At 47.9% G+C, this 72,089-nt stretch overlaps 3 protein-coding genes, 1 long non-coding RNA gene and 1 pseudogene across 4 annotated transcripts; 2 read left to right on the forward strand and 3 right to left on the reverse strand.

Moving 5' to 3' along the window:
• Positions 1 to 3,743: 3,743 nt before the first annotated feature.
• LOC119378621 (peroxisomal biogenesis factor 3-like) lies at positions 3,744 to 5,109 on the reverse strand. The gene is given in 2 exon segments (XM_037647695.2): positions 3,744 to 4,756; positions 4,759 to 5,109. Coding segments are annotated over 2 exon segments (1,128 nt in total). The 5' UTR covers positions 4,982 to 5,109; the 3' UTR covers positions 3,744 to 3,851.
• Positions 5,110 to 5,527: 418 nt separating this feature from the next.
• On the forward strand, positions 5,528 to 12,005 carry LOC119378622 (uncharacterized). Its single transcript, XR_005181035.2, has 3 exons — positions 5,528 to 5,648; positions 7,159 to 7,316; positions 11,977 to 12,005. It is a non-coding gene; the product is annotated as an uncharacterized LOC119378622 (long non-coding RNA).
• A 22,569-nt stretch (positions 12,006 to 34,574) lies between these two features.
• On the forward strand, positions 34,575 to 37,967 carry LOC119378618 (tubulin beta-1 chain-like; annotated as a pseudogene).
• Positions 37,968 to 43,112: 5,145 nt separating this feature from the next.
• Positions 43,113 to 45,965, reverse strand: LOC119378620 (uncharacterized). The gene has a single exon (XM_037647694.1). The coding sequence runs from the start codon at positions 45,963 to 45,965 to the stop codon at positions 43,113 to 43,115; it is 2,853 nt and encodes a 950-aa protein (XP_037503622.1).
• Positions 45,966 to 59,389: 13,424 nt separating this feature from the next.
• Positions 59,390 to 60,722, reverse strand: LOC125756824 (uncharacterized). The gene is made up of 2 exons (XM_049411782.1): positions 60,378 to 60,722; positions 59,390 to 59,782 (listed from the first exon to the last, which is right to left on the reverse strand). Exons 1-2 carry the CDS (start codon positions 60,720 to 60,722, stop codon positions 59,390 to 59,392), a joined length of 738 nt encoding a protein of 245 aa, XP_049267739.1.
• Between the last annotated feature and the right edge of the window lie 11,367 nt (positions 60,723 to 72,089).

Genomic DNA, 72,089 nt, shown 5'->3' on the forward strand with positions numbered 1-72,089 from the left:
AGTGTAATAACGACCGGGCGTCACACAATGCGGAATTACGAAATAGTGGGTCCTTTAAAGCTTCCAACCCATTACAAAAGGCTCAGTCATAATTCTTCATTTTCATCAGCCGTCGCACCAAGAAACTGCACGTAATGCCTTACAGATGGTACCTCGCTTCTCTGCAGAATGACGAGTAATGTCGTGGTGGGTGCTTCCCAACTTCACAAAAATTATGATTTGTGGCGTAGTGGGTATGTTGCTAGTGTTCCCTTCCTCATGCAGAGCAGGATGTAAGCTTTTTCCATGCACTGGCTAACAGTAACGTAGCCAGAAAATCTTTTGGAGGGGGGGGGGGTAGTATTCAACCATACCTTATGTGTGTTTGTTGTGTGTTCATTTGCATGTGTGCCTGTATATGAGTGAGGAAACGTAATTGCAAAAATTGGCAAGAAATTAGTGGGTTGGGGTAGTTTGAATCCCTCACCCACCCCCTGCCTAAATTTTCTGCCCCATTCTTTCAATAAAGGGTTTTTCCTCTTCTTTCACTTTGCTTCAAGTGAGCTCAGTGTATCTTTTCCCCCTTAGAGGGTGTGAATTTTCTACCTTTACCCTTATCCTTGGTTTGTCTTGAAGTGTTCTCAGAACACTGACATCAATTACCTGAAACAAATAAAGCAGAACAGCCAATTAAAAAAAAGACTGCAAGCTAACTCTTACTTTTGCATTATCTTTTTACTCGATATTTAATTTGCTGCACCCAAAACCTTGTGTTACAACTCAAAGCTTGTAAGCAAAGAGGGCTTTTTTTTTAAAAAAGCTGCTGAACATTTGTTATTGGTGAGACGTATTCCAATGATATTACTGGCCATCGCTGACTGTTGTGAAGAGTTTTACCATTAAAATGTTCTATGAATGCTACAGGTTCTGGACTGTGCAATCGCATACAAACGTGGTGAGTGCATATATGTCTGTGTACACAAGCAAGATTGAAGTGTTGTCTTTTCTGCTTCTTGTTTACATCCTTTCTTTCCCCATTTTCCAGCCATTAGCAGCAGCAGCATGTTTATGTCCATTACAGGACTAAGGCTTTTTATAGCAACCGCTAATTAGTTACCCCCATCCTGTGGCTGAACTCAAGCCTATGCCTGCAATCTTCGATATCTCATCACAACACTTATCTGATGACCAGGACTGCTCTTTTCATACTTTACATCCTAATCTGTTACTCTGATAGTCTACTGCAAATTGGTTATGTGGAATCCCACAAGGTGGCAGAAGGGTTGAGAAAGGGAAATTCACAACCGTCTGGCTGCAGCACGAAGCCACAAGAAAATCCATACAGATTTCTCGGAAAGAAAGCTTCGTAGTTGCCGAAAAATTTGTCCTGGTCCAGGGATCAAACCCGGGACAAACACCTTTTCAGGGCAATCGCTCTGTTCTACCAATAGACCACTGATATCTGCTTATATTACATATACAGGCATTACATGAAAGACCTAGCTGCACTGTTGTGAACTTAGAATAAAAAGACGAACAGAATAAATTGAGAGGAATCTCCACAGTCCACCAATCCAACTTCCTAGCAAGTTGGTATGCCATTAAAATGGCGTTGCAGCAGGTCTATTAGGTATACACAGAAAGCGGAAACATGTGATGCACATGCATGCCCGGCACACATGTGCAATGCACGTTTGAACCTCTGGACGTGCATGAAAAAAGTGCGACATTTTGGAAACAAACGTACAGGAAAAGGTTCTAGCCATGCACACTCTTATTGCTGGGCCAAGTGATAGACATGGCTTTGCAAGCTTGGATGGACAATATTACAGCAAGCAATAATTTAATAAATTGTTTTAATGCTCACATGGAACACATCTGCAAATTGAGCTAATTGAAAACATGCAAATGCGACCGCCTGTCAGCAAAGGCTGTTATGCCCTTGATTGCAGCGCTGACAACTAGCTAGACTTCACAGGTTTCGAGTTCACGAACTTGGCAACAGTAGCCATTCACATGACGTTCTTCTCAGTCATGAACTTTTTATTCTCTGTCCTACCAGAAACGGAGCCCACCATAAAAGTTTACCAATTTATACGGAGCTTGCGACATGGCAAAAAAACATGTTACATACGTTTCACACATGCCTCCCCTCATAAACAATACTTAAATTAGAATTATAAATTCCACCACTTAATGTTTGCCACTCACATGACAAAGTGCCCCAAAGTTATGAGCTATACAAGTGTTAATGCATAAAACATGAGCCCTCCCTCCACCAATAAATGCAAGCACCACAATGTTCGTCTGAGCACTCCAGCTAGAAACACTGCTTCATCCCACTCCCACTCCTTTTCTGAAACGATTATTTAATCAACAGAAAAGAGGCACAGCTGCATTGAGAATGTAATGCGTGCATTTGCAAACACAAGTGGCCCCAGGATATTAGTATGTCCTGCCTGGTTCGTATGAGTACATTAACTATAGCCAGGTGCAACTTTAGAATGCAGTCGCTTTTATGAAATGAAAGGGAACACGGGAGCACACAGTAGATAGCCTCGTACCGCTCATGTGGCACGGTGCAGTATCAAAATATTAAAACAGAAGGAGACAGTGGTGTCATCCCTTATAGTGCCTACACTCCCGTCACGAATGTGTCTTTATTTTATGCTTTCTTCTTGGTGGTAGCTATCTTCTGTTGGAACATTTCAGTGAACAATGATTGCTTTCGATAATGATTGTTGCTATCACAGCTTCGTCTGCCACAACAACATAAAGTGATAAAAAAGAAGGAAAACTTCAAGAAAGGGTGCAGGCAACAGATGGAATGGCACCACTCTCCTTTTATTTTTACATTTCGCCGCCGTGCCGCACCACGTGTCTGTTACGAGGCTATTTGCCAAGCGCTCACTTGTTCCCTTTCATAAAAATGACTGCTGTGCACAAGCCTGCACCAGTGGACACACACTCCAGACCGACGTCATGAGCCGGACGGCCTGTGGTCTTACCGACGGAGTAAGTGGTCAAGAACGTGAGCAAGACTACTACTTTTAGTCACGGAAGCAGTTGTCTGCGGTGCATCAATCGTCTGGGTGGGACCCTCCCGCGTTCTTAAGTTGTACCTGACTATAGCCACGTATTGATCATGCAAGTTGGACAAGCACAGGTTACACTTATGGAGATATTTTTTTTATCACAAGCTTCGATCCAAACAATGCATACAACCACAAAACTCGGTAATACCGAGATTTGTTCCTGCAATGACATCATCAACTACATTCACATTAACAAAGAAACTTAGAACACACGCTGCTGCAGAAACGCACAGTAAAAAAACCACGATATGTAAGGGGAGACATTATAGACCTCAATTTTGTATTGTACAATGCATGACAACAGCAGCTACAAACTGTAGCCAGTGAGATTTCCTTACTACATGGAGCTGCCAAGGTGAAATGACAGGACGAAGTGCATCCAAGATAGAGCATGTTAGTGAGTTTTCGAAACTGGTCATTTCTGAGTCTTCTCACACTTACATTCAGTGCGATTCCACCAAGGTTCATGAATACATACAAAGAATAGATCATGTCTCAAGGTTGCCGATCTCAGTAGGTTTTGGTATCTTCAAACGTTTCAAACAAGGTGAAGTTTGTGAAAGCTGACAAGCACGCCGTAGTGACAGTCGCACCTAAACTCTCGCACAAGTGTTCTTGGAATGGCATGACGTCAGACTATAAGTGACCAACCGTCAGAGGTGTTTGGTAGTCGTTTGTGGATCAACCGGACTGCATAACGAACTCAGTATAATCGCGAACGATGACACTTGTCCATCACTACACTGTCAGTCATCTTCAGCTTGCAGTTTCTCACGATCACGATGACAACGGTGCTAGGTTGTGGTTAATCCTGTCGGCATCCTCTGTCTGGCAGAAGGCTTCGTAAACGTTGGCGATCATGCTGCGAAGTAGCTCTTCCTGGAGCACGGTTCTGAGGAAGCCATCTTGTCTGCCGGAAACGAGGCTGTTCCTAAGCACGGGCAAAAGTTTTGCCATGGGAAATCCCGTCGACACCGCCAACGATGAAGCGGCAGTTCGTTCTCCACTGCCGTTTTCTCGTTCCGCGGCTAGCATGTTCTGGTAACACGCCTCGACGTCGTTCGTGAGGCTCGTGATACCCCGGTCTATGCACATTCCCAGAACCTTGGAGAAGTCGTCCGTCTCGAGTACGTCTCGCGTCTCGAGGATCATCACGTTCAGCACCCTCACATCGTCCGTATCGCCTTCGACCTCGAGAGGAGGCAGGAGCAGGCGAAGGAAGCCCGGGAGCGGCTTCTTGGAGTCGCGTGAGACATGCTTCTTGACGAAATCGAAACCCACGGCGAAGTCGGCGGGACCGACGCGCTCCTTGAGGCCTATGTGGCCGAAGGCGGCGACCACGGCGTCTCTGACGACACGCACAAGCTCGTGCAAACCGTTCTCAAAAAAGTGCTGCACCTGAGCCAGGTAGCGCTGGTGAATGTCTTGGTTGGTGAGCGCCGGCAGCACGCCTCCCGAGTTTTGTTGCGCCCGCTGCGAATTCACGAACACGTAGCCTCCGACGACGCCGAGCTGCACGCGAACGAGCGAGGCGAGCAGGCTTTCCGCGTACACGCTCGCCAACGCGAAGGTGAGAATGCGCACCTTGATTTCCTCCCAAAGCTCGAGCCTGTTTGCAGGCCGCGTCTTGAGCTTCTCGAGCAGGCTGTCCGTCTCGAGTAAGGCGAGTAACGGCTCTCTCTCTTCTCCAGGAGAGTCAAGATCGTGTTGTCCGACGTCTGCAGGATGTTCTCGAAGTGGTGCTGATGTTTGATTTGATCGATGTAGCTCTGAGTCTGTTTCGTTTCCCAGTCGCGCAATTTTCGCTGCAGATACCGGTTTAGAAGGTAGGCGCCTCCGACTAGGCCGACGCTGAAGCATATCTTCTTCTTGTGCTGCCGCACAGCGTTGTACAACCGGCTAAACATGGCCCGACGATTGTGAACTCTTTTCCTTCCTCGAACTTGGGCTGTCGGAGAAGTTTTCCCTGCTGACGCAGCTCTCGCGCTGCTACCTTGACCGCATCAGAGCGCCATTTTGCACGCCGTTGCCAGACAAGAAACAAGAAATCCGAAGAACTGTTCCGACGTCTGCGACGTGTAAGCAATGCACAGTCAGCGCCTGTTGTTAGGCGTCTTTATCAGTTTCCTTTCGTCAGTTTGGTTGCGTCGTTGGTGAGCACTTTGGTCCCCGTTTTCTTAGAGTGACATCTGTGTGCTTATTCTGTGTTGAGCTGTTGTAGATAGGCCAATTTACAGTAGCTAGCCGTAACAACACCAACAAGGCCTATGCGTGCGTGTGTAGGGCTCCTGGCATAAATACATGTGAAATGCTTTTTTTTTTTCGTTTCTCTTTACCAACCACTACACCCACTTTGAAGTAGTTCGTTGCACTTAAAGGAAATAGTTAAATCTAGTGATGATAGTTAAAGGACATTTGATTAAGGCTGTTGATATCCTTGTAATATTTGCTGGAAACTTCGCAAACTTTCAAAACCGAAACTATGAAGTTTACGTACTCGGCGATGGGGGGACATGCAACCAAAGCGGTCAAAATTGGTGCGTGATACATTACACTGGAATAATCACCTAATTTGTGAGTAGTGCTTTTGAAAAACTTTCGTTATCTCTAATAAAAAATTCCACGTAAATGTCAATTTACATACATAATTTCTGAAGTACATATGCCGAAGTGGATGCAGCTGACAGAACTGCGATAGCTGTTTCTGGTGCAGAAATGTAAATTTGCAAACTTAGCATTCTTTCGTTTAGTTATATTCGATTATGTACACATTTATGTAAAACTACGTAGCCACCAATTGAAATAAACTTCATCCAAATTGGTCTAGAGTTTTTTTCTGCACTTTACGTACATATTTCAATGGGTGGCATGTATTTGAGTTGGGCTGAAGCTGGTAAAAATATGCTGCCGTTGCATTTTGCCAGTGCAAAGTGTAAGAAACTCTAGAGAAAGTTAAGGGCTATGCAGGGTGTGATGAAATGTAAAATGAGAGGGGCAACGTTAAAGAGATTGGAATACAAAGCAGAGAACAAACAGGGGTAAGCCATATTCTAGCTGACGCTAAACGAAAAAAATGGACTTTGGCTGGTACGTAATGCATAGGACAGCAACCAGTGGTCAGATGGAGTGATGAAGCAGGTACCAAGATTGGAAGCGAAACCAAGGATGTCAGCTAGTTGGATGGACAGACGAAAAAACTTTATTAAGGCCCTTCGGAATGCTCCTAACACGTAGCAGGCTGCCCCCACGTTGGTACATGAAGTCTATGGTGTGACAAAATTAAGATGCAAGCGGGCATAAAGTTGAATCTGCTCACACAAGATAGGGTAAATTGAAAATCATTCGTCCTTCAGTGGACTTTGTATAAACAGGGGTGTGAATGTTGATGGAGAAGCCATTTCCTAAAATACCATGACCTTTCATCCCCGTCTGATGCATAATTTTATATGCAACCTGGTTATATACCAACCTGGTGAAAACAAACTACAGGCTTTGGTGTGCTGACATGTTTCGCCTTCATAGCATCTTCCGGGAATTCCTTCTGAATATGTCCATATGCATGTTTCTGGGTGGTTTGTTATACGTGCCGACATTGGCTGGCCTGTTGAAACTCGCGAGAAGTTTCTGCACAGGTGTAGTCATATGAACTGGTTCATTCATCGCAGCTGTGCACGAACAGCAGAAGAGCCAGATGATTAAACGATACAAAATGTGTTGACAGTAAATCAAGGATTTAAAGTCTGCAAAAGTCCTTAGTACATGTGTGTAATATTAGTACCAATAGTACAAATCTAATTCTTTTCACTTTTTTTTTTTCTTGTAGAAAACTGCACCTTGGTTGTCCACTTACCCTTTAAAAACTGCAGTTCATATTACAAATCTTGTGTGATTAGAAATCGAGCTTTAACAGACTGAAGGAAAATTAAGGTCCCTTACCGGTTCAGTAATTCAGCCTTCATATTAATCAGAGGTTTGCTATCTTTTTGTGCGTGTGGTGTGTCACTTGCTTGGTGCAATTAAACGCTATCAGTCATTTCTCCGTGATCTCTGGTCATGTGATGATTTGTGTCACGTGATATGGTAGGCATGGCTTCCACTCTGCCGACCAGTTCTGGACCTGGGGAGGCTTCAGTGACTAAAGACTGGGACTCGTTTACCAAGCCAAATGCCTCTGGTTCTGCATCCAATAGTTGTGAAGGACTAAATTCTGCGACTTCACGCCTGCCAGCTGATCCTAACAAGGTTAGTTGAGGTGGTATTAAATTCTTTGTCTTGAAAACTCTTTTATAAGTCTACGTTATTATGAACAGCTTAGTGTACTTTGTTGTGACAGGTTCGGTTTATAAAGCTAGTTGAATTAGATCTGAACTTCAATTCTCAAATAAGAGAAGGAAGCGAGCATTTAATTTGGGAAGTGAAAATATACATGCACACACAAAAATAAACGGAAAGGAAACACTGGAATCAACAAAAGGTAAACTAACAAGCGTCAGCCTTACCAAATATAGATCTAGTTCTCACTAACCAAGCGAATCCTATAAAGATTCTAAACGGTTATACAAGTTCACACGCTAAAGTCGTCAGGGTAATCTTGATGCTGAAGGAGAGGGGTACGGCTTGCCAGCGGTTTAGGCACACCAACAGTCCACTGAAGAAGACGTAGGGGTGAAAGTCTGCAAGCTAGGGCCCTTAGCCCAATGGCTCACTCCTGCTTCCGGTGGATGCCGACATCTCCGGTGCTGTCTTCCGCCCGAGCACCACAACCATGCCGTGCCAGGGCTGCAACAATAGTCACGGCAGTAGAATAGTTGCCGGGTTCACATGAAGGCCTTCGTCGACTAGGTGGATGTCTTGGAAGCCCGGTACAAGCCCCCGAAGAGCCCACACCCTAGCCACGTTCTTCGAACCACCAGCCCTTTTTTTTTTCTTTGGCGCAGTGGCTCTCAGTGATGTCTTTATTTGCTTGTATTTCTTTTTCTCATGCTCCGATGCTCGGTGCGCTCGCACAAGTAGCACGTACGTCGTCCTTGTCGTTTTTGTTGCTCCAACTTAAAGAACACACCTCACGCACTTCACTCATAACAGTTGTTTAACAAGAAAATATGTATAAATGAAACTACGTCTTGTATAAAACAGCATAAGCATAACACACACGTGACTGGGTCAAGGTCTCGTAAAGACTTCTTTAAACATTCCTTTTTTTTTTTCATGAGCAGCGAGGGAATGTAACCAACTGTCAGTGCAGCTAGCCCTGAGGAGTTGGCAATAGTGAATTGTTATAACTACAATTGTACGTTTGGCGTTGGTGCTTGCTGTCGACATACAGCATCATTGAATTTATACCATTCTTTTCTTGTGACACATATCATGGGATATGTATCCCACTCCTGTATTGGTGCTGTAGGGGATGGGATGTAGTACCCCAAATAAAGGGATCTGTCACTTTCAGGCGAGCGTGAGAATGTGTGCTGGTGTGGTTGTCGCTGAGAAATGTCGGCATTATGCTGCCACTCGTACCTGGGCCAGGGCAGTGCAAAACAGTTCTATTGCAATGCTATTCCTCTTTTGTACTTTTTCAGTGGTCCGAATTGTCACAGATTGCCTAGTCATTAACAGTAGATAAAAACAAAGCAATAAAACGCCAGGCCTGCGCTGAAACCGCAGCACAGTCACAGCAAAAGCTGGAAGAGCGGCGTTTCTAGATCCCGTTGTAAGCTCTCTTGGGGCTACAATACAAGTACACTAGAAAGGTACCCACTACGCCATAAATCACAATTTTGTGAAGTTGGGAAGCACTACTAAGCCATTATTCGTCATTCTGCGGAGAAGCGAGACACCAGCTACACGTCTGTAAGGCATTATGTGCACTTTGTTGATGCGACGACTGGTGACGATGAAGAATTATGGCTCAGCCCTTTGTAATGGGTTGGAATCTTTATAAACGGCCTACCAGTTATGTAATTTCATTGGGTGACGCCCGGTCGATATTTCCCTCTCCCGTCATGCTGTATAACATACGTTGACGTGGGAGAGAGATGGGGGGGGGGGGGGCGAAGAACTTTACTGACACCCGAGGAAGTGGATCATGCGCTTATGGGCTTCCTTGGCAACCAATACAAGTACACTTGTGAGGAACCCACTACGCTATAAATCATTGTAATTTTTGAGAAGTAGGGCAGCAGGCACTGTGCCATTTTTCGTCATTCTACGGAAAGCGTTAGTACCTGCTAAACGCATGTAAGGCATTATGCGCACTTTGTTGATGCTGTGCCTGATGACGATGAAGAATTATGGCAGAGCCCTTTGTAATGGGTTGGAAGCATTCAACAACCTACACGTTGCGCAATTCGCATTGTGTGACGCCTGGTTACAGAATTCGCGTTGTGCGACGCTTGGGGCTTATTTTACTCTTCTACCACGCTATATTGCATGTGCTAATGTGGTTACTTCCCAACATGAAGCCGTATAGGACCTTTTTGCAAAGCAGTTTCAAGCACCGGCATGGCTCAGAGGTTGAATACTGGGCACCCACGCAGAGGGCCCAGGTTCGAACCTCGTTCCATCCTGGAATTTTTTTCTTATTTCATTTTTTTTCTTCTTATTTCGAGCGATACTGGTTACGGACACCGGCGGGCGGACAACTACGGCGCAAAAACGGCCGGTGAAATGATCTCATAACCGCTTTCGCTGTAAAAGTCAAGTGAAAGGCACCATCACGTTAGTATGCTGGCTCTGAAGTTTCTTTCATATTTTGTGCCTTTACTTCAGCTGGTGATTGGTGCTTATCACGTTCGTCTCCTTAACATTAACTTTGTCATTGTGGATCAACAACAAAATGCATAATGTCCATTGCGGTAGTATTGTGCCTGCACAATCCTATAGGCAGGCATTGACAAGGATGAAATTGTAGCAGCTGATGTGGTACTTAATTTGTGTTATTTGGCACGCATTTTTACTCGTGCTTCCTGCAGACTACCGTCTAAGGAAAGTATGTGTTCCTTGGTAACCTGTTGCATTGTAGGCATGCTCTGGGCTTCCCTCTTGTCACAAAAGAGATAATACAATAGCAAGTAAAGCTATGTAAATGTACTGTATTACATAAAAAAGAGGGTGCTGTAGCATTAAGAGTGTGATGTGATGTTCAGAATTACTACTCTGGTAACCTCTTTGTTGCCATATGGACACCCGAGGCACATTCTTGTCGTGTAATTGCCATACAGTGACTGCAGCAATGATGTGTGGCCCACATGCAGAGAGTTAGACTGTCTCCAGAGTTGCAAAGGACTTGCTTTTGTGCTTAAGCTGCAAAATGTCCTTGTCACATAGATGCATTATCACACTCCGTTCTATCAGCTCTGCAGTGGAGGTAGGCCAGCGTTGTTGCGATAATGAGCGTTGTGCGCACATACTGCCATTCCTACTTATTTGCCGTGTGCACGCCAAACCATGGTGCTTACACTGGTCTGAGCACAATGTGCAGGCTGAAACTGCTAAATTCCTTGATCAGGCATTCGCAAATGTCTATGGTCTTCTGCTCGTCTCTTCATGTACATCAATGATGTGGCATGCATGAAATGCCGCTCTTCCTGAAACCAGTATTGTAAGATGTCTGGTATATACCAGGTTTGTTTTATTCAGCTGTGTAGTGGAAACTATGTTGTGTTCTTTGATACACCAATATGCTGCCTTCCACGCGTTAGAAAAGTCTGGAGAGTTCAAGTGTGATGGTAAACGTACACAAAAGGAGCAATTTATACTTGACTAGTTTTGCAGTATAACTAGCGTCGCCTGAATATTTTGTAGACGTACTGTATCTTTTCATAAATGAGAGCCCCTGGCGATGTATTTGAGAGTGACACACGATTCCCTTTTCTCCTTTTTTTATACTTCAGATGTTTGTCATTTCTCTGACCTCCTCTAACATCCTTGGAGCTTTGTTTGACCATATTTGGCTTAGAAGCTGATATGCAAGTGTTCAGGATAATAAGGCTGATTTGATATTTCACAAGTCTAACTAAAGTTATGTGACCAGACGTGGGTACAAGGGAAGGATACATCCATTTGCCCTAAAAAAAATTTGCTGCGACTGGAGCAGAAGTCTAATCTGCTGAATAATTATTAAATAGCTGTTTAGTGGAGCATAGTGGTGGGGAATAAATCTAGTAATATCGCTGCAGTGTAAGGGTGTGGGAAAGAATTACTCTATTCTACTGTCTCTAGCATGTAAAAATAAACGAAGGCGACCCTAATCCTTGACTTAGGTCTGTAGTGCCACTCTCACGTCGGCATTTGTCTGCCGTAGTATATTTCTGGGTTAAGCTTGTGTTTCGTCGCGCTGCGAAGCGGACCTGAAAGGCGACATAGAAAGAAGCACGGGGTTAACATCTGCTCTGCCAGGTGCCGCAGCAATCTCAGCTGCTCGCGACAAAACAGTGTGCTTTTTCAGTGAACTCATTCAGTTATATTTTCATTAATTATTTGGACAGGTAATTGGCCCTTATCTTAAGTAAACTTGCTCCGATATCATATGTTTCCAATATAACTGAACGAGAACCATCCATTTTGTACCAGTTTTATTTTTAGAAGACCCTTTCTGAATATTCGGAAAACTGGAAGCAAGTGCCCGACCAATATGCTTGGAAGAGGAACAAGAATATCACTCGGTGCTCCTGCCACTAATGAGTCTAAGGTGGATAGCCAGTAGAGCCATTAGTAATCACTGGTGGCCCGTGGCCGGAGCATTGGCTAGGTTCTATTTCTGAATACCTCGTTGCACCAAGTTCCACATGTATCGCATGGCTAGTAGTGTGATTATGTTTACATCAAGGTTTAAATTTTTACATGCTTTAACTGCTTACATGTTTTAGTTTTTGAAAATTCTTTCGTCCACTTACCTCTGCAGGTGTGCATCATGGTTGATCGAAGGACACTGTCATTGGGGCTGCTGCAACAGGTGTGCATACCTTTTTTTGTGTGGTGTGTTTGCGACTTCTATGCCATTCTCAAAGCCTTCCAATGCATGCAGCATACTTTGTGCGTTTTGCCTCCATTACTCTACAGATGAAGTCCCACATATTGTAGAAAGGAAGTTCAAAGAAGTGTCTGTCCTAAATGTGACTGCTACAGCACCACATTTACAGTAGAACCCCGCTGTTACGTTCCTCACTGCTGCTTTTCCCGGCTGTTACGTCGTTTTTCCGCCGGTTCTTGGCATAGCTCCCATAGGATACAATCATTGGGAACCCCTCTGTTACGTCGTAACTTCGGAACCGTTCCGTATGAGTCGCGAAGTGCGCTCGGAGCCGACCGAGTGACTACCGAAGAGAGCGGTCATTGGTGCATTTCACGCAGCTTGGCCTGGTTTGACCGTAACATTAGCCGCATGAGAGGCGCAAGCAACAGGATCTTTCGATTGATGCAAACAAATGCATCGCCTTCGAGATTCGTACTTCAAAGATGGCGTCTATGACGTAATTACTCGCGAAAGCAAGGCCTTCGAGATTGGCATTTACTATTGACAAAAGCATAGCCTTTGAGATTTGTATTTCACAAACATGGCGTCTATGACGTAATGCTTGCGAAAGCAAGGCCTTCGAGATTGGCATTCACTTCTGCCATCACGTTGGCGTAGACTCATCATCATCGTTATTTGTTGGAGGACGGGAGGAGTTCGAGCTGGTGGAGCTCGCATGGTCGTGCGCGCGGTTCGCGGTCGGACTCGCCGCGCTGGTCGTGATTGCGTGTGCTTAGTTCTTTCATGCCTACAGCTGTTGGTGTTAAAAAAATCACATACGTTGATTACATTTCTGTGGATGAGGCCGTCCCCAGCTCCGCGCTTCTATCCGTCGACTAGATCGTGGCTAAGCGCGCCAATTTTCGTGCTGCTCGTAAGCATTGAATAAAATTCTGTACCACTAAATATGTTGTCGTTTTTTTTCTGTTTTTCGGATCTTGCGTTTCCTGTCTCTTACGTTTATTTTCTACGGTCCCTTCAAAAACGTATCAGCGGGGTTCTACTGTAGATGGGAGTTGCATTCACAAACACCCATTTTCGTAGATGTAGTTGCATGTCAAAGAACCCCAGGTGACCATAAATAATCTCTTGAGTCCCCCACTATGGTGTGCCTCACAGTACCACGGTTTTGGCTCGTAAAACTGGAAACGTTGCTTTGGTCCTAGTTCAACAATAGCTAATGGTCAGATTGTCTAATCACTTTGCTGTATACAGTCTCACCTGAATTGTCTAAATCTATTGTAACAACCTCCTAAAATTCTATACAAAAGTACTGCACTGTGCTATTCATGTGTCAAAAACCTTCTTGGCCTCTTCAAATGTAATGAGCACTGTGCCCTTGCAAATGTGTTTCTAATAATGGTGTTAAGTCACTTCTGGCGTTGCTGTAGGTATTCATGTGGAAAAAACAGTACTGTTTTGTAGGTGCTGTCAAACAAAGCGCCAATTCTGAAGGCAGCCTTATGCCATGGGACCACAAAGGGGTTGAAGTAATGGGAGTTGGAATGTTAGAAAATTGCACCACGATTCGCAAGTTACTGCAAAGCATTTGTGTTAAACAAGCTTAAAGGTCGCTGTTGTATATGCCTCGTGGAAAATTTCATCGTGTGGCGGCTGAGATGTTCATGTCATTTGGCCATGCATAAAAATTATGTTCTTAAAGTGGGGCAAAGAATCGAAGTGCATGAACATGTTTAGGCTGACCAAGACTGTGTTTGATAACGTGCAAAGGAACTTTCGCCAAAAATGTCTGAATGGGTTGCTAATCTATCGTGAATGTCAGTCGCGTTAGCAACTGCCCATGAGTTAGCATTGAAAACTTACCAAAACACACACACAAATAAGGGCGCACATGCATTTGTTTCTAGTTAGTATCAGAATGTAAAATTGCAACATAAGGAGCGGTTTTCATACGGCTTCAGATTTCTCGAGTACGCTCGAGAAGTCGCAGAGGCATTTGAGATGATAAAAAGAAAGACACGTGCGTGAGCTGCGCTTCTATCGCTTTGATTGATGAGGAAGTGTCTTTCCTGGCATGGGCGTAGTTTTGTAAGCAGACGCGTTTTTATCTGTCAATTATCTTTGGCCCTGCAGGGGCGTCTGCGCGAGCAGGCGTTTGGTGTGTAGCGACACCACGGACCCGAGCTAATGGGGGGCTTCGACCCCTCCCACGCCTAGCCGTGCGTGGGTGCCATGTCCGGGGAAAAGGGGATCCTGGGGGTTGAGCCGACGCTGGGTGTTTGGACCTTTAAGGCCCCCCGGCAGAGGCAACACACCCCTTTGGCCCCGGCTTCACGTAGACGGCACCCCTGGGCTGATCCACCCAGGGGAAATCGGCGGTCGCCCTTTCCTATCCCCCTCTCTTATCTTTTTCTTTCCTATCTTCTTTCGTTTCTGTCCTGTCCTTTTCTTCAGTTACTTCCCCGTTTTCGTAGGCGGCTCAGGTTAACGTGTATATGTGTCCTCTCTTGGACATAGTATATTAGGTTATAGCGGCATTGTACGGCTGGCGTTTGCAGCCTTACATGTTAAGTGCTGCAGCGTCCCCTTGTTGGACTCCATGGTGGGTGGCCGCTACTGCTGCCGAAACACACACATTATCATGGAAACAGTTCCATTCCCCCGCCTCCTTGATCGTTACCCTCACAGAGGGTGCGCACCGACGAAATACTCAACTCTTGACCGACCAACAGAAACGTTCCCTAAATTTCATGTACTCCACAGCCAGAACCCCGAAAAACTAGCAAGAACTATTTCCTAGGGGTGTGCGAATATTCGAAATTTCGAATATTTTTCGAATAGCGTTTGCTATTTGATTCGATTCGCACTGAAATTTTACTATTCGAACTATTCGAACTTCCCAAAGACAAATGCAGTCAACGTCTGGTTGAAAGTGACCCCTTCAGATATGCTTCACTCATTACACTCTCGTATTGTGGCAAAGCTGCCTTTCAAGCTCCGTTACGGTCGAACTTAGCCAAGAGACAAAGTCCGGTTGGAAGTGGTCCCTAGATTTTCAATATGCTTCACCTCATCACACCTCCGTATTGCGGCAAAGCTGCCTTTCAAGCTCCGTTACGGTCGAACTTAGGCAGAGAGAGAGTCAACGTCTGATTGGAAGTGGTCCCTAGATTTTCAATATGCTTCACCTCCTCACACCCCGTGCTGCGGCAAAGCTGCCTTTCAAGGTCCGTTACGATCGCAAATGTATTAACTCAAGAAAACGCTGGTTCCAATATGGAGATGAAAGATGTGGCAGAGTTGGGGGCTCAATTAATGCTGTTTTGTACCTGAAATTGGGCAGGAAGTCCGAAAAATCGGACGCCGAAGCTTTTTAGCATCCAAAATTTCAGATGTTTTATATATCGACGTCTACGGGACAGATTTGGAACTCCGGATTGAAGGGAGCACACCCTTGTCTGTCACATCAGTTGTCCTTCCACAGCAGTTGAAAGAGGAGGAGAGGCTGAGGAAATGGCATCTTTGCCTATCACGCGTAAAGTGTTGTCAGCAACACTTTGGTTGCACCAAATCATGTACATAAATACAATTCGGCCTCTACATTGCCTCACTCTTGATAAGAAAGACAACTATGAAATATGACCCACCAGCGCTTCAAACCTAGCGAAAAGAAACACTTTCATGTTGCTATCTCACAAGAACATACTTAGGGATTCACTGCAACTTTTCTGTAATTTCACTTCGAATTATTCGAAAAATGTTTGAGAAATATTCGAAAATTATTCGAAATTATTCGAATCGCTTCGCACCCAAAATTTGCTATTCGCACAGCTCTACTATTTCCCCTTTCATAGTTGCAAAATCCTTGACCGAAGCCTTTGGGCGGGCTACAAGGTAACCAAAATGGCAAGCGGTGACCTTCTTCTCGAGGTCCCAGCTAAACAACAGTACCAGAAACTCGGCAATCTCGTAACACTTGGAAACGTACCTATTCATTGTCACCCCATAGGTCCATGAACAGCTCACGCGGAGTCGTTTCGGAAACCGACCTCATTGACCTGTCTGAAGATGAACTTCTAGAGGGATGGAAGAACCAAAACGTGACCCATGTAAAATGGATCGTTATTAGGAGAGAAGGCAAGGAAATCCCCACAAAAAATCTCATTCTTACATTTGCATCCAGTGTTCTCCCTCAAACCATCGAAACAGGTTACATTAAATTAACTGTGAGACCATACATTCCTAACCCAGACGTTGTTTCCAATGCCAGAGATTCGGCCACGGATCATGAGCTGCCGTGGTCATCAAACGTGTGCTAAATGCGGTGTACAAGGCCACATATTCGACAACTGTAATGGCGCACCGCACGTGTCAACTGTAACGGCGGTCAGCGTAGTCACGCGCATGTGCAAACTGGCAAAAAGAAAAAGAAATCATCACACTAAAGTACAAGGAAAACATTCTTTCCGCGAAGCCCGTAAAAGGTGCTCGCCATTTCACACACACTACGCTGATGCGCGCGGGGGGCAACGTCGCATCGGCCTCCGCCACTCCCTCGGTCCACGCAGAGCGAACCGTCGGCTGTGGCGCCTGCCCCCAAGGCGGCAGTAGTTCAATCTACTCCGCCAACTCGCAAAGAGAGCCGTCAACTCCAGGGTCATCGGGTCTCAAGGCCTCGTCGCCAGGCGAGGCCCGAAACTCGAACCACCAGCTCGCGCGTGCGGGCATCCAGTGCCTCCAGGAGGCAATGGACACTACTTCGGCACCCTGGTGCCGAAAGATCGGCGCAGCTCCCTGGAGCGTGCTAAGAAAAACTAAGAAGCCAATAACGGGGCCGGAGGACGGCCCTGTTACTTGAGTTCCAACTCCCACCTAAACAACCACAACTCCGGTTTCGTACACACAGCACTACCTTGGTTTCATCATGAACATGCAAATAATCCAATGGAACGTGAGGGGCCTTCTCAGGAACCTCGACGATGTTCAAGAACTTCTTTACAAACACAAACCAAAAGTGCTGTGTGTACAGGAACACACTTGAAACCAATACATACTGACTTTCTCAGACAGTAAATCATCTTCCGCAAAGATCACCAGGATGCTCTCACATCCTTTGGCGGCGTTGCTAATATTAGATAGAAATGTAGCATGTCTGGTATTGCAGTTGCAAACGCCTGGAGGCAGTGGCCGTTCGCGCTGTTCTTTTCAACAAGCTCATAACTATTTGCTCACTCTATATACCCCACCACTACCAGTTACACAAACACGAATTTCAGGCCTTTATGATGAATTGCCAGAACCATACCTCGTTGGCAATTTCAATGCACACAGCAGCTTGTGGGGGGACTCTCGCAGCGATGCGCGAGGCCGTCTCATTGAGCAGTTTCTGTTCTCCGCTGGTGCATGCCTGCTCAATAAGAAGGAGCCTACATTTTTAGCCTTGCAAACAGGAGTTACTCATCTATCGATCTTAGCATTGTTTCACCCACCCTTTTACTTGATTTTAACTGGGACGTCATTAAAAATCCTACGGTAGCGACCATTTTCCCATACTCTTAAGCACACAAAGAAAACAAATTTCCACCACAGGCTCCCCAGTGGAAAGCTGATGCAGCAGATTGGGAGAAATTTGGAACTCTTACCGTGTCTCCTGGGCTGAGATGTCGTCCTTGGAAATTGGTGCTGCTGTTCAGTTTTTTACGCTTTTATTATTGACGCCGCTTCGAAATCCATTCCTCAATCAAGTGGCATTGCTCCAAACGTCGTGTCCCATGGTGGAACGACGATTGCCGGAACGCTCGAAAAAAGCAAAAAAAGCGTGGGGGATACTCCGCGACTCCCCTACTGCTGAGAATCTTATCAATTTTAAACAGATCAAGTCCCAAGGCAGGCGAACACGCCGACAAGCAAGAAGAGAGAGCTGGCAGAAGTATTTATCAGGTATTAACTCATACACAGACGAGGCTAAGGCGTGGAACAGGGTAAATGGGTAAGAGGCAAACAAACACATTCACTTCCTTTAGTAAACACAGATGGCAACAGTCTGGAAGACCAAGCAGACTCTCTTGGTGCACATTTCGAACGCGTGTCCAGCTCTACGCACTACACCGACACGTTCAAACGACACAAAAAACTATAGAAAGGCAAAAGTTAGAAAGAAAATGTGCAAACGAATCCTTCAACGAAGTGAACTGCAAGCAGCGCTTAACTGCTGCAATGAATCTGCCCAGTATCTGACCGTGTTACATACCAAATGCTTAAAACACTTACCTTACGAAAACACAGAAAACTCTCCTCTGCCTCTATAACGCTGTATGGACATCCGGCGAGATTCCCTCTGCCTGGAAAGAGGCCATTGTGACCCCTATTCTGAAACAGGGAAAGGATCCATCTAGTGTTTCCAGTACAGGCCATAGCATTAACAAGCTGCCTTTGTAAGTATTTGAGAAGATGATTAACTGCCGCTTAACACATTCCTATAATCAAACAAGCTGCTTGATCCATAACAGTGCGGCTTCCGAGAAGGCGATCCACCACTGACCACCTCGAACGTATTGAGGCACAAATCTGCGAGGCTTTTGTCCACAGACAATTTCCTCTTGTGTTCCTTGATATGGAGAAGGCCTATGATACGACGTGGCGGTTTGGCATACTGAGAGACCTTTCACACTTAGGCATACGTGGCGGATGTTTAAATATAATTGAAAGTATCTGTCAAAACGCACATTCCGTGTTTGGGTTGGAAATGCTTTGTCACGATCGTTCGTGCAGGAAAACCGGCGTTCCACAGGGTGGGTGCTCAGCTGTACACTTTTCATTATAAAAATGAGCTCGTTGCATTTTGTTTCCCACGAACTATGTTTATTGCACGTATGTTGACGACATCCAAATAGCGTTTAAATCTTGCAGTCTGCCATTTGTGAGAGCAGGTCCAGCTCGGCCTGAACAAGGTGTCCCATGGGCAGATGATAACGGGTTCCGGTTAAATCCACAAAGAGCACCTGTGTTCTTTTCTAGAAAGAGAGGTCTCCACCCAAATCCCGAAATTGACCTGCATGGCCAGCAGTACTGTAGAGGTGGAGCATAAGTTTAGGCGTCATTCTGGACTCCAAACTCACCTTTATAGCACACATCAAATACATAAAAAATAAGTGCATGAAGACTATGAATATCCTAAAAGTGTTGTCCGCACTTCATGGGCAGCGCGACAGGAAATGCCTAATGAACCTGTATAAAAGCCTCATTCAAATGCGCCTAGACTACGGGGCGGTTGTTTATCAGTCTGCAACACAGAGCGCCCTGAAGATCCTTGACCCTATCCGCCATTTGGGCATCGTCTGTCTACAGGCGCTTTTCGAACGAGCCCGTAGAGAGCCTCTACGTTGAATCCAATCAGTGGTCGCTCACTGCAGAGATCCTACATAGTTCACAATATTTCTCAAGGCGCACGCAAACAACGAACACCTCACACTTACTGCAATGATTTGTCTAGCTCTGCATTTTGACAATCGTCCTTCAGTGAGACAGCCCAGTTCACTTCGTGTGAGGGGCCTAGCTCAGGAAACGGGTGTGCCACTTCTTGAACACTGTCTAAGGCTCCCGCTGCACAACTCCCGCCGTGGGGGGCAGTGGCAGCGTATGACTGCGATATATCTTTCGTGGAAGTTACAAAAAACGGCCTATTGACACATATCGTGCATACTTCCTCGAAACTTAAACACAAATACATTGTCCAGAATTCTTTACAGAGCCGCAAAGTCATTATTCTGCGTAGCAGCGGTTGGTCCATCCTTTTCGGCCGGTATTCTGCACCTGATTAAGATTCTTCACGGCAGACGCTTACGCGGAACTGCGGCCGTTTAAACACATTAAACAATTAAAACTACAAAAGGCAGTTATATACACCGATTCCCTAAGCGTGGTAACAGCCCTCAAAACTCTCAAAAACACAAAAACCCAGTCTTCATCTCCCTCTACACACTCCTATGCACGGTCTACGCTCTCAAACAAAGCGTGTCGTAGTGTGCTGGGTGCCAGGGCACCGCGAGATCCAAGGCAACGTGTTGGCGGACCAGCTAGCTGCATCTGCCCACGAAAACAGTACTAATACATCGATAGCCGTCCCTGCACTAGATCTAAAACCCTCCTCAAAAGAAAGCTCAGGGCCTTTTGGCAGAGTACATGGGATAGGCACAAACAAAATAAGCTACACGTCATCAAGCCGTGTCTTGGCATTTGGTCACCAGTATCAAAGTCACGTCACACAGAAGTCACACTTTACAGAATTAGCATAGGACATACACCAGTACACACGCACACCTTCTGTCCGGTGGTGACCCACCCATGTGTGAAAAATGCGGCGCACCACTTACTGTCCTGCACATCCTGCTTCAATGCACGCATCTAGAAGATATTAGAGAAAAACATTTCCCATCATACCGCCAACATCTCCCACTTCACCCTTCAATGTTCTTAGGCAGGGAACCTATTTTTAAACAAGACTCGCTCTTTCGTTATTTCAAAGATATACATAGTTTCAATGTATTTACCCTGGCAACCACAGCACGGCTTCTCGACAGAGGCCGCTGCTGCGGTAGTTATTTCAAAGAAAAGCACTGGCCTCCCTGCCTTTGGCCAAAAAAACCTTGAGGAGGTATTCGTGCTCACAACGTACCCTCATTGTTTTATCATCACGACCTCTTGTTATTCATTCTCTGTGCACATGTTTCACGTCACTCCCATGACTTTATTACTTATGTTTACCCGCCTTTAGCGCGAGGAATTTTAGGCTCCTATACAGCCACTTAACATAACCATTGTTCACTTTCCCTATCATGTTTTGGCGCTCTTTGGCCATCAATGGCCCTTGCGCCATAAACAACATATATTATATAATTATCTTTGGCGCATGTGCGGTTTTTTTTTTCTCTTTCTTAGACATATATATTTGTGATTTTTCCAATAAACATTCAGTTTTAGATAGCGCTTCTGTCGTCGTTTCTTCTTTCGTCTGTGTTGCGTTTGCGCTAACCATCATGAGCATTTTCCAACTCGCCCAATTCACTACCCTCCTCAAATCATCCTCTTTTGTTCACTATCAACTTTGTTGTCTTTGACACCACTTTTAGTAGCTCTGTCCCAGATGGTTGAAATTTTGGAGCCCTCCACTGCAGTGTGCCTCGTTGTATGTTGTTGTTTTGGCATGTAAAACCCCGGGAATTATTATCCTTAACAGTAGGTACTACTGCAACTTTTCCACTGGTAGGCTAGCATTGCTTGACCCCTCAGGAATACATAAATTAATGCTGCTTATGATTGCATGTTGCATGTCAGCACATCATAACACACAATCTTCCCCAGGTAACTCACTTCTGAACACTTGACACATGTGCCTTTGTTATGTTGGACTGTAAACTACCCTAGGTGTTGCAGTTTAGTTGACATGCATGGTAAGTTCCTATCATACACACAATTAATACTCAAATTACGACGTGATGTTGCTCTGTCTCTTAACACTTGGCTCAGACACACAATATGCCATACATAGCTAGGTACTTGCCGACTACTTCGCATATCAATTCCACAGTGTGTGGTATCTGTTGGAATTTTTCTGTAGATGTGCATATAATTTTCTGGCGTGCATGTTTTTTTTATTCCGATAGCAATTATAGGACAGTCTCGGCTGGTTTCTGCCGTTGCCGCCGTCATGCACCGTATATGATATATGTAAAAGTCCCAAAGAAAAATAATTCAGAAAAATGCTTCCGAAGCGCGGAATCGAACTAGCGACCTCTCGCTTCGTAACGCGTGGCGCTAACCACTACGCTACAAAACGCAGATCCTTCAGGTAGCTAATGGCGACCGTTATATACACATCCTTACCACTGGAAGGACTCGGAGACTGCAGCCGCTTATAAGCGTTTCTTCATTACCAGCAAGATGGCGCGAAGAGCGCAATGGGCGCATTTAAAAGTCGTCGGTCAGTTCGCTCGCTTCTTCTAATATATTTGCGCAGGGAGAACCTTCCCTTTCCGCTGTCTGCTTGCGCGGTAGTTGCTGCCTGGGGGCAGATATTTCTGCAGCGTAGCAGCGCGTCCATCACGAGCCACTTTCTTCCTGTCGCATTCGCGTCGCCCTTGCGGCGAAACTGACTTTTATTTAATTTGTGATGTATTCTTTTTGTTACTGTATGAGTATCAGTTCCACAGTGTGAATTAAAAACTCCAACAATCTTTGCATATATGTCTGAGGTGGCTACCTCAGCCAAAAAAAAAAGGCACTCAAGTCACGATGAGATGATAGTCTATCAAACAACACATTTAAGTTTTCTAATATTATTTTTGGCTTTCACCTTGAGGAGCTGAATAGATTCATGGACAACAGAACAGCGTATGAAGTAATAATCAGCAAGTGTTGTATCAATGCCAAATTTTAGAGAGAAAGTACAGAAGGTGACATAGCAGTGTAGATGAAGACCAGCAGGTGTAATTTATAAACATGCTGTGGAAAACAGCGTTGGGTATTTAAAAGGAATTGTGTTTTGTGACTGCTTTAGGGGCAAAGCTTCTTAGGGTGTGGGTCGTTCCCTCCTCTGTAGTAAATGTATGTAGCCAGTTCTAGTTTAATGAATGCTCACTAGATGGCGTTTCATGTATTTCTTAGAGTGCTGTTTAAAGATGACAGATGGCGTTTGTATAATGCAAATGGCGCATGTCATTGGATGCCTGCGATCGTAAAAGGTGCTCGCTTGGCGCGCTTTCTCTTTCACTCGGAGTCGCTGGATGGAGGCAGACAAGGCGCTCGCTCTTGGCGCGTTTTCTCTTTTGCTCGTCGCTAGATGGAGGCAGAAAGCGCGCCGCTCTTGGCGCACTTTCTCTTTCGCTCGGGAGCGGACACTTTCCCTGCATATCACGATCACAAAGCGGTGATAATGAAGGGACCACGTAAACCAACAGTACAATAAAAGTTTGATGATTAATATATATGCAGTGTTTCACACTCTTTATGATGTACTGGGCGAATTTCACGGAAGAGTTTCACGGTTTACCGATGATTCCCCGGAGCTTCGCCCCACTCATCATCATTCACCCCGTGGATATGCTGTGATTTTTTTAATGGGTAATAAACACCTGTGTGTGTGCATGCATGGTTCCTCTATTGTGCAAGTCGTGCACATTGCTGAACTAGTTGGTAGTGACTTAGAAATACAATGTGCTGGAAATGTGGCTAAAGAATTCATTTTTAGCACTGCTTGTTTCGAAGTCAACTTTCTGCCCCCATTCCCTGGCGAAGGGTGGCAAATGAACATAAACGAAATAACCCACATTGTCTTTACAAGTTTCTCTCATCCCCCCCCCACTTCCTCTTTTCATCCATGTGTATACTGCAGTTGGAGGGCAGAGCTGCTGTGGTCGCGGTGCCTGTTGCACTCTCGTGTTGGATTCGGCAAAGTTGGTGTAACAGCGGGCTACAACAGCGCTGACTAATTCGTCCATGGAGTGCCACTATCGTAAAGGGGAGCCTGCAATCACTATGCCAGCACTGGGGTGCCGTGGGCCTGCAGCCACACTTAAAGCCACAGTGCAGCGGGTGGAGTGGCCTCGCTGGTGGTGCTGCTTAGTGGGACACAGACTCCGGTGCAGTTTGTGGCTTCCAAAACGTAGGCGGTGTCAAGGCAGTGGCCAACACATTGCACCAGCAGAGTTCCAGCGGCACGGCCGTGGCCTGCAAAATGGGCTCGTGTTGGTCGGTGCCACCACGCTAATGAAAGCGCGGGCAGTAGCAGCCGGACACATCGGGGCATTTTGGGCTCGGGAGCACCTACGGATGGATTGTTAAGCCACCAGCAGCGCGCCTATAGGTGACTTCGCACACCAACAGTACACATCTGCTTCTGGGAGTGCATTGACAACATGAAAAAAAATTCTGCGCTTGTCAGTTTTGTCGCTGGCATTACGAATCCCGCAGTTTGCTTGCAATGGTTAGGCTTGCCTTAAAGAAAACTAGTCCGAAACGGCATACCTGTGTGCGTTTCACAATGAGTGACACATTGCCTATGTATGTCAAGGGATTCGGTGACAGAAGATTATTGCGATAGCATTATATGGACAGTCTCGGGGGATTTTGCCGTCGCCGTCATGCCCGTATATGTAGTATGTATAGTATAAAAGCCCCAAAGGAAAAATGATTCAGAAAATGTTTCCGAAGCGCGGAATCGAACCACGGACCTGTTCCTCCGCAGCGAGTGGCGCTAGCCACTACGCCACGAAAGGCAGATCCTCCACGTAGTAACGGCGAGCGTTATATGCACACCCTTCAACGCTGGACGGACTCAGAGATGGCTGCGCTTATAAGCGTTTCTTCATTACCAGCGAGATGGCGTTAGGAGCGCGACAGGCGCATTTAAAAGTCGTCGGCGAGCTCGCTCGCTTCTTCATATACTTGCGCAGGGAGACCTTGCCCTTCCGCTGTCTGCTCGCGCGGTTTTCTTGTGCTGAGAGGAAGAGGGATGTTTCACGCTTTCACCGTGATGTCCGCGCTCATGTTACGGAGCGTACGAATGTCACTCGAGCTAAAGGGACGCCGCTAAACGAACAAACAGCACATGAGCGCGAACTATCAAGTATCACAGCTCGACACTTGAAGCACGCTAGTTTCCTTCGCTGCTTCGGCCGCCTTTGCGCTGTTCAAACTGAGAGTATCCACTGGCGAGCCTCACTTCATACAGCATTAGTTTCTTGCTATCGCATTCATTGCTTCGGCCTTGCGGCGAAACTGTGACTTTTTATTTACACACCACATGTTATGCCTATAGGAGAGTTCACAGAAGCATGTAAACTACATTGTTTACACTGTGCACTTAAACTGAGATGCTCTCTGGAAAAGTGATGGCAAATCTTCATTGCAATAAAAATTTTTAATGAAAAAGTGCCTTGTGTGGGCTGCTGTTTTTATTACAATCATGTGGAGCCTGCTTTATCATAGTTTATTTGTTTATTACCTTGCAGGCCTTGCAAGAAGGCATTGGCTAAGGGTGGAAGTACAGTTATACAATCTGAAACAAGTATTACTAATGAAAAGCAGAAAATACACTGGTACATGGCTTATTAAAGGGATGTACACGAAAGAGAAAACGATTTTTCTCATATGAATAAACTATTGTTTCACAATACCGAAATCCCCACGCTTGCAGCGAGAAGATTCTTGGTAAGCAAGAAAACACGCAAAAAGAAAAAAGGAGTGGCGACGTCACCTTAAAGTTCCTGTGCGATTGCCATGATGTCATACATTTTGACAATGCCTACTTGTGCCTACATAGTTCGTAATCGGTAAAATGAATTGTCCTCTCGGGGAAAAAGAGACCACATACAAAGTTTCAGGAAATTTCGTGGAAAATGTCGCCAAAAAACGAGAAAGCAACACTGAAATCCGTGACGTTGGGGCAAATATCTTGGCGCGATGTTTGAAAATGAAATTTCGACCCTGATTTTTCCTCTATTTAAAACCTATGGTGGTGAAATTAACGGCAGTAGAGTTCAGACCGTATCCGTCTAAGCTGGTTCATTGTTTCACTTTAGTGTCCCGTAAGCACAACGCAATGCCACGCAACAATAATATTATAGGGTGATTGTCTTGGAACTGATCGACCTATTTCATTGGACTACTTTTGTTACAAAGCATCCGTTTCAATGCAGTCTGCTGCAGGACATGCAGGAGGAGGAGGAATAAACTTTATTAGGAACCAGCAATTTAAGTGCCTTGGCCTAGGCCTCCCACGTGGGGACGTCGAGGTCTTGCCTCTTCGCCGCCTCGCGGGCTTGCTGGATGGCCCATAGCTGTTCTTAGCTCGACGATCAGCTAAGGACATGCAGGAAGAACAAAATTTATTGGCCCGTCCCGTTTTCTCATTTAAATTGCCGAGAAATGTGAATAAACGAAAACAGTGTAATGCTATACAATGGGGATGGCTTGCGCCTAATTACGTTGTTACAAACTCTATTGACATGCGGCATACTAAACGCGATTAGTAAAGGTTTGCCTCGGCAGATCACGTGTTCTATGGAGGCGACCCAGGTTACATCTGGTGGCAAAACGTCACACTGCTCCGACTTCATCAGTATGCAGTCCCTCTTGTACGGGATTTCACGGAATATGTCGTGGTTTTCGTTATTTGTTAGTCGTTTTTTTTAGCGTTGTACACCAGAAAAAGGGACTGGTCATCAAATTCTAATCCTTCCTGAATGTTTTACAGCAAACCGCATTAAAATCGGCTAATTTGTAACACCACCACGGCCCAATAAAATACATAGGTCAGTTTTAAATTAATCACCCTGTATAATAACACACATGTGTTTAAAGGTATACGTGCAGCAGGATATTGCTCAAATGTCACATGATGATTGATGGTGATAACGTCGCATCGTAGGCGTGAGTGTGCCACGATGACCATCCCAACCCGTGCAAAAAAAGAAAAAAGGCGTTGCAAAGATGAGAATGAATGAAAAGTGAGCACTTTTCATTCAGGAGAGAAAAGAAAGCAATGAGCATGAGTGTCGGCAGGATTTTGTCTTGGACGGGGTGCTTGCTAACCTGCGTTGCATTGCGGTGGTGGAGGAGGGGGAGCGCTGGTGTGTTTCAGCCTTCGCGGCATTTGTAACTGTTGGATGCATACAGCCATTACTTTTTTGTCGCCAGGTCTTCAGTAACACCAAGACCTAGAAGTTAAACAATGTTTCATGAATGAACATCACGAATCTCACGATAATGCATACTCTCGAAAAGAAAAAGATGGTTGATCCCTCCGTCATAGAAATCGGAATAACACGAAAGTAAAGTGTGCCCTTACAGAAGTAACTGAATGTTTACTGCACATTGATATAAGAGAGTTTGCACAATGCATATTGATGTCTGGCAGCTAATGGCACCGTTTAACGTGTATGCACCCACTTTGATGATTGGGGGTACATCTCCATCCCGACGACTAACGTGCATGTTAAATGATTACACAAAGCCTTGTGGTAGCTGTAGTAAACGATGAAAGCGTAATCAAGAGAACGAGATGTGATAGCCAGAAGAGCGCCGCATATTGGACGCAGAGCTTGGTCGCCATCCCGCGGCATGTTAAAATGTGATTGAACACAATGGCCGGACTAGAGGGGAACGCAAAGCGCGTCGTGCCACCCCCCACCCCCCCGACCGCGGTTTTTCGGGGTGAGCGGGGAACGCGTAACTGCCAGGTGAGGCAGGCGCGTGTCGCAGAGCTTGGTTTGGGTTAGCGTGATGCTATATGAGCGAGGCCGACGCTTTTACGATGCTTTAGAGTTACGATGCTTGGGCTAAGATCGCCACCTCGCGGTGTGTTAAGGCATTGACAAAATTGAACTTCTATTGAAAACGCACCGAATGGGACGGACGTGTAACGCGTTGCAGGTGCTAATCGCGGAGGCCACAGTATAGACGAATTATAATACTTTACTAAAGTATACTAAAGTATACTTTACTTTACCGCTCCCAGAGGGCAATACCACCCCGCCGACTGGGAGAGTCGTAGATACAGAACGCGTGTTTGTAATGCCTCTAGAGTCCATGACCGTGGCGCAGTGGATAGCGTGCCCGCCATCTGTTGTTGCGGGGCCGAGCGGTCGTGGGTTCGATGCCTGTTGACGGAACGTTTTTTCTTTGCCATCTGATCGTGTAAATTTTTTCGACGTCATTTTCGTGACGGAAATATGTCACTGAAGTCTTGGTGGACCCCGGCATAAAACACTTTCGTGTTAAAATAGAGTATTTGGGAGTATTTCTGTCACACAACTATAATCGTCATCTTTACCTCGCGTACTTTCCTCGCGTTATCACCACGGTCCCGGTCACGATCGACGGTGGCGTTATTAGCGTGACATGGCATTCTTGAGTAGGAAGGTGACGAGAGCCGGGTTTTTAAGAAGGGAAACGCGAGCAAGCCAGATGACGATTATCGTTGTGTGGCAGAAATACTCCCCAAATACTCGATTTTTTCTTAGAGTGTAGTGAATTGAGGACACGTTAGCTTCAGCGGCACTGGAGTTTAATGCAAACCCCTTCATACGGTGATGAGTAAGGCTTCGATAGTCCCGTAAAGCTTGAACTGCATGCATCTTGGCAATTTAATTGAAACAAGAAAAAACGATTGCTCCAACGGGTCCTCCGACGGAGGGTAGTCCCTTTGGTGCTGATTATCGAAAAGTATTCGAAAACTATTTGATACATGGGATATGCCCTATTCGATTAGACTACTGAATCGAAAAGAATGATATTCGATTCGTAAATTGAAACTTCCGAATATTCGCACACCCCTAGTATTGAACAAAACATTTCGGACACTTCGCTCGCGCTTGTTATATCGATTCGCTTTTGCGGTGAGGTAATTACGCATTTTCGCTTGCGATCTTTGGTTCTATCCTTTGCTTATGTGGAGGATAGTTTAACTAGCTATGCATTTCGCCACGCACTAGTTACGTCGTCTACATAAGTAGTGCGTAACGGCGTTCGTCGATTCTCGCAACATCGTGACTGACGAACCCAAAGCTATATTTAGCTTCACACGCACTGAAACCGCTGTTCGATAGAAAAAATACAACCAACGTCTCCCTTATTTTATTGATTGCTACCGTGAGTTCGCTTGAACACTGCCGGTTATCGTAATAAGACCCGGCGTGCAAACACGGACACACTGAGAGAGAAGTCACGACACCACAAACGCCGTTTGTGGTGTCGTGACTTGTTTCTTGTGTCCGTGTTTGCACGCCTTGTTTTATTAGAATGAACACTTACGAACTAGCTTGCCTTTGTTATTCTAACCTATTATCTTACCGCGTTTCGAATGTGCGCAGGTTTGGCATTTGAACGATGACCACGCGGCGCGCCCGCTGGAGCCGAAGGTAGATAACTCCGCATATTGTAAACGTCGAAACATATAGCACAAGAACTGCGTTCCTGGTTCGGTGAAGGTTATAGTGCATGTAGATCGCCTTATATAGTAGATAAATAAAAGTTTATTTCCCCAGGCATTGTACTACCTAGCACGAACGCAGCCTTTGGGAGACGAAATATATAAACGACGAAAAGGACAACACGAACGTGGTTACATAGCTAAATATGGCCATTGCACAATTTAGCTTCGTGTTTGCTAAATGCATCATTGGGCAAATGCTGCTTCACAAGTGCTGTGGAATGGTGCTACCTCTGCACTGAACAGTCTTTCTGACTGCTCCAAACTTGCTTGAAAAGGTCTTTCTGGCTGCTCCAAGCCTGTCCGAAACGTCTTTCTCGATGCAGGGGCGGAACGACTGCGCCATTCGCACCATTGTCGTTCCCTCTTCTCTCGACAATGATGCCATATACCCAAAATGACCGCGCCATATAACCAAGTTCACTGCCATTGGCTGATTTGAGCTTCGTGAGCGGCTTAGTTACCGCGACCGCCGCGGGAGGCCGCCACGTGCCCATGAGCGCGCTCGCGATCACACTGAAAATAAGCGACACGTTCCAAGAAAAAGAAAATTGCTCGTGGTCATGACCACACCCGCGTGACGTAACTTCTTTCTCCGTGCCACCCCTCCCTGCTTAGCTTCCAGCGCTCTCGTCGGGACGAGCGAAGAGAGAAGGCAATTACAGCGTGCGAAAAATCTCTGTAACTCCGCTCGTATTTGACTTATTCTAAAAAATTTTGCGGCGGTGGATTCGTGACGCGATAAACTCCTTTAATAAAACCATTTCATAGTTGCACGGAAAAGTGTTCCAGGGCCCCTTTAAAGAACCCCAGGTGGTCGAAATTTCATCCGGAGCCCTCCACTAAGGCGCCTCTCATAATCATATCGTGGTTTTGGGACGTAAAACCCCAGAAACTATTATTATAAATTACGCAGCGACCACGTGAAAATTTGGGCCACTCGTCCTGCAACAAAAGCACGGTTCTTCGGCTTGAAACTTATTTCGCTGTAGTAGTGTCTCCGTCGGCCTGGTCCACACTTGTCTACCTGCGCCATTCTGCAGCGAGCCACCCATGTTGCGCTAAACTCGTTTATCAGCGCCGTACTGTGCCGCAGCACCCGAATTAAGCCGCAAGGTACGGCAGCCATCCATCCCCGTTCCCGAAAACGTGGCTGAAGCATCGTGTTTTTGGTTTCATCGAAACGGTTACGGTTTTGGTTTCATAAGGGCTGTGATCGGCTATAGAATTGGGCTCAGCAGGTGTTCTACGCGCCACGGGCTGGGGGGGAAGGGGGGGGGGAACGAGAAAAAAAAAAAAACACACACACACGAGAAGGTGGCGCTATTGCACTAGCATTGGCACGGGAACCTTACCTGGCACGTCCCCTCCCACTATTCGGGCATAGAGTTAAATAACAGGCTGTCAGAGCTGTATATCCCCATATACGGCTCTGGACTCCATGTATTCAGGTTTTCCTTCTTTCTTTCACGCTCCTGGCCATCGGCTGTGTGCGCGTCTTGGGTAGAATTTTTCAAGGTCGTCTCGTGATGCCCTCTTCCTCGTCGTTACGCGCCTTTTCGGACTTCTTGGTGTGGCTTTTCCATGGTATTTTGATTGCCGGCGCCCGCCACTGTGCGACAACCAATGGGGAAAGTTTAATGAACTGTTTATAGTCGTTATTATTGCTCCCTTTAATAGTGTTGAATTATTAATTAACATATGTCATAGTCGCGATATATGTAAGTGCACGAAAAAAAAATATATGTATACACTGTATCCGTTATATGTACGGTACTATGCCCTCAGAATCTGCTCTGATTTATACGCCACATAGGGCTTCTGATTATTATTTTATTTTTTTTTTTCTTCTTCCTAATTTTCTCGTCTTTGTGTACTTATTCGATACTACTATCATGATGATGGGATAGCAGGCTCTAACGTAGCCTAACTTCTCATATTTTTTCATAAATAAATAAATAAATAAATTAGTAAATAAATAAATAAATTAGTAAATAAATAAATAAATAAATAAATAAATGACCAAAAGTAAAAAAAAAATGTTTTTTGGGGATCATCGCAGAACATATTTGCGCAACCGGTTTGGGTTTTTCGGAGGGGAAAAACTATTTTTTGTAGAACTGTAAAATTATTTTTCAGTTCTGGAGATGCTTTAACTTAGAAGAAAACACCCAGGATAAGAGCATATTTCCCCAGGCATTGTACTACCTAGCATGAATGCGGAGATTGGTAAACGGACCAGGAGCAGGAAGGAAAGAGAGAGCGCCATTTCCCACCCTCTATTTGACTCCTTTGTCCAATTACTTCTATTCTTTACCGCACTGTAACAAGATTGAACATTATTTAGCACAATGACCGCACCACGCTATATCAGGAGGCGACCGTTGGGAGTGGCATATACACTATTTTACTGCAGATACATCATATTATAGGCTTCGTGTTTATCTAGGTTAGTATGATTACACTATTCTGATCAGCATAGTTTCAGACGACCGTGAACGAGTCAGAAAACGTTGATTTATTAACGTATAGAGAATAAAATATGTTGCATAAAATAACTCCGCGCAACTTGTCAATATTTCATACCGTCGTGCATCCCCTTTTCCTCGTGTTCCCAACCTTTCTATTGTCTTGTTCAAATTTGAAGTACTTAATTACGACGTCCTTACGCAGCCGCCGATGAAAACTTAGGTCTAATCAAAGGTTGTTTCCTGTAATGATCACTTGATTTATTTGAAGGACATCACACGTAGTTTGTCATGTGCTTAAAACTGAACAAGGGAAATGAACCGACGGAGCAGACTTGGTAACCTAACAAGCGCCGCACGCCACAGCGTTATAACGCAGGCAGGGAAGCCGAAGGCCAAACACTGAAGTCGGTGATCGAAAGCGGGCCGACAAGTCATTCATAGTGCGCCACTGTCACAGAACAGTCAGGAAAAGAAATCCACGCCGTACATGCAATTTTTAACGCGGTAGCGTTAAAGAGCTCGTATCGCAGAAATTCCGTCGTCGTTGTCGGCACCGTTGGTTGTGAGCGAAAAATCATCATCTTGTCCGTGACCGAAAAATCGAAAAAGCTGCAAATAAAATAAATAATGAAAATGTTGGGTCGGAGCGAGAATCGAACCCAGGCCGTCTGCGTGTCAAGCAGGTGTTCTACCACACAGCCACGCCTCTGCTTAGAGCTGCACTGAAAGTAACTTTCATGCTTCCCAAAAATACGCGTCCTGTATACAGGTGTCACAGTACGAAATGTAATATTGCAGTAATATTGCGTGGTACAAGCGTACATTGCCATCGGGCGTCACACCATGTCAATATCATAACGACTTGGTGGTTTTAAAGACAGCCATCTATTATAGAAGGCACACGCATTACTGCGCCTATTCCCTTAAGACCACGTAGTGGGTGCATCGCAACTTCGAAAACGTTTCTCGCGCATAATTGCCCCTGGTTTAAAGCATGCTACCCATTACATGAGGCACACACCTTAGTGCGCGCATTCTGTTAAACACTCGTAGTGTTCAAAGTGCGCACTAGGGGCAGGATATCGCTATCGCGTTCAACTCTTAAAGGCGAAGCTTAAGCGTCCCCCAATTTTTTTTTTCACTTTCAAGAGTTTGCTCAACGGCATACATAGTTAAATATACAGATAGAGACCGGCTTCCGCTATATACATCAACAGTGCTCTATGGTAGGGCCCATAGAGCCACAAATCATGATCCGGTGGTCTTGTCGGATGAAGGCCCACTGTTCTGCAAATTAATGCAAATTTAATGTACACTTTTATGACTAGCAGACGACACCAGGAGCAATCGACACTGAACGTGCTTCTATAACGGCAACTCCGCTTCATCTCGCGGAGCATTTCGCTTGAACATTCAGTGGAAATTGTTTTATGTGAACATGGCCACTTACGTTTCAGTAACTCGAGCATCACAGACTAGCCGGTACCATCGAGCAGCCTTCACGTAGCGAGCACGAGTCCTCCTGCTGGCGTCACACGTGAGAGGGCGCCACTCAAAGTTCTCGGGGCGAATAATTCGTGAACAGACCACCTACATCTACACTGTCTCCCGTTAATACTACGACGGTGTTCTAGAGTCGGGCGGCAATGAAGCTGGCACAACCAGGGGCGTAGCCAAGGGGGGGGGGGGGGGTGTTCAAACCCCCCCGAAATTTTTCAATTTTGCTTGCGTATATATATACACACACATACAAACGCACACACGAACGTACATAAAGTATGGTTGAATCCCCCCCCGAAAAAAATTTCTGGCTACGCCCCTGGGCACAACAAATTTTTTTTTGTCGCGGAGGTTCAAGGAATTTTAATTGGTGAATTAAGGTATTGAATCTGAAAAATCATGAATTAATGTGTGGGATACCGTGTCGATGGAAGGACGCATCCCATCATAAAACATAACCACTGTTTATTAGCGTTGTAGCAGCAGCGGGGCGAGTATACCGACGCGGCGCTCGAACGGTTGGCGAAGGAATGATAGCTTCCGAGCTTGGCAGCTTGGGCAGGCTTGGGTTTGTAGCCACCGTCGGTGACGTAAGCCTCCGGTGACGCTGCGATGGCGCTGTCCCTTATCGGAGGCGCGGTGCAGCATGCAGCCGTGTCACGCCAGGCTAGCTAGTGACGAGGCGGAAGCTGCGCCGGTTTGTGCGCAGTGTCGCCACATCACCCCCCCCCCCTCCCGCGAGTGCAGAGTCCTCAGGGTCTGTAGAAAGCTGGGAGGCGTACCAGACGTACAGAGCGTGTAGTGACAGGAGCGGGCTGCGACGTCGGCGGCCATGGATAGATGCCTGTGGAAGGAGTGGCGCTGCCTGGTTCGTTCGCAGCGATGTATGCGGGCTTGAGCCAGCCAATCGAGAAGCGTACGTCGTTCCCGTTCAGAGTGAAATTTTTGTCGTCGCGGTGGACGACCAGGTAGGGTCCGCTGTAGGGTGGCTGGAAAGGCCTGCGGACGATGTCGTCGTGGGGGAAAGCGTGCGTGCACGATGATAGCTCCTTGAACACAAAGGAGTTGAGTCCGGGTGGCACATAATGGCTGATTTGAACTGTCGGTGGAAACGCTCGATCATTCCGTTGGCGCAGGGGTGGTAACTGGTGGTCCTCAAGCGTTCAAAACCGATGTCAGCCCGAGGAGCCTGAAAAGGTGCGACTCGAACTGTCGTCCTTGGTCGGTGGATACGCGGCGGGGCGCCGAAACGAGCAATCCAGCCGGTGAAGAAGGCCGAGGAGACGTCTTCCGCGGTGATTCCCTCGAGGGGCCATGCCTCGGGCCATCGAGTGTACCGATCGATGGCGGTGTAACAGTAGCGATAGGGTCCTATCGGGGGAAAGGGTCCTATGATGTCGAGGTGGACGTGCTCAAACCGACCTGAGGGCTGAACGGAATGTTCCGAGTGGGGACATGACGTGCCTGGTGACTTAAGCGCGTTAGCATTGAATGCAGGAGCGCGCCCGCTGCATGAAGGGCCAGACATAGCGGTCAGCCACGAGGCGTGTAGAGGCGCGTATGCCGGGATGGCTGAGTTGATCTCCGATGAGGATTGTATCGATCCCACCGGCAGCTACCACGGCGACTCAGACTTGCAGCTGGAACGCATCAATGTCTATTACAATGAAGCTCATGGAGGCAAATACGTGCCGTGTGCAATCCTTGTGGATCTGGAGCCAGGCACCATGGACTCCGTGAGGTCCGGACCCCTTCGGACAGATCTTCAGTCCAGACAACTTTGTCTTCGGCCAGAGCGGTGCGGGCAACAACTGGGCCAAGGGTCACTACACAGAGGGTGCCGAACTCGTAGACTACGTGCTGGACGTCGTTCGCAAGGAGGCCGAGGGTTGCGACTGTCTGCAGGGCTTCCAGCTCACGCACTCGCTCGGAGGCGGCACCGGTTCGGGCATGGGCACCCTGCTCATCTCCAAGATTCGCGAGGAGTACCCGGACCGCATCATGTGCACCTTCTCGGTCGTCCCCTCGCCGAAGGTGTCGGGCACCGTGGTCGAGCCGTACAATGCGACCCTCTCGATCCACCAGCTACAAGTTATCATTCCTTCGCTAACCGTTCGAGCGCAGCGTCGGTATGCTCGCCCCGCTGCTGCTACTACGCTAATAAACAGTCGTTATGTTTTATGTTGGATGCGTCCTTCCATCGACATGGCATCCCACATCTGGTGACCCGGACGTGATTGCAGACACAAAGTGGTTCTGGTCTCCGTACGTGGGCGTGGTAAGCTTCAGCGTGCGGAAACAGATGTACAGGGCCTCGTTGTCGGTGCAATACGCTGAAGCTTACCACGCCCACGTACGGAGACCTGAACCACCTTGCGTCTGTCGAACACCGACTAGACGTTCTGCATCGACAACGACGCCCTGTACGACATCTGTTTCCGCACGCTGAAGCTTACCACGGCCACGTACGGAGGCCCGAACCACCTTATGTCTACAATCACGTCCAGGTCACCAGATGTGGGATGCCGTGTCGATGGAAGGACGCATCCCAACATAAAACATAACGACTGTTTATTAGCGTAGTAGCAGCAGCGAGGCGAGCATACCGACGCTGTGCTCGAATGGTTAGCGAAGGAATGATAACTTCCGAGCTTGGCAGCTTGGGTTTATAGCGACCATCGGTGACGTAAGCCTCCGGTGACGCTGCGGTGGCGCTGTCCCTTATCGGAGGCGTGGTGCGTATGCAGCCGTGTCACGCCGGGCTAGCTAAGGAGGAGGCGGAGACTGCGCCGGTTTGTGCGCAGTGTGTCGCCACGAATGCAACAAGAAAATTATCTTCAAAGGACATTTGGATGGATAGATGCAAAGGTTCATTGAAAGTCCTGAGATGCGCGATCGACCCTGCGCGCACTCAGAAAGAGGGAATTAATTTATTGCCCGACCAGGCGCGTGTTCTCTTCGCCCAGAGGTGGGTGACTTTCTTATTCCAGGTAGCCATGGCTTGCAGCTGATGCCCGAGGCCTGTCCACTCACACAAAAAAAAAACAGCTTCGCAGTAGTAGTGGAAAGCCTGAAGGAAGAGCGCAGCTGGGTGACCAATTCCTTGTATCCCTTTATTTCAAACGCGAAGCATTTCTTAACGAACCAAAGGCACTTTGAGCGTTTCTGTCTATCTATCTAGCCGCCTACGTCTGGGCACTCTCGTGGGCTCCTTAACTTGGTATTGGCCGAAATTGGCATAGGAGGGTATGATGAACTTGTCTGTCTGGTCATGACATGAATAACGCGAAAATCCTGGCGTGTACGTCATGAAAGCTTTCCTCCAGTCACGTGTGACACATACCCGTATACCACGGGCCGCGGTATGCGCCACATGAGATGATGCCCAGATAAAGATGTTTATTTTCTCTCTCACACAGTCTACCCAGGAACGACGAGAACATACATCGGTAATTTAAACGGGAGAGCGTCAAGAAAATTCGGCGTCATCGGCATTGATTCGACGAATGCAAAGAATGAAAATCAGGATCCCAGCAGAAATCAACCCAGGCATTCGGCGTGGCAATAAAGTATTCTGCTACAGAGCCATGCCAGGTCTTGAAACTTTTCGAAAAGGACCCTATGCAAGTCGGTGCAACGTTAGTTGTGGTAGCGTTGCTGGTTGTCTAATTTTATAACAAGGTAATAAGCATTACTTATGTATTCCTGTGAGGCAGACGTCACATCGTCTTAAGGAGTACTGACACGATTTTGAGACATCGCAAAAGGGACATTTTTCGTTTTCTTGGTATGCAGTGTTACACACCGGAGTTAGACAACACGTATAAAATATTTATTTTGACTTCAAAGTTTTCGTCGCTGAGCATCTGCAAGCCAACCCCACCGCAATGGGCATTATCCCGACGAGACAACACAGCTGGTTCAACTGAGTTTGCAAACTCCTACATGCAGCCTAAATCGCAGAAATCACTGTCGGTGTCGCTGGATGACCATTTGATCATCGTTGTTTACGTGCACCACGAGCAGACGAAAGATCTGCCTCCTCTCCCGGCCCTCTCTCACGCGCAGCCGGCGTCTGCCGCCATTTTCTTCCTAAATTGGAAGATTTACAAAGCCACGTATGTATAAATACGTTAGCCACGCATCTTTCAGCGGACAGTATGCGAACGCGACGCGCCTTTCTCTTCCCGTCTAACCCCCGTCAAGTCAGCAGGGGACGCGTTTCACCAGGTGCTGGAAAAGCGTTAGGAAGAACATGGCTACCGAAAACGAGCGTTAGCCAATAAATTCGTCGGCGGCGCTTCAATGGTTTGTCGGTACTTAAAAAAGAAGAGGGAAAAATCTAGGGACTTTAGTCTCCCCGTGACGTCATACTGCGATGACACGTCACTGAGAAGCTGACCCTTCAAATCCAAACCAAAGGTGTTTTTTTTTTAAGGTAGCAGTAATAAAAATGTATTCGGTGCATTCCCAGGCACCACAATACTCTTTCTAGGGTTCTCAACACCAGTGTTTTTATTTAGAGCAACAATCCGAAAACATTTAAAATTTGTGTCAGTACTCCTTTAACGTCGAATTTGGTTGGAGTGTTGGCTCCACTTTTATAAGAGTCAAACACTCCATATATACTTCTATGACTCATCAAGCTCTATTAAAGCGTTGCTCGGCCACAGAACAATACACTATGTATGCTGCGCATGATATTTACAACCGCAGCGTGCGAGGATGTGGATATCATACCTAGCATTCGTTAGTGTATTGCTTCGGAGCCGAGCAATGCGAAATGTGAATAATCACACCGTAGCGTGCACTTCGTTTCAATAAAAAAGACGTCTGTGCTCTAACATGAGTGCTGGCGTTACCTCAGACCATAAGTTATCCTTTAAAGTGGTACTGAGACCTTTTGTTCGAAGGCGAGTTTGCTGTGCCATACAAATCTCTATATGCAGAGATGGCTGTGAGCAAGTGCGAAGCTCGGCAAATGCTAATAAGATATTTTATTTTAATATTAAAGTCAATTTTTCCAAGGCGCACTTACCGACATCGACACTAGCTTGACGTCAGGCTACAGTACTACGGTCCCTAGATCTAGGGACCGTAACTACTAATTCCGGTGGCTTCACGCAGCAGTCTGGCTAGTTGTGATGACCCCAGGTAGCAAAACTTCCGAGATGGCCACTTAATTGTGCGTCACCAACGGAGCCATGGTGCGGAGCGGCCGTGGAAACGTCACTGTATACGCCTTGTGCACCGCCTATAGAGGCGCCACTGACAGCCACCTAGCGGGCGCCGCCGACAGTACGTGCGGGAAGCCGAGCAGACGACAGCGCTTTGCACAGCTTTGCTGTGAGGAAATGAATGAAGTTCGCGGCTGCTATTTCCCCTTCGTGCGGTGCCAGACAACTAATCCTGCACTGGCAGCTGCAGGAAAGGCGCGGGCCTCTACGAAAGTGGACTTGTGCACGATGTTTGTCACGAACGAGCGCTTAACTAAGCGCACGTCGCCGACTTCGAACGACGGCATGAAAGCCTGGCGCCGACGGTTCGTGCGCGACAGAGCGCGCGAATCGAAAGATAAGTATAAAAAGGCGCCGGGAGCGCGCCCGCGCGCCTCTTACCCTCTCCGCAGAAAACGCCACCGACACTGCCAACGAACGCGAAAGATCGGCATATTCGAGAAAGCAAAGCCGAGCCAGCGGCGCCGTCTGATTCCGCAGACGAATCGGTGAGAGGATCTCGCCCTTTCTCTAGCTTTCGCTGTGCTACGCACAGACGAATCATACGCACCTTCCCGAACCCAAGCGTGAGCCGATACAGGCAATGCAAGCGCAGCAGGCGCCGGGGCAGAGTCAGGAGTTAGTCGGCGATGAAGTTATGTCGTTCTAGTGATAGCATCGTTCGCTCTACCGCAGAAGACGTGTTGTTTGATGATCTAGTGCTGTGAGTTAAGTATCAAGAGATGACAGTGACAAGTTTTGAAGAGGGTTGTCGAGAAGACATGTGATGACCGACTGCGGAGGAGAACGAACGTCCGCGTGGAGTGAATCGTCATGCCGGTGAATATCAAAGGTGCGTCGCGCAGACCAGCGTAACAAGATCCAGCTATGAGGTGCGGCTCGTGGTGAACATCCGCTTTGTTTTGTTTACAAAGGTGACGTCTCAATCACTTCTTGTTCTTTCTGAAGTCAACCATTGCTGCATTTCTGTTTCTGTAAATAATAAATATAGAACTTAGCTTGTAATAGCGCGGTACATGTACCGCGCTAGTACAAGCTAAGTTCATGGATGACCAACTCGCCCGAACTACAACACTTCTGAAATATAGAATGTTTGAGCGAAGTGCCCTGCACGGCGGTCGAACCGAACCAACGCATGCTCAGGCTGATAACTTTGGTCGTCTACCAGTGTCAACATGATCGAGTGCATCCAGCGAGCACCGATATGACAGAACGAAAGCATTAGAACAAGAAGCGACGTGTTAACCTGCACAATGACGAAGCGGCTCGTCTTTGCCAACGAACAGCGGCGATCCATTGCTTCCGTCGCTCTTGCTCAGGAGGCCTTGCGGTAAGTGAGTAAAACCGTGTTCCGGGCGCATTTTTGTAGGTGTTTGAGCACTGCACTCCACAGCAATTGTTATTCGACATCCTTTGAAGTTTCGGCCACCACATACACGATGAACGTTGCTTATTTCACTATGGAAACGTGAACAACGCGGATACACACGTAGAACGACGTAGGAAACCACGGCGGCCGTCTGCTTGCTTTCCCGAGTGCAATGATTGAGTTCGCCGCCTATGGCGCTTCCGTCGGCGCGCACTAGGCGTATATTGTGTGAGCACGTGACGAGAAGCTCATACCGTGTTGTGACGTCAGGGTACAGTGGGAACCGAAACTAGATTTAAAAGCATACTGTAATTACTTTTTCATGGTTGACTCGCGCTTAGCACTACCCTTTCTAGGCTCTTGAGGGTTTCACCTTCATTTGATGCAAAACAACGACAAGTGAAAAATTTCGTGTCAGTACCCCTTTAAATGCCAGAGTAGTCGGCGTGCCTGGTAAGCGCACACAACAGCTCGACTTACAGAAACACGTCGATCCACCTCGTAACGCTTGACTGAAAGGCTAAAAAGTGCAGCATTCACAGCTACTTGCTGACTAATCCGCGTAAGACCGATTCCCACAATGAGTGGGATCTGCCGAAACTTTTATGTGCCACGGGGTTTATTGTGCGTTGGTCACCTGCTCGCACTCTAACAGATGACTAACAAGCAAATCGGTCCCTGATACGTAGCCCATTCAATGGGACGAGACTGTGGTTCACACTTACAGCTGCTACCATTGCCGCGATCTTAATTTTTGAGGTGCCTCTCCGATAACGCCGATGCGTAGTGCCTTTGAACATGGTAAGCAAGTAACCAATGTCCCGCAAATCAACCTGGGGGCCCTGCGACACCAGCCATGATTTAAAGACCAAAGTTCGAGAACTGTGGCGTGTAGGCCAGCATGAACTCTAATTGAAGTCTTTGATTCATCGCCTCCCATCGATTATTGTCTGATGTTCTATGAACTTAACAATGTTGCTGGTGAGTGAGAAATGGACACAGAGACATCATATACTGTTAACGGGTTGTTTGAGTGTACACAAGGAGTATTTACAGAGAACAGTTGTAAAAAGAGTCAGGATGGCTGACCAACACACTCGCGCGCCTGTCAGCAACTCCGGCTCTTCGTCTTCTTTCAATTCATCTCTCTGTAACGGGACCTCTAGGCGTTGTAGCGCCGTGTAGGCGCAAGTCTGGCAAAGAAGCACGACAGAAGTAGGGTTTCATCCGCGAAACATGCGCATTGTCAACAGGTGGCGTACTTGACGACTCGGTGTGCGACGGCGCGATCTCGTAGTTCCCCAGGCAGCACTGAGCGTCGAGCCGATGTTGGAAATACATTGGCAGATACGTTTTAACAGAACGGTTTGCTGGCCTAGCTTGTATTCACTAAGTAAAACACCAACACACACAAATAAAAGTAAAACACGCAAATTTTCAAGGAACACAACGCTCGTTTTGTCGTCGTGTTCCTCGCTTTGTACGTGTTTTACTTCGCGGCTAAGTTATGTCGCTGGATGATTACTGACGCTAATGGACAACTACATTAAGCTATGGAAATATTACGTTCTGTAGATGAAGGAAGCGTCTATGCTAGTTCGTCCATGGCACTTCATGAGGCCTTCAGATACCGGTGTTGAATAAATATTTAGCGCTGTAAAGCTGGGCCATAAAGGACGTAGTCATTTTGTGATTGATAGCTGGAATGACATAATTCGTACCATTTTCTAAATTACCGAGGTCATGAAATTGGAAATATTTTTCAAAATATATTTAAAAGTATATACAATTCAGATCACCTGTGAAGGAAAGCAACAGTCAGCGAAAGCAAGGCAAGCATAGCGGAGTGTTGTATGCGAATTGTATGCGAATTCCGCACACCAGCAGGCTTTACTACAACGCACATGGCAACGCCATCAAATGAAAATAATAATGTGCAAGGCGACACAAAATGATAAGTGAAATAAGTGATTGTCCGCATTCTCATGAAGTTGCAACAAGCTTCCAGTATACACAGTCGTTTAAGTACAAAGGAATACACAGTACCTCACCGATCACAGTATGCTCGGTCGGAACGAAGTTCTTACGGCCGGTCTAATGGATTCACTTCTTTCTACGCGTGGCGTCAGTTTTTCCTCGCGGAATGGTGAACAGCATGAATACATTTTCACGCCGGCTGGTGCAGTGAAACGCGTAGCACCCTGTCATAAAAAACATGGCTGATCCCTCCGTCATATGAATCGGTATAACACGAAAGTGAAACGTGTTTTCACAGAAGTAGCAGTGATATATGAAAGCTTGTACAATGTCTATTCGTGTTTGGCAGCTAGAGCACCGTTTGACGTGGATGCACCCATGTTGACAGCATGTCTCTATCGCGACAACTAACGTCCATGATCATGATTAAACCGTTGTGGTAGCTGACATTGTGAACATATATTTGGACACAGCGAATCGTGAATCCCGCGTAAGGATGATATCAACAATCTCATAATCAACACTGGTACCCGATATGCACTTCTTCAAAACGTCGTCAATTAAGGAGAGAAACGGCACGAGGTGCGCTTTTGAGCAATGGGTGACTGACGCCTGCGCTCATGCATACACTACCACACACTGCGCTTCAGCAGCACGGGAGGTAGAGGTTCGTAGCCTGAGCCGCAAACGCGTGCGTCCCGCTGGCCTCTGTCTCGCAGGCGCTGGTCTCGCTCCACCAAGGCACGAAATCGCGTCCTTTCTGCAACACGTATTGCAGCAGTTTTGTTAGTCGGTGCTCTCGCAATCGAAGCAGTCGGCGGCGGAGAAATCCCGTTGGTGCACGTGGAGGCTGCACTAACTACTCCGATGAGCCGACGCACGCTTACACGAAGCGAAAGGCAAAGAACGAACTGCGTCAAGGGTGCCTCGGCGATGCCAGCGTGCCGACGCACACCGAGATGTTTTAACCATGACCTCCTATATCGCGCGCAATCTCGGAGTAAGCGCTAGTAAATGTCGATCGTGAATGTGCTGGCCTCGCGGTGACTTTTCCGACGGAATCAGAAAAGTCGCGTAGCTAGCCAGCCAGATAACGGGTCGAATACAATTAACTTCTTTAAACCAAAACTTTTAATTAGGTCACTGGGTTATACAAAGAAATGGCAAAGTTTAGTTGAGAAAAGCACTCGACACCGTAAAAAGCGGTGCGAATTCTTGGGCAGACTGAGGCGTGAAGTCCGGGCCTTCTTCGCGCCCTGGCACAAGGAGGAGGAGGAGGAGTGGTTCGTGGCTTCGCGCGCGGCGTCGCCTCGCACGTGGCGAGGGGTCAGCCCACAGTTCCCGGAACCATTAGTGATACCGAAGGCACCCCGCTGTTCGAGAACGACGTCGCACACAGCACTAAACACACACTCGCACACACAAACGCGCACAAACACACGCCCCGCACTGTTCAGTGGGGCAAGGCAGGCAGCGCTTCAATACACTGCGCGCTCTGCGCTCAGAACACTCCCCGTCTGGTGTCAGCTCCCGTTGTACACCACTGTCACTGTATACCATGGCGACACAAGAAGCACAACCTCCGTGATGGGTCTGCAAAACGTCTTCACAGCTCCATTTCTAAATGCCTTGACCTCTATTCTTCGCACTCTTCCATCCGTGCTAGGAAAACTTTGTGTCACGACTCCCACAGGCCAGTCGCTGCGGGCGGCCTGGCTATCTTTTAACAAGATGACATCGCCTTTCTTTAGGTTAGGCTTTGCTTGTTGCCACTTGCGCCGTTGCTGCAAAGTTGAGAGGAAGGCAGAGCGCCAGCGCTTCCAAAAACCATTAGCGAGGCCCTGCACTTGTTGCCAGTGCCGCTTGTATAGGTTGCCTGTGTCCAGTTTTCCAGGAGCTGGCGCGTTGTTCCCCTGTTTTTGTGTCAGGAGAGTTGCTGGAGTGAGAAGATAGGGATCTTCGGGGTCATATGATACGGGGGCTAAGGGCCCGGCATTGATGATGGCGGACACTTCTGCCATGAAGGTCGCAAGCATGTCGTGCGTAAGGTGATCGTGCCTGTTCTGAATGAGCATAGAGTCAAGGATGCGCCGTGTGATTCCAATCATCCGCTCCCACGCTCCGCCCATATGAGAAGCATGTGGTGGGTTGAATGCCCACGCGCAGCCGTTTTCGCTAAGGAAGTTACCAACGTCTGAACTATCGAGACTCTTGGCGTTGATTCCTAGTTCCCTGCACGCTCCGACGAAGTTTGTTCCGCAGTCAGAACGTATCAGCTTGACAGGTCCTCGTATTGCCAAGAACCTACGAAGGGCATTGATGAAGGCTGTCGTGTCGAGTGATTCGATAACTTCAATGTGCACGGCGCGAATGCTGAGGCAAGTAAATATAACTGCCCAGCGCTTGCTGTTGGCTATTCCACCTCTTGTCCGGCGGGCAGCGATGGTCCATGGACCAAATACGTCAATGCCAACGTTTGTGAACGGAGGCTCCTCGCTGAGCCTGTCTCTTGGAAGGTCGGCCATTTTCTGCTCTTGGAAGCGTCCCCTGAGCTTCTTGCATAAAACGCAACCCGACATCACTGAGCGGATGCACCTCTTGCCTCCGATTAGCCAGAAACCAGCCGACCGAATGGCACCCTCAGTAAAGTGTCTTCCTTGGTGTTGCACACGCTCATGGTAGTGACGCACAAGGAGTGTCGCGACATGGTGCCGGCCCGGGATTTTCAGGGGGTTTCTTTCGTCGTCCGGAAAGTCGCCTTTGTTCAAGCGGCCGCCGACGCGAAGCAAACCGCGTGCGTCGAGAAACGGATCGAGTTTTCGGAGTGGGCTATTTCTAGGAAGTGACTTTTGCTCACGAATGCAGTGTATCTCCTTGGAGAAAGCATCCTGCTGCACTGCCCCAATTGCGACAGTCTTGGCCCTCAGTAGCAGCTGCACAGCATCTGCCTCCAGCTGAGGCTCTTTTCCCCGCTGCCGTACTACGCGGATCAGACTGGCGACAGCGCGTTGTAGCGATTGCCAGCTTGAAAACCTACTGAAGCGGTTGGATCCGAGTCGTTCGTTTACATTCACCTTGGTAACAAACGTGCTGGCCTCGGGCCTCAGTTCTTTGTCATGATCAGGATCCACGAGGACGAAATCCTGTGTTGCGGGATCTGTCTCATGCCGCGAAAGGAAGTCTGGTGCCGTGAACCAGTTTGTGCCCTTGAGCCGCGTCGCTGGCACCATTCTCGTGGCGTGGTCTGCCGGATTTTCGTCCGTGCGGACGTACTTCCACTGCTCTGGTAGCGTGCTCTTGCGAATGCGCTGGACTCTGTTGGCTACGTACACGTGGAACCGCCTGGTCTCGTTGAAAATATATCCCAAAACCACCCTGCTGTCTGTGCAGAATACGACCGAGTCCGGCCGAAAGTCTAACTCTCGTAGGATGAAATCGGTCATTTCAACCGCAAGCACCGCTGCACACAACTCAAGACTTGGTATGGTGTGTTCTGGCTGAGGGGTCAGTTTCGCCTTTCCCATAACAAATCCAATGTGTTTGCCCCCGTCTACGTCGATCAACCGCAGATATGCTACTGCCGCTACGGCTTTCGTGGACGCGTCCGAGAAGACGTGAAGTTCTTTGCATCTGGCCTTGCGCAGCGACATTGGTGCATACGATCGTGCGATTCGGAGATCATGTAATGCGTGAAGCGAGGTTTTCCAGTCGTCCCACTGTCGACGCTTGTCCTCCGAGAGAGGAGTGTCCCAGTCGTAGCCTTCTGCAGTCAGCTCACGAAGCAGATGTTTTCCTTGCACCGTGACTGGAGCTACAAAACCCAGCGGGTCGTATAGGCTATTGACCGTCGATAATACCCCTTTCCGAGTGTATGGCTTGTCCTGAAGTGGGGCCCGGAAAACGAAGCTGTCGTCGCGTACGTCCCAAAGCAAGCCAAGGCTTCTCTGTGTGGGCAATGGGTCAGAGCTGAAGTCGAGGTTTTGCAAACCTTTCGCGTGGTCCTCGTATGGGAACGCAAGCAAAACGTTTTGCCTATTTGAGGCTATTTTGTGCAGCCGAATGTTAGCAGATGCAAGCATTTGTTGCGTCGTCTTTAACAGGCCAATGGCATCCTCTTCGGTTGGAAACGACTTCAGGGCATCGTCCACGTAGAAGTCTCTTTCGACAAACTTCTTTGCGTCCTCTCCGAACTGCTGAACAGCCTCTCGAGCTGTTCGTCGAAGCCCGTAGGTAGCTACGGCGGGCGATGGGCTGTTGCCGAAAACATGCACTTTCATTCGGCACTCAATTATCTCTCTGTTCAAGTCGTTGTCTCTAAAACAGAGAAACCTCAGGAAGTCTCGATGGTCCTCTCGAACCGTGAAACTGTAAAACATTTGTTAACATCTGCCATTACTCCCACCGGTTCTTCCCGGAAGCGCACCAAGATTCCGACAAGATTGTTTGTCATGTCAGGACCAGTCAGTAGGGCGTTGTTTAGAGAGACCCCTTCGTGCTGAGCGCTTGAATCAAAAACTACCCTTATCTGATCGGGATTTTGCGGGTGGCACACACCGAAGATCGGCAAATACCAGCGCTCGTCGTTCTCACAAAGTGGGGGAGCTTCCTCGGCGTGTCCGCTCACGAACAATTCCTCCATGAACCTCATAAAACGCTCCCTCGTCTCCGGGTTCCTTAGCAACGTTCTGCGTAATGAAAACAGACGAGAGAGAGCTTGCTGTCTGTTGTTCAGAAGCTTGCATCTCGGGGTGCGGAGTGGAAGTCGCGCGACCTAGCTGTTGGTTTCGTTTCGAGCGAAATCCCTGTCCATCATTTCGATAAATTTTCTGTCCTCGATGGAGAGAGCACGCTGCTCATCTGAATTAGTGGTTTCAAATAGCCGATGGGAATGGATGCCTTTTGTGTCTGCCGTTACGGTTGAGCCTTGAGGAGGCGGAAGTTCGTCAGCCTTGGGGACCGGTGTTTCTTTAACGAAGAAATGATTGGAGCATGGCTCGAAGAGCGAAGGCGTTCGTTTTCCAGCACGTGAGTCTTGAACACGTTAACGCTCGTTGCCTTCCGCGTGCGGTTGGCGCAGACGTCGCCCACGATGAGCCAACCCAGGTCGAGTTTCTGAGCGTAAGGAGCGTCGTGCGGCCCGTTGAGAGTCCGGCGCTCCTTGTGGGCTCTTAGTATGTCTCGTCCCAGGAGAAGTAGAATGTTGGCTTCTGAGTCAATGGGCGGAATCTCATTCGCGATCTTTCTTAAATGAGGGTAGCTCTGCGCAGCGTCCGGAGTTGGAATTTCGCTCCTGTTATCAGGGATCTCGTTGCACTCGAGCAAAGGTGGAAGGTGCAGCTTCACATCGCCGGCTAAGCTGTGTACGGAAAAGCCGTCGGCTGATCTTCCAGCTACCGCAGTGTAGCCTGAACAGGTGCGCATTGTGTACTGGACAGGAGTTCCGTTCACCCGGAAGTAATCAAGGAGTTCTGACTTGACTAGTGAGCGGTTACTTTGCTCATCCAGGATTACGTATGCTCTAAGCGTCTTGCTGGGATCAGAGTCATGAGCCACATCCACATGGCAAAGTTCTGCGCACGACTTGCTGTCATCGCTTCCACTCGCAACATGAGTACGTGTAGATGTTACCCGTCTCTCGGAACTCTCTGCTGCGCTCACGTTAGAGGCGGTTACACTCGAGAGTGATGAGCTTGGCGATGCAACGTGTAAGGCTGTAGCGTGGTCGCCACTGTCGCATACGCGACACCTCAAGATCGCCTGGCATTGCGCTTTGATGTGACTGTGCGACAAACAGCAGCGCATGCAGATTCCTTACTGCCTGAGAAATTCCGTTCTTTCTTCCCGATTCTTCTCTCGGAAGGCGCGACACTTCTCTAAGGGGTGAGGCTTCTTATGGAGGGGGCACCATTTGTCCACCGAGTTCTTTGCCTGAGCTGGCTGCCCGTTTGGGATAGTGTCCTGAAACGTATTCGCTGAAGTGGAGTCGATTTCAGTTTTCTTTGTGGAGACGGTTGCTTTCGGCCTTGTTTTAGAGTTCCTCTCTTCTTTCCTTGCGCTGAAGTCAGCTGACGTATCGCGCGAAAGCTTAAAACTTGGGTCGTTCCTCATACCGGCTTCATCCATTATGAATTTTGAGAAGAAGGAAAACGGCGGAAATGCAGTCTGATGTTCTTTTTTGTACTTTGACCCTGCCGACATCCATTTCTCCTGCAGACCGGGAGGGAGCTTTGCGACGATAGCATTCACTCCTCTTGCAGTGTCTAGGTATCTGAGACCTGCCAAATGTGGGTTCGTCTTTGCAACTTCAAGTTCAAGGAGAAGATCGCTAAGCTCCTGAAGTTTTAAGGCATCCCGGTGAGACACCCTCGGGAAATCTTTGAGTCTTTTGAGCAGAGTCCTCCACCACCTCAGGGGAACCATAGGTGCCGTCTAACCTCTTCCACACGGTGTTCAAACCTGCTGCAAAATCTTCCACGTGCACAGATTTGAGCCTTTGTGCCTGTGTCGCAGATCTTGGGCCGAGCCACTTGATAAGTAGATCTAACTCCTCCTGAGGGGAGAGACCCAGATCACGAGTGACACCTTTGAAGGACGATTTACAGGCGCGATTGTTTTCGGGCTGGTCATCGAACTTGGTGAGGCCACCCGAAACAAGATCTCTTCGGCACAAGAATTTCAGGACGCCAGCCAGCTCCGTGCTTGAACCGTCGGGCGCTACCTCATGAATAGACGGAGCTTGAATGACGCGAATTCCTGTCGGACCGTTGTGAGCTACAGCAGCTCCTGAAAGGACGCTGTCATTCCCATCGCGGTTTGTCATAGAGACAACAGGTGAATGAGGCGACTGAAACCTCCCGTTTAATTCTTCCTGTTGGGTTACATAGCTCGCGGTCCGTAAGGTTGGGTCAATGGAAGGCATCACTCGTGACTTCTCCCCGCCATCCTGCTCCGCAGCTGCCTCCAACGCATTTGCTTGAGCTTCTGCGACTGCCACTTCTCTGTCGTGATGCAGGATTTCTAGTTCTGCATCAATCTTCGCTTTCTCGAGGCGCATCGCAGCTTCTCTACGGCTGAAGGCTGCCCTGGCTCTGAGGGCGTCTGTCTGCGCACGCGCCTGTGCTGCAGCTATGCTCATGGTCGAGGAACAGGAGCGTCGTGACACTGACGAAGCTCTTGAGCTGACCGATAGCGAGCGCTTCGACGCAGTTTCCTCTCTGAGGTTGCGCGCTTGCTCCGTGGTCTCTCGAAGCCTCTCTTTCACTATCATGTCTCGATCCGCGTCTATCGCACTTAACATGTCGAGCTCTTTCCGACTTGCCTGCGTCTCCGTAGCGGTCAAGAAAGCAGTGTACTTGTCGGAGATCTTTTTGTATCGGTCATAGCTTGAACGAAGCTGCGCAGCGATAACGTCGACAGCCTCTTCGTGCGCGCTGGATAGTTTGAGGATGGCCGCCTCGACGCACTCCCATGCAGCGTCTGTTCTACGGCGATGCTGTTCGCAGCTCGCTTCATAATTCTCTGTAGCTTTTGCTGAGAGCGTAGTTACTCTGCGCGGACGAACGTTGATCGCCGCAGGTTCGTGCTCTAATGCGGTGCAGTTCTGTGCGGTCTGCTCTGTCAGCTTGTCCTGTTCCATGCTTCCTTCACAACGTGTCTCGTGCGGAGCGGACGTATGTTGTCAACGAAGCTAAGCTGATAGATGTCATGGAATGAGCCTACTTTGTTGCCCTTTGTGCCGTCAGCAGGTCATCACTGGAGCGATGCCGTGTCCTTGCAGTACGTGGTGGTCTTGAGCAAGCCGATGGTCTTGCTGTAGCGACGTATGCACTGCCGGCGGACGTGATGCTGGCGGCCGATGGGAGAAGACTTCGCTTTTTACTGTGCTGTTCTCGCGGTGACTTTTCCAACGGAATCAGAAAAGTCGCGTAGCTAGCCAGCCAGATAACGGGTCGAATATAATTAACTTCTTTAAACCAAAACTTTTAATTAGGTCACTGGGTTATACAAAGAAATGGCAAAGTTTAGTTGAGAAAAGCACTCGACACCGTAAAAAGCGGTGCGAATTCTTGGGCTGAATAAGGCAGACTGAGGCGTGAAGTCCGGGCCTTCTTCGCGCCCTGGCACAAGGAGGAGGAGGAGGAGCGGTTCGTGGCTTCGCGCGCGGCGTCGCCTCGCACGTGGCGAGGGGTCAGCCCACAGTTCCCGGAACCATTAGTGACACCGAAGGCACCCCGCTGTTCGAGAACGACGTCGCACACAGCACTAAACACACACTCGCACACACAAACGCGCACAAACACACGCCCCGCACTGTTCAGTGGGGCAAGGCAGGCAGCGCTTCAATACACTGCGCGCTCTGCGCTCAGAACAGTGAGCCATTACTTCTTTTCACCTCTCACAGACGGCGGCACCGCTCCGCTCTGCCCCGCCTACCTATACATCGCCAACAGAGAGCACCGTGCGAAAGAGAATGTGTGAAAGACATAACGCGCGTTCGCGCCTTGTCCTGTATCTGCCGATTTAGCCTAGTCGGTAGGGCGTCGGGCGCTTGCCGTCGCGGCCGCAAGGGCATGGGTTCGATTACCAGCGGGGATCTTTTTCTTAGTTTTTTCTTTCTCACCCGTTGGCGTCCATTTTATCAACGTCATATCCGTGACGGATGTACTATCGTGCTCAGTATGAGCTACGCCACGCGAGCGCGTGGCCGTGCGCGCTGCAAGCTTGTACAGTGGCGCCGATCATGGCATATTTTCGAGTTACCGGGAGAGGGTTTGGCTGTTCCTGCGAATGCACATCGCCCCCATTTGCTTTCACGCTCGCCCTCGTTTGACCCTTTGGTGATATCAGCTTCGAAAATGATAACTGCCACCGTGTCCCGAAGACAAAATTTTGTGCTCGGCAAGTCGAGCTTCACAAAACACGTGATATCTAGCCTCGCTCTTTTAACACGAAAGTGTTTTATGCCGGGGTCCACCAAGACTTCACTGACGTATTTCCGTCACGGATATGACGTTCTTAAAATGTACACTAACATAATCCAAAGAAAAAAACCAGAAGAAAAAGTTTCACTACCATGGAAAATTCGGGAATCGAACCCACGACCTGTCGGTCTGCGACGATAGATCGCCGAGCGTTTAACCCATTGCGCCACAAACGCTTTTGTAGAGAGCTACACAGACGCGCCTTATATATCTAACACTCCTCCGTGTACCTGCGCTCTTGCTCGGGGCGGTGCTGCCGCCTACGAGCAGAAAAGAGAAGTACTGCATTATGACACTAACGCGCACCGACAGTGAACGCTTCGGTGGTCTCAGCACTACGACGCCTCGATGCCAGCATTCAAAGGGACGCTGGCATCAAGAAGCACTACCAACGCCACCTAGGTGGCGTTCGCCCTACTCAGCACAGCGGAGCGTGGCCTCCGCAATTAGCTCTGAAAATGTTTCTGAAGTTGATCGCGGAGGCTGCAATTGCGACGCGCTATACGCGCTGATTTGACTCGGTGACGATTCAGTTACGTGCTTCGTCTTTCGCGTTGTGCTAGCGTGTGCAGCGTAGTGCAGCTTCCACGTGCACCAACGGTGTTTCTCCGTTGCCTACTGATACGAGTGTGATGGCACCGACTACGAGAACTGCGGCATTAAGCGCCGTCGAAAGACAACGACGTCGGCGAGTTAACGTCGCGCAAGTGAGTTTGGTGCAGCGATGGACACGCCAGGGGGGAGCGGGAGGCCTTCGCGCGTTCACGGCTCAAGCTGAGGACTCTGCCTCTCGCTTTCGAGAAGTTGACCTCATCGTGACCCAACTGGCTGCCATACACACACCGAACCAAGACCGAAATGATCGTACCTTCGCCGAAGCGACCCGCCAGCGGGACGCCGCTTGACAATACGGCGCAGGATGCCCAGAAAACCCACAGGATGGTCCACGACCCGCAAATCATGCACCCTTCGCTGCAGCGGACCGCGAGTTCACCAAACGATTCAGTGACAACCCGTTCGGTTTCGCCTGCACGGTTTGCGAACGCCTGTGGTTCACGTGTGATTTGCGCGATGCTCCGGCGCGTGCAATGCAGTGTCTCCGGACAATGTATCCCGATCGCGACTCTTTCCAAGACTTCTGCTTATGTGCCAACTGTTTCACTTTCGTGTTCTATACCGATTCCTATATCAGAGGGATCAACCACATTTTTTGTTTGCTTCCTTTTATTCAATTCGGAATTCTAGGCTGATGCGCCGCTTACCGTATTACGTGAAAGTGGCCGTGTGTAGCGTGCACTGTGAGACACTGAATGTTATTCACATTAGAAAATGTCCCGAGTGCCTAACAGTGAGCGCCTGCGGATAGTTGAGCTGTCCCAGAAGCAGTATACACAACGCCAAATAGCTGGGATGACGGGGAGGTCTAATAAGACCGTAAATCGCATCATCCAAGCTTATAGGAAAGAAGGCCGCATCAGCGATGCTCCACATAGGCGGCACCCTCGTGCAACGACTGCTGCTCAGGACACCGACATCCTCGACGCCGCGAAGGCAAGCCCCTTCAGTACTGCCAGAGAGATCGGTGCGGCCGCTGGAGTGTCTGCAAGCGCGTCGACAATAAAACGACGGCTAGCGGAAGGCAAACTCAAGAGCCACGTTGCGGCCCAGAAGCCGCGCCTCTCCTTGTCAAACAAGACGGCGCGTCTTAACTTCGCAACAGAACACGTCTCCTGGACCACGGCCGACTGGAAAACAGTACTTTTTTCTGACGAATCTACGTTCACAACACGCTGGGACCAAAAGCAACGTGTGTGGCGCCTTGTCAATTCCCGCTACGACCCCCTCTACGTGCAAGAAGTAGCATCGAGCGGACGCACGGCTGTTAATGTTTGGGGCGCTGTGTCCCGTGATGGGCTTGGCGTTTTGCACCGCATTGGGGGACTGCTGACATCGGCAAGGTATTGCGACATCCTCGATTACGTCATGATACCTTACGCGTTGGACGGGCCTTTTCCTGACGGGGACTTCCTGTTCCAGCAAGACCTGTCACCTGTCCACACTGCAAAGGTTGTTGAAGAGCTCCTCAACATGCGAGGGGTGCGGTGCCTCAGGTGGGTACCCAAAGGGGCAGACCTCAACATCATTGAGGCCGTAAGGGGCAGAATGAAGGTCAGTCTGTGCAAAAGAGGATTACACAGTTCATCCGCCGATGAGCTATGGAGCGCTGTCGAAGAAGAATGGATGCGCCTCCAAAATGAACGCAGTTTCGTTGACAATCTGTACGCGTCACTACAGTCCAGAATGCAGCATGTGATTGCCGTGCAAGGGGCCATGACCCACTACTAAGGCATGGAGACCGCTTCATCTACTTTCCTGTCCCGTCACTCGAGTTCTTGCAGCTTTATATTAGGCAGTTTTAGAATAGCATACGCTAAGTTAGCGTTTGCGGCCCGCTATTTCCGTCACTTAACGGGAGCCCGCAAGCGGTTAGCGTACGACGCATGCGCAGTTGCGCGAAATGCCAACGCAAAGCTTTGCGTACGCTATTCTAAAACTGCCTATTATCAGCGCTGACGCGCCATCGGTTCAGCAGCAGCCGGTCAGCATTGGGTCCGCAGCCAGGCACCATCGCCGAAGTGACCGGCCGGAATAGCAGAAATTCCCTTGTAGTTGCTTCTGATGTTATGCATCTTAGTTTTTTTTCATTTTGGTTTATTTTTGTGCACAATTCTGCCTTTTTTTGTGTTCTGAATGAAGTCAGTATGCATTATTCGCATTGTTATTCATATAATTATCTTGACTGTGGCTTGTCACTAGTTATTTGCTTTGTATTCCAGTGAAAAAATATTACAATACTCGTGGTATTTTCCTCCTGCTAATTTCTTTGACTACGAGAAATTGACTTTTCTTCGCCATTTCAAGCTACACTTAATGGATATTACACAAAAATAAAAAAACAAAAAGCAGCGCAGCTTTTGTTTTCACTTAAATATCTGTTACCGTTTTTTTATTCAGGCAGTGCTATGCTCTCTTTTGATGACCACACAATTATTTTGGAAAGCCAGGTAAGTTTAATATTCGAGAACACTGCACACGGTCTCACGTTGACGTATCCATGAAAAGCACTTCCTGCCTCCCCCTTTCCTTGGCGAACTGACTGGAGAGTGGTTTATGTTCAGAACTAGTGTTATTAAACGTATTGTCAGCGTAGTTGTTGTCAACAACAAAGTAACAGCTGCCGCGCCCATAGAAGAAATGCTGCAAGCGATCACCGAAACGGTATCAACGGCAACGCGTTGGGAATTGGCAGCACAGCTCTGGCCGCAGGTCGCGGGATCGAATCCCGGCCGCGGCGGCTGCATTTTCGATGGAGGCGAAAAATGTTTGAGGCCCGTGTACTTAGCTTTAGGTGCACGTTAAAGAACCCCAGGTGGTCGAAATTTCCGGAGCCCTCCACTACGGCGTCTCTCATAATCATATCGTGGTTTTGGGACGTTAAACCTCAGATATTATTATTAGCACAGCTCTGGTAAATTTTTTTAAAATATTGCACGGCCCGTGTCGTCGCCGGCTCTGCCTTTTATCTAGAAGCATGACGCAAGTACCCAATTCAATTAAAACAGCACTTGCATATGCACTCTTGCACGAAGTTAACGCTCATTCATTGATAAGATTCGCACGACATGTCTGGTGGGCGGTGAAGTCGCTGTATTGTGCTCGAATTTTTCTTCTTCAGTAAAGACAGAACCAGCGAGCAAAATGAAAGGCAAAAGGTTCTTCCAAATAAAGAAGGGCGAGGGTGAAAGCAAGCATGTGGGGGTGATGTGCACTCGCAGGATCAGCCAAACCCTCTCCCGATAGCACGAAAGTATGCCACAATCGGCGCCACGGTACAAGCTTGCAGCGCGCTCGGCCACGCGCTCGCGTGGTGTAGCTCATACTGAGCGCGATAGTACTTGGTGGACCCCGGCATAATACACTTTCGTATTAAAAAAGCCACATAAAATACTCACGCGCACCGAAAATCCCTTGATACGCGACACGCCGCAATACATAACTTGCAATTACGTCACACCGCGGAACTCTGGGATACTGCGCCGCCATCACCGAGTACATCGCAGCAGACGACACTGAGTGAAGCTGTACGGCGGTCGCCTTTCCCGTCGACACCGTACATCGCAATGGACGATTTGTGCAATATTTGGCTGCCGCGCGAGAAGCAAGTGCAAATCAAGTGAAAAAGGACCAGAGGCGGGAATGTACTGTTTGCCGAAAGTGATCGCAAATCAGTGCGCCCGCACAAAAGAGCTGTCAGAGAAGCGGCGAAGCACATGGCTGGTGCGCATCATTAGGAAGGACCTGAAGACCCTGAACAACGTTCGTGTATGCGGGCGTCACTTCATAACAGGCAAGTTTTATTTCCAACTCTACCCACCTTTTCGCTCAGTGTATCGCCGCGGAGTCGATAATCGCCCAGTTCGTTATGCGCGAGATAAATTTTTGTCGAAGGGTGATGCACCGAATTGAACACAGCGAACGCGCTTTGCTTTTCAGGGAGGCCCGCTAAACTCTTGGATGAGACGAATCCCGACTGGGCGCCGAACATCTTATTGGGCCATGGTTGCATGGAGCAGTCGCCGACGAAATTTGCGCGGTACGAGCGCCGTAAAATGCGGGCAGCGAAAAGCGCCGCTGTGGGCGACTCGTGCGAAGTTGTGTCACCCAGTACGTGCGACACCATGGACCTGGACGCTGCAGACACGGAGGTTCCGAGTTCCACAGTCCCGAGTTCGCCAGTCAGCACTGCTTCACCAGGCTGCAGTTTTACCGCCGCCAACACAGGTTTGTTATGTTCCAAACTCGCAGTATCGCCATTTGCCATTTTTACTCGCAATTTACGATTGTTTTTGCGATAGCTTTCGCAGATACGGCCACACAGACAGACGTGACTGCCGGGACCTGAAGGCGCTGGAGGAGGATAATCAGCGTCTTACATCAGAGCTACGGACACTAAGGATTCAGAAAAGTGCACTTGAAATTACCGAGCTGTCATTGCGTGAAGACCCAGAGAAAGTCTCCTTTTACACTGGGCTTCCAAGTTTTGCTGTTCTCTTTTCTATCTATCAGCTACTAGAAGTGTCTGTTAAGCATACTCCACAGCGCTGCCTTGGTAAGTTTCAAGAATTCGTGGTGTTCTTGATGAAACTGAAGTGGAACTTCCCATTGCAGGACCTTGGATATCGCTTTAGGGTTTCCGAGTCAACAATAAGTAGAGTATTTGACAGGTGGCTGCACACTGCTTTTTGGCGGCTGAAGGAAACTATTGTGTGGCCTTCACGTGATGAAATTTGTAACACAATGCCACAGGCATTTTATGACTCTTTCGGTAGAAAGGTAGCGCTGATAATTGACTGCTTTGAAATTAAGATTGAGCGACCGTCCTCTCTACAGCCAAGATGCGAGACGTGGTCACAATATAAGTCAAGCTATACCGCAAAATACTTAATAGGCATCTGTCCACAGGGGATAATCACATTCATATCAAAGGGCTGGGGAGGTCGAACATCTGACAAACACATAACCGAGAACTGTGGAGTTCTGGACAAGCTGTCACACGGTGATGTCGTTCTCGCGGACAGAGGGTTTGATATTGCTGATAGTTTAGGCTTGTACTGTGCCAAGTTGCACATCCCTGCTTTTACAAAAGGGAAGAGGCAGCTGTCAGCTATGGAGGTAGAAACCACAAGGAAGATTGCAAATGTCAGGATACATGTAGAAAGGGTCATAGGTTTGGTACGAAACAAGTATGTGATAATGAAAGCTGTTCTGCCAGTTCACTTTGTGACACGTAAAGAAGGTGACAATATTGCCCTGTTGGACAAGGTAGTAACAGTGTGCTGTGCACTGACGAATTTTTGTTTATCCGTTGTGCCTGTGAATGATGAATAGCTTTTTTTCTGGATGCAATTGAATTGATGTGCTCTTTACATTCAGCAAATTTGTTTTTAGTGCATGCTTGAAATTCTTTTTTTCCTGTGTATTAATGCAATGTTTACATGCAGGTGAATTTTCGTGAATGAGTATTCATATTGTATTGTTTACATGCAGGGGACTTTTTCGAGTGAGTGTTTGCCTTTATTTTTGAACAATCTTTTACTATGGCTATGTAAATGTTCGAAGTTTTGAATATATTAAGATATGATATGTTTATTCAATGTTCTCAAAGATTCAATTCTGGTATAACACTATCATGGACGACAGGTATTGTTGCCGTCGACCTTGTGACACTCGAGTTTCATCCGAGTAGATTGCAGAAATAAACAGACCGACTTGGCTGGTGTACAGATGCATTTTATTTTTGGACACCAGTTTACTGACTTTTTGCTAGTCATTAGATTCACTAGTCATACACAGCTGGGAAACACTAATCAGTGATTACTTACAAAGCTGAATGTCGTCATCACAAGTACACAACTTGAGTCATTTTTCAGTGTCTCGGGCAGTGTGAGAGTTGGAAGTCACAAATAAAACTGCAAATGACCATTCAATGTATTCTATTAGTGCTGACACCTTGATGACTAAATGTTTAAAGCACCATTAGTGCAGAGCAGCTGCACTGTCTTGCAATCTCATATTGAACAGGCCTGTATTTACAAATAACGTATCTAGAAAGTATCAACGAAGCAGCAAGAATATGCGACGTAGCAGCTCATTCCTGCAAATAAACATATAGCACTATGACTGATGCTTTTTTACGCAACAATGACATCATGCACAATCAACAATGTTTACTGCTCAATGAATAACCACAGAAAGTATGGCATGTTTTGCGCAAAGAAATAATGCTCCCCTTGACCACATCCCTCGTTATTTCTTTGCGCATAACAGCCATACTTTCTGTGGCTTATTCATTGAACATAAACAGACTAGCCCGGCTACGTGTACTTCTAAATGTTTACTGCACTGCAAAAGCAATAAACTTCATTCATAGAGCAGTCTCAAATGGTGATGTAGGTCACCGCTTAAACTTGTACAATACAAATACCGAGCAGATTTCAAGATTTCCTGAATTTTCTACAGGATAAACACAAGTACTGCCTAACACATGACTAGCATCATAAAGAGGAATGGAGACTAGCAAATGAAAAATAAGGTGCTTCTAAAACATCACATGGCTGTAAGACATGTTGTTGCTAAAATGACATAATAAATGCAAAGCAAATTTTGACATTTCCTGCAACAGCTGATGTCATACATAACTACATGCAGTGTCTCATTCTGAGGTGACACCCGACTAGTTCTAAACCAAGTCAACACCAAAGAACTACTAGGAAAATAAATGTTTTGAATGCAGTAACAACCGTGTCATTCTTTAAACATGTGTTAGATATACAGTTAAAACTTTTTAATTATGTCACGACCGTGCTTGAATTATCACATTGAATCGGGAAGTTAGTAAAATCTGGTTTTGTTAGAGTTTTAACTCGCACAACATATGTGAAGGTTTCATGAAACTTCCCATGAAATAAGTAGAGCCTTATCTTGGCGTTACACGTATCAAAGAGTGGATACCTAGGAAGGGAAAAAAAGTTTCAACACGCAAGTACCTCTACATAAGCTCTGCTGCCTTTAAAACTACCACTTATGGAGCCTCACTTCAGTAAAATACTAAAGTATATAATAGGTAAAATACAAAAATACTGCCAAAAGTGGGACATGTGGTGTATACATGACATATGAATTCTCATTGTAACAGAAGACTAGTAAGGACATTAAGTTGAACAGTCTGAGCAAAACCATGTCTTCTGCCTTAGGTGCCCGCTTGATACCTATGCAAGAGTAGTGAAACCACTTGTAAGGGCACTTTTGCCATCACAAGCCAACATCTTTCCAATTTCCGGGCCTCTGCAGTAGCAATACGCAGCAGTTGCAGCACCACTTTCTACGGCTTCACCTTTCTTAGTAAAAAACTCTGCGAACAGCTCTGGAAGAACAACGTGTGTAAAAAAACCGAGTTGCCTTTAGCAAAATCTCATTAAAAAAAACTGCATCCTCCAATACTCTTTCAGTGTAAAGTGACGTAGGTGTCCACACACGAAGTCGCAATATTTCACACGACACACTGCAATCTGTGCTTGAATTTGAAAATAATATGCATGAGTTCTTTTCAAAACAAGCTTCCCATTCCTTTGCTCAAGAGAACAGTTAGGACTGTTCAATGTTTGTAAAATGTCACAATCCGCTGCAGAGTACGGACATTTCACTTCCACAATGCCATCACCACAGCATGCACAACTTACAAATGAATCGGGACTAGCTGCAAGATGCGGGTACTCCACACATAAAAAAACACCAGTCTTTCTAAGACGAAAATCTCTATGCTGCTGCACTGCTTTGGCCTTGTAGCTGGAAAGGGCAGTGTTCTCGTGTCGCAGTCCCATTCTGTTGCCGCTGATGAAAACTTTTGTTTCTCAGGGTAACAATTCGCTTCACTGAGCTCACTGATGGCTGGCTCACACTCGTTGTGCAGACACTCTTCATTACAGATGCTGTAATTCCTTCCAGCTCGGTATGCGTACCACTTTGAACATTTAGACTGCTCTCTCGTGTTTCTCTCAACACGAGTCACCATGTCGTCAGTTATTTTAAGTTCACGTAATACCTTCTCTGCACGAACTAGTAAGGCCGGCAAATCTTCTGTTCTGGCTTCTGTGCTCCCTAGACTGCGAAGGAGACACGGCTCATTCTCTTTTGGTGGATGAAAATTTGAACTGTATTTGCATTAACCATGAATAATGCAGGATTAGCTCCACTCTCTTTTATCGCAGCATAGCACCGTTCGAGTTCATCTGGTGTTGGAGCAGGAACTTTGGCACTGGTCGGGATGGCTGATGGGTGTTGGGAGAATCGATGTGGATGGTGTCCATTCTTTTTTTCTTGGCCTTAGACGACGAAAAGTCAATGTCTTGGAGCCGTTTGAACTCAGTCGTAGGGCTGTATGCAGGGAGCCACACATTGCTCTTGTCCGTGCAAGTCGCAGAGTCTCTGATCCGCACTGCTGTTTCCACCGCAAAGAGAGTTGCACCAACATGAGAGCAAGCTTCTCCTGCACCTGCCATGCAGGTACAGTGGGCAGTGATGATACTGCCATCCAAGTCAACCAAGAGCCAAACTTTTAGTGGTGCTTCCCGCAGGCGCTGTGAATGGTTTACCTACAAATAAAGAGCGAAAACAGCATGTCTTTGACAGCCTCCCTCAATCTCTCAGTGAACACACGTGATTGTTTTCGTTTTCTCTGTGCGTTACAATGAAATTGTTATCTTTAACGTGGTCGGTTGCAAAAAAGAAAAAAAAAGTGCTGAATGAGCACCAGAACTGCACTTTGCAGTGTGCATGGTTAACACAGAGCTGATAATGATAATGCACAAATTTTGCAAGCAGCTGCTGTGCTCCCGTTGCAGCTAATCCAAAGTAAACTGAAGGAAAAGAACAGGGGCTCCAATTCACGGAAAAACATGCACTTCTACAGCTGACACAATAGAACAGCAGTTTCGTATACACCGCACCCGCTAATTCTGCTTTTGTTTAACGCCACGTTACCTTTTAAAACAAGAGCTGTTGTTTTTAAGTTCGTTTAATGTTGGCTAACTTTTTGTGAAGTTTTCACGTTCGGTGTCTCCCGCATTCCCGCTCGGCGACGTCTCCGCGCAGCCCACAGAAGTCGAAGTTTTAATTTTGCCTAGGTTTGTCTGTCATTTTGTGGTTATTGCTGTGTTTTTGTCACGGCTATCGAAATGCGGAGTGCACTGAACTCATCTGACTAAGCACGACGACACGCTCAGACGGCAACTTCTTGGCAGTGATGTTCCGGACCCATCCCCTCGTAAAGTAATTGTGTGAGTCCAGCGATTTGTAGGCCTTCATCTGGTCAAGTGAAACATAATTTGACGAGAGTACCAGATAATTTATAATGTCGACATGGGTAACCGTTGGCAGCAGGCTTGCATCAACAGCGGCTTGAGCACCAACCCGTAGCTCATAGGGATCCACGCCGTCGCACAGGGCTATTTTTTCTTTGTACCTGGCCCGCGTTGTTCCTACAAGTTCATCAAAGTATGCAGGACAATGTCCTGAACGATTCTCCTTCGCCATACGGGCAAGGCAAACGATGCAAACATGCGCACAACGCCAAACGATCCGCCGCACAGGCGTAAACACAGCACGGTCACTGCGACGCATGTACTCGGTGATGGCGGACGCAAAACCGGAAGACGGGAACTGACGTCACTTGCAAGTTATGTATAATGCTGGATCGCGCTCGCGAACTTCAAAATTCATATAAAAATACCTTCCAAGCTTTATTCGGTGTCGATATTTTGCAGATGGTACACGCACGTACACGGGAATCGATCCGGCAGGCTATCTCGCCGAGATAGCCTGCTGGAGGAAGGAATACTAAGGAGAGGCCCTATCGTATTTCAATGCATTGCGAAAAGTGTGGCGGAAGTGACGTCAGATTTATGGGGCAAACAAACCGGTATGGGGCAAACAAAACAGCAGACGCCCCGCGGCGTGCTCTCCGCGGTGATTAGCTCCTGCGCAGATTTGTAGTCCCGGTGTAAACTTAGCGCGTATTGTGCGGTTCGCACGCAGTAAAATGTTGCAAGCAGACGTTCACCAGGCTGTTCGTGCGTGGCAGGCCCGAGCGCTGCGTGCTGAAATTCTTCGTGGAGCGTTTTTGTGCAACAGTACAGAATACCGGTACGTGCCGTGATCAAAAACGTTCAGCCCCCTGCCATCATCGTATTCGAACTCACCTAGCAGTGAACTTACGCGTTCTGCTGGGCGTTAGGCCTTCCCTTTCTCGTAGCCCGATTTCCCGATCTGTTGCCGGATTAGCGGTTCTTTGTTCGTGTATATGGAGTGAGCGTAGTAGCTGTTCGGCGCAACGCCAACCTATAGTTGACGTACGCACACAACAACAAGCACGCAGCGAGCGCACACCGCACAATACATACATCACGTAGTCCGATAACAACAACATAAGTTTATTGCCCTTTCGTTGAACGACACAGCCTCTAAAAACGTACGATCCCAGGTGAAAATTTCCTGCTGGTTCGCTACTGGTTCCAGTAGTGATGGTTTATTAGCGCATTCCCAGCAGCTACTGGAACCAGTAGGTGATGGAACCAGCAGGCCACGGAACCAGTAGCTGCTGGTGCCAGCGCAGTTGGCTCCCCTCAAGAGCTTGTAGTTCCATTGATGTAGCTTTTTCAAAATCCCATTAAGAACACGTATAACACAAAAAGGTCTATTTGAAGTAATATATTTCATCTGAAAAATCTTTGTATACACTTGAAATAGTTCATTTAGCCGGCTTGAGTTTGCGATTGACATTTTGAATCTTTTTGGACAGAGATCCGCAGGAGACCTTGATCCACAGCAGTGGTGTTTGTGTTGTTGAAGACACCCGAGTGACGCGCAGGCAGTCTGTAACAAAATAAAAGGTTTGATTGCCCATGCAGATCACGACTGCAGACATCTAACTTTTGCACAGCCATTAATTCCCTCAACAAAGTAGATTTAGACATATTGTTACGCTTGCGACCGTTAAAGGGGTGGTGCCACCAAAGTTGTGGCTTGCGCGTTCTGCGCTGTAAGCGTTTCCTATAGCTCCAGGAAGCGTGATGCACGCAGCAAGATTCATGTATTCTCGCTAAATAATTTAATATCGCCTTTTGATGTCGACAGCTTTCGGTTTCGGTTTCTGGGCGCCGAGGTTGGGCAGTGACGTAGAAGTGTAGGAGGCTTGGTCACGTGACCACACAAGGCTGTGACGCACTTAGCCAGGAAGCGTTAGAAACGCGGCGAGTGATGTAGCAATCGATGCTTTGCCGGTACTATAGTGAACTAGAATATATTCTAGTTCACTACAGCCGGTACGTACGTTGCGGAGGTGGCGGAGGTCACTCACGTCACTACAGCAGATCTGGTGTGACGTCACTACAACTTTCGTTGCCCTTCCTACAGATCTACGTCAGAGTTGGCGCGCTAGCGATGGGTTTCCATCGGGAGAATGGGCATTTAGGTACACTTTGGAAGTGAATTAAAATATATTCTAAACGTTTGCTGTGTCCGACCCTTCGTGTGGAGTGTCCTTGCATACGGAGGAAACCCGCAACAGGCTTGTTATAGCCTCGAAATTTGATGGCACCACCCCTTTAAGGCTAGAAGGGGCCGTTTATTACGTCGTGAAGGTGAGCTCAGGAGCAGCCGGCTAGTTAGAGATTTTCACCTCGTATTCTCCCCTTTTCTAACCCGGAGCGGCAAGCACGATCCACTGGTCTTCGTTGTTTTCGTCCATATGCGCAACAATGGTAATTTTTTTTTTGTTGCACGGAGACAAAGACTCCTTACACAAACCGGTATGTGTGCTTCGCGCATATATATACATCGCGTATTACACCAAGGTGCAATGACACTGCGCTTAATAAAGCACAGAAGCGGTCGGGACAAACGTTCGCTACATATTTGAAATATATAAGTGCAACACTTACCGACAAATGGAAGAGTGAGAGCTGAGGAAATCGGTGTCCCTCGATCGGCACTTTCAAGACGCCGCATAGTACAGCACCAAAAACCACTCGGATATGCTGCTATTGACTCGTTACACTTTCCACAGATGAAACTGAACAAAAACTATTACATGTTAATTAATGCCGCACAGGTTCTGCTAGTAAACTCGCTACTTCGCTGCACTAGCGAGCACACACATGCAAAGAAGGCATCACGACTATAGCCGTCATGTGCTGTACGAAGCTACGGTGCTACGCAGTCATGATAATTTATACGGTGTATTGGCCACCACTGTAATGCTGTTACACGTAAATAAAAAATAAAACTTTTTCACAATGTAGTATTTATATTATAAAGTTGGTCACTATTTAGCAATAGCGTCGGAAAAAATCAAGAAAAGATACGAGACTAATGCTACTGAGATGTCAACAAATATGACCTCACTTAGCAATGCCGCGTTCTTTACGGCGGTGTTCGCTTCAGTTCGCTGCTGTCCGATCGTGGCAGCTGAGAATGGTGAATGTTCATAACCAGAAGCTCCTTTTCGCAGGGAAGTAACTGCTATGCCGTGAACACTACCTGTTTGCGCAACGGTTAAGTATGACCAAACTTTAGTTGGACGTTTACATTAGCCGTGTCGGTCGGACGCACATCTACAGGAAAGGTCGAATAAAAGTGCGTTTTTTTTTTTCCGGCGATATTTTTTGTAACCCTGTCGTACGGGGCACTTTAGATCTCTGTTGTAAAATGTGCACTATGAACAGTGTGATCAAGATTATGATCTTATGAATACACACCATGCTATGTACGTCACTTGTTTATTGCGCACTGTAATGCAGCTGGAGTTGTTTTCGTACTTCAAGAGAGGAAAATTTTCTGCTACCACATTATTTCCCAACTGAAAATGGAAAAATTTCCAGTTGAAAATATGACTTCCCGACTCTGAAAATGCCAATGCCCTTTCAAGCTAGGAATGGTTCTTATTTCCAGCCAGCTTGGAATGAAAAATTCCAAGCCAGAGCGATTTCTAGCTGAAAACGATGCTTGAAAGGGGATTTGCAGCTGTTAATTCACACCGATTTCATGTGCATTGCTAGAACCAGTTCAAGCCAACTGAAAACCAGCAGGTTGCCTGGTGGTTCCAGCAGCATCCTAGGAGAAAACCAGTATCTTGCTGGAACCAGTACACAAAACCAGTAGGCACCCTGCTGGAACCAGTACAGTCAGCAGGATGCTTGCTGGGACCAGCATAAAACCAGCAAGCACCCTGCTGGAACCAGCAGAGGACCGGTAAGCGTCCTGCTGGAACCAGTACAACCAGCAGGAAACCAGCAGGTGTCCTGCTGGTTCCACCAGAAACCAGCACAAACCAGCAGAAGACAAGCAGGAAATTTTCACCTGGACCTTCACAAGGCGTTCGACCACGTCTCCCATTCGGCTATCCTTGCCGAACTCGCAGCCCTCAACCCCGGCACCCGCACCTACAACTACATTCGCGCGTTCCTCACCGCCCGCACGGCCGAAATCATCATAGGGGACCTCCCGTCTCCCACGTACGAGCTTGGCCCTCGTGGCACCCCTCAGGGCGCCGTCTTGTCGCCTTTTCTATTCAATCTTGCCCTCCGCTCGCTTCCTGGCAAGCTGGACCGTATCCCCGGTCTTAAACACACCCTGTACGCGGACGATATTGCTCTCTGGGTCACGTCGGGCTCTGACGGCCATATCGAGCAGACGTTGCAACGCGCAACCGACGTCGTCACGTCCCACGTGCACGCGGCCGGTCTTACTTGCTCAGCGGCCAAATCGGCCCTTCTTCTCATGCGGCCTCCCGACCGGCGTCGCTACAAACTCCCCACCCCACCATCACGGTTCATGCCAACTCTACTCCTGTCCCCGTCGTTTCGCATCTCCGCGTGCTCGGGCTGATCCTACAGTCCAATCGCCATAATACACACACCATAGACAAGCTCTCGCTCTCGGTGCAGCAGACCGCACGTATGCTCGCCCGTGTCCGTGCGCGGCGTGAGGGCATGCGAGAACACGATCTACTTCGCCTTGTCGACGCTTTCGTCGTTTCCCGCCTCACGTACGGCCTTCCTTATACACGTCTCCTAAAATCGGAACGCGATAAAATTGACGTCCTCATCCGCCGGGCATACAAGACTGCCCTCGGCCTTCCCCCCAACACGTCCACCGATCGTCTTCTCCGTTTGGGTGTACACAACACGCTCGACGAGTTGATTGAGGCTCACCGCTCCGCTCAAGTGCAACGCCTTTACCGTTCGCCGACCGGTCGCCACATCCTTTCCTCCATCGGCCACGACACCTCCTCCCACCCTCCGGATCTGGTCTCATTACCCCATGCTATTCGAGCGGCGTTCTACATCAAGCCGCTACCTAAGAATATGCTGGCGGGCCACCACGACGCTCGCCGCCAAGCCCGTGCCGCCATGCTTCAAGCAAAGTACGCCGACCACCCGGCCGTCGCCTACGTAGATGCGGCCCGATACAATGCACGCAGGGACGCCTTCGTAGTCGTTTCCGTGTCGCCTCCTCAGCTCCTTTGGGGCCGACCATCACGGCTGGCACCGTCAGAACGCCTTACGCCGTCGAGGCGGAGGAAGTGGCCATTGCTTTGGCCGCGACCTCGGCTGACGCAAGCGTCATAATCAGCGACTCCAAACAAGCCATCTCCAATTTCGCGCGAGGTCTCGTCTCGCCTACCACCTTACGGCTACTTCGGCCCCTACTGCAGCAAGATGAGCAGTGCCGCATAGAACTGATCTGGGTCCCCGCCCACTCGGGTCACCCCGGCAACGAGACATGCTCACCAACGCGCTCGAGGATTCGTCGACCGAGCGGTGGGCCACTCAGAGTCGGACGCCCTGGTGCCGGAGCCCCTGGTCACCTACCACGACATCACTCAGCACTATCGCCTCGAGCGATATTTCTATTCACATCCTCACAGCAGCCTTCCCAAGCGGTCCGAGATCGCCTGGCGTCGCCTACAGACCCGCACCTTCCCGTGCCCCCTCGTATTTTCATACATGCACCCAGGTGCCATCGATCCACGCTGCTGCCTGTGCGGCAACGTTGCCTCGTTGAACCACATCCTCTGGGGCTGCCCGGAGGATCCCCCGCCCGCCGACCTCCTTTGCTCACCCCCCACCGAGGAACAATGGGAGGCCCTTCTCTCCAGCAACGACAGAGACATCCAGACACGGGTCCTGAAACGAGCGGAAGAAGTCATCGAGAAGCACAGCCTGGCAGCCTTCGTGGCTTAGCCTCCCTTACCCCTCACCCCTTCGACTAATAAAGTTGTTACTCACTCACTCACCTGGGATGCCTTCGGCGCATGTTATGTACGGCGCATCAGACGCCGAAAACAAAAGTTCACGTGTGTTCTGAGTTGACACAATGAGTAAGAAGCAACAGAGCGCACATCCGAGAGCTTCGCATGCAAATACCATGCATTAGTGATCAGCAATGAAGTGAACACATGAAAAGGGACACCTGGTACTTTCCGCAGTGCACGCGATTTGCACCAGGTATACGCAACCATACGCAACAGCTGGGCATTGCGTAGCTTTCCTAAAGAACACACAGGGAGCAGCATGCGTGAATCGACTACGCCGCGGCCACGGCGCCTTGCACGACGAAAAAAAAAGGCTCGAATCGCGCATGCGCTTGCAAACGACACGGCTACTAGACACGGCGGAAATCGCGAAATGTTTCGAGGCTCCTTCGCTAGGAGGCGATGCGGGTGTTTGCGATGTGGAGGCTTCACGAATGTGACGTCAGGGCCTCTCCTTACATTGACGTCAGGGAGTAGAGTTTCTTACAAAACTACCTAGAGGGAAATCTGGCGCCACCGTCTATGCGAATTTCTTAAGGTAGAGTGTACTAGATAGGGGTAGTGGGACGAGGGCGAGCTCTCCGGTGAGGCCATTTGCATCGACGACGGAAGATGGCGCCACTGCGACTTTCACCTGGGCGCCGCGAGTGCGCTGGGCTAGCCGCCTACGAACCTATTCGTGCACCCTCGCTCTTATCCAGTTTTTAAGTAAATCCGCGTACTTTATCAACAAATCAGTCGGCCTAAACTGTTTATTGCATTTGAAAACAAGCAGGAACATTTTATTCACAACAGGATACATCGGCAGCAAATGCACGTGAGCGAGTTGAAGGGTCATGAATTTGCGCACAATTTTCATTTAAGTAGTCCTGCTCAGTTTAAGGTGCTTGGCCCTCTGACGCTGAGTGCTGTTAGCACTGTTGAGGCCTTTAACCAAAAGGTGCAGGCGCGTAAGAACATTAAAAAAAAAAAATGGGTGAAGCTTGCACTAAGCCACGCAAGGCTGGAAACAGCGAAACTGGTGTGTACTTCCCTTCGTCAGTGTTTTTTCACGCAGTCCTGCTGTGTGTTCAAGAATGCTACATGTGTTCAAGTAGTGGGATTTACCCAATTTCTGTGGCACATACGCGTTTATGATTTGTTGGGCTAGCTGTTGCCTCGCCCCGCCACGGTGGTCTAGTGGTTATGGCACTCGACTGCTGACCCGAAGGTCGCGGGATCGAATCCCGGCCGCGGCGGCTGCATTTTCGATGGAGGCGAAAATGTTCGAGGCCCGTGTACTTAGATTTAGGTGCACGTGGAAGAACCCCAGGTGGTCGAAATTTCCGGAGCCCTCCACTACGGCGTCTCTCAATCATATGGTGGTTTTGGGACGTTAAACCCCAGATATTATTATTATTAGCTGTTGCCTTCGTAATTTTTAGACCAGTGGTGAGTATAGTGGGACTTACCCAATTTCTGTGGCACATGCCCATTTTTTGTTATGATAGTTTTTCTGGCAGGCCGAACACACAAATTACGGCTAGCTTAAACAGCTCCGCTGTTAAACGAAACAACTTTGAGACTATCCTCACTGCGAAATCCCACGATGTTGCAAGGAAGAAAGTTCTTGCTTACAAGGGCCACATCACATATGCTGTTTCTTTCAAGCCTGTTGACGCTAGAACATTCTGTGAATAGGTCCTCAACTGTAGAGATGGAAGTGTGAAGCAGGGGCGTAGCCAGAAATTTTTTTCGGGGGGGGGGGGGGTTCAACCATACTTTATGTATGTTCGTGCGTGTGTTTGTATGTGTGCGTGTATATATACGCAAGCAAAACTGAAAAATTTCGGGGGGGGGGGTTAGAACCCCCCCAACCCCCCCCCCCCCCCTTGGCTACGCCCCTGGTGTGAAGCTCCTTTGATGGATATAGAAGACCGCCCCGGTCACACTGTTCTGTGAACCCTGACGGGAGCCGATTTTCCGCTGCCTCGCTTGGATTTAGATGAAGATCCCTGCATGATGAACAGTCACACTTCAAAACAAATTTCGTGGCTACATAACCCGCCATGTAGCAGACCAGCCGTGAGTCACTCTTTTCCACAACTAAATACAAGTGGTGACTGCAAGGAGCTGGGGTTAAAACCAAACATTTCTGTGCTTCATCCAACTTGCCTTGCATGAGCAGCTCATCGATTTTCTTAGGTGACACCTAAGAATATACTTTGCTTCAGACTTTGTACTTTGTCCCTCAGTATATATTTTGCTTCAAAATGAAGTTCGCAGATAGCGTCAGTCGCTTTTGTCTGCACAGCGGAGATTCCACTCCCTCACTCGACGACGCTCGATGTCGTCGGGCACACCAAACAGACAGTTTAGGGACATTTTTCACACCACCGTATCCTGTCTTGCAACCAGGTGGAAAACAGTAATTTCTGTGACGTGGTTTGCTCATCTTGCGAGACTTTCACGCAAAAAACAGCACGCGAGGGCGATAATGCCAAAAAGTTCTGTAGAACATGTCGAGGCGCGCCAAACATTCCAACTGACCGCGCCCGGCATGCGCGCCGCCAGTGCCAGGTGAAAGGAACAGCAACGCCGCCACGCGGCTGGTTAGAATTTCCGTACTCTGAGGCTCACTGCGCGCCATTGCTGCCGGCTCTCCCAACAGGGCTCTTCGATGTGGCTGCACCGGCGGCACCAGTTCAGCGGGTGCAGCACCGTCGTCCTCGTTTGCTGGTGCCGCGCGCGCCCGCTACACCGGTTCCCTCGTTTTGTCAAGGTGCAAGCGTAGTTCTGCACGAGTTCTCTGCCGGCCTGCACTCGCTCAAAAGGAGGTGCAAAGAAGTGCAGCATGGCGCCCTTCCTCCTCCCAAGCTTGGAGCAGACGACGCTGCGTGTTGTTGTTCAGGGCGTGCAAAAGCAAGTTAAACTGCTGACTCTGACGGGTAATTTTAGCCACGTCTTTTCGGCAGCTATTAAGGCGGACCTTTTACATGTCTCGTGAGCAGAAAAATTCACCGTACATGACGGCAATATGAATGATACAAAAAAAAGTAATAAAGATGTGGCGCGATTCGCGATGCTGCTCTCTCAGTTCGCCTTTGCGAAATCGTGCAGCTGAGCGATAGGAAGTCTTCTAGAAATACTTTTGAGTTTAAAAATGTATTCATCAGGTGAGCGTGCGTATACATGTGTCTTAATGGTTTACAAGAATTGTCACATTCGTCCCTATAGTCTAGCGTGAAGTGGCGACGCCAGTAAAACCCTTTGAACACAAATTTGCGAGTATACACTTTCCAAGATAACTGAACATTCGCGTCAAGTCGTCTTAGCGTCGGTCAAAGGACCTCAGATACTTTCGTTTTTTATTGTTGTACGGCCTCGCACACGCTTTCATAGTAGGCCGAAACCAGCGCAATTTTCCGCTGAACCAGTAAAACGCCTCTAGATAGTCTGAACAGTCTCTTGAAATTACACTCATGGAACCTGCCGACGACGTTCTCGTACCCGGGAACAGGAGTTACATCTTCACGTACCAACATGCAGGCGACAAAACATATACACCGTCAAACTATGGTCCCTATATATAGTCAAACTCCTCCTCGGAGTCGCTGTGAGGATCGCCATTGTCCGAATCGTCCTCGCTGCAGAGTCGAGCAGTTCCATACGGCAGCTACGAAGAGTGCCACCGCGGCAGTGTTTTGGTAAACAACACCAGCGATACACGCCGCGTCGGCCGTTCGACCAACACGGCCTGCTCTTGCATCTTCGGTGGTAGCCGCCGCGTGGTAGTGTCGCCAGTGTCGCGGCTGCACCGGCTGCACCTGCACTTGCTGAACCGGTGCAGCACCGCTTCGCACCGCCACGGCACCTTCCAGAACAGGCGAGCTCTCCAGTGAGGCCACTTGCATCGACGACGGAAGATGGCGCCACTGCGACTTTCACCTGGGCGCCGCAAGCACGCTGGGCCGGCCGCCTACCAACCTATTGATGCGCCTGCGCTCTGATCCAGACTTTGAAGTGAATCCGCGTACTTTTTAACAATTCAGTCTGCCAAAACTGCTTATTGCATTTGAAAACAAGCAGGAACATTTTATTCACAACAGGATACATCGGCAGCAAATGCACGTGAGCGAGTTGAAGGGTCATGAATTTGCGCACAATTTTCATTTAAGTAGTCCTGCTCAGTTTAAGGTGCTTGGCCCTCTGACGCTTAGTGCTGTTAGCACTGTTCAGGCCTTCAACCAAAAAGTGCAGGCGCATAAGAACATAAAAAGAAACAACTTTGAGGCTAATTTCCTCACTGTGAATTGTGGCGAAAATGTTTGAGGCTCGTGTACTCAGATTTAGGTGCACGTTAAAGAACCCCAGGTGGTCGAAATTTCTGAAGCCCTCCCTTACGGCGTCTTTCATAATCATATCGTGGTTTTGGGACGTTAAACCCCACATATTATTATTTATTATTATTATTATTATTATTATTATTATTATTATTATTATTATTATTATTATTATTATTATTATTATTATTATTATTATTATTATTATTATTATTATTATTATTATTCACTGTGAATTGGCAGCCCACGGTGTTGGAAGGAAGAAAGTTCTTGCTCACAAGGGCCACAACATCGGATATGCTGTTTGTGTGAAGCTCGCTGACACTAAAACATTCTGTGAGTAGATCCTCAAGTGTAGAGATGAAAATGTAAAGCTCCTTTGATGGATATAGAAGACCGCCTCAGTCACACTGCTCTGTGAACCCTGACGGGAGCCGATTTTCTGCTGCCTCACTTGGATTTATAAGAAGGTCCCTGCATGATGAACAGCCAAACTTCAAAACACATTTCCTGGCTACATAACCTGCCATGTAGTAGACCAGTCGTGAGTCACTCTTTTTCACAACTAAAGACAAGTGGCGACTGCAAGGAGCTGGGGTTGAAACCAAACATTTCTGTGCTTCATACAACTTACCTTGCACGAGCAGGTCATCAATTTTCTTTGGTGTGCCCTGTCGTGCGCATAGTGAACTGACAATGTCGGGAGTTGCATTAGCACCACCAACACTTCTGCCAATATTGTAGAATGAAAGGCAGTTCACAGTGATCAGAAACTGCTCTGGCGACGGGTGAGCGTTACAGCCACTGGACTGTCAAACAATACCGAAGTGGTGCTCTGTGGTGTCTGTATACTGAGACGCGAAGTCAATATGTACTCCAATCCAAGGTATTGAAGTAATGAGAGAGTGCTGGCAATGGTGACTCTCAGTCCTGTCACCGTGGAGTCACCTAGAAATCCCGTCTTTCCAGGGCTGCAGGCTTCCCTTTTGCCCAGGTAATCAAGAAAGTTAACTAGGTCTGCAGCAGTGAGGGAAGCAGGCCTTCGCGATAACGCGAAGAATATTGAACGAAGAAACAGCGCTAGAACAATACGAAGACGAGAGGACAGAAACACGGCGCTGAATAACAACCATATTGTATTGCGTTTGCACGTCAATGTACACCGGGGAAAAGACAATCAGTATACACGTCGGAGAACAAGATAGCGCTGTAACATTGCCAAATCAGCGTTTTGAAAGATACATTTCATTTTTGCAAAGTGATAGC

This window comes from Rhipicephalus sanguineus, unplaced genomic scaffold (genome assembly GCF_013339695.2).
Source record: "Rhipicephalus sanguineus isolate Rsan-2018 unplaced genomic scaffold, BIME_Rsan_1.4 Seq898, whole genome shotgun sequence".
Lineage (NCBI taxonomy): Eukaryota > Metazoa > Arthropoda > Arachnida > Ixodida > Ixodidae > Rhipicephalus > Rhipicephalus sanguineus.

Coding starts and splice junctions, on each gene's coding strand:
- LOC119378620 (XM_037647694.1), bottom strand. CDS start 45,965: ATGTTTTACAGTTTCACGGTTCGAGAGGACCATCGAGACTTCCTGAGG.
- LOC125756824 (XM_049411782.1), bottom strand. CDS start 60,722: ATGGCGAAGGAGAATCGTTCAGGACATTGTCCTGCATACTTTGATGAA. Junction 59,783..60,377: donor TGCTTAGTCAGATGAGTTCA/GTGCACTCCGCA, acceptor CTTTATTTGTAG/GTAAACCATTCACAGCGCCT.